The 57,148-nt window shown below is 40.9% G+C and overlaps 1 protein-coding gene and 1 long non-coding RNA gene across 2 annotated transcripts; both read right to left on the bottom strand.

Moving 5' to 3' along the window:
- Positions 1–43,817: 43,817 nt before the first annotated feature.
- On the bottom strand, positions 43,818–44,526 carry LOC137480833 (uncharacterized). Its single transcript, XR_011003131.1, has 3 exons — positions 44,403–44,526; positions 44,093–44,146; positions 43,818–44,005 (listed from the first exon to the last, which is right to left on the bottom strand). It is a non-coding gene; the product is annotated as an uncharacterized lncRNA (long non-coding RNA).
- Positions 44,527–44,726: 200 nt separating this feature from the next.
- Positions 44,727–52,103, bottom strand: LOC137480790 (uncharacterized). The gene is made up of 5 exons (XM_068202125.1): positions 51,932–52,103; positions 51,712–51,846; positions 51,302–51,496; positions 50,888–51,040; positions 44,727–44,875 (listed from the first exon to the last, which is right to left on the bottom strand). The coding sequence occupies exons 1-5, from the start codon at positions 51,983–51,985 to the stop codon at positions 44,741–44,743; spliced, it is 672 nt and encodes a 223-aa protein (XP_068058226.1). The 5' UTR covers positions 51,986–52,103; the 3' UTR covers positions 44,727–44,740.
- Between the last annotated feature and the right edge of the window lie 5,045 nt (positions 52,104–57,148).

The following is a 57,148-nucleotide window of genomic DNA, read 5'->3' as shown; positions in this document are numbered from 1 at the left end:
AATGCCTCTTGCTTGTGGATGTGAATGCTTTACTGTGGGATTCAGTTAATGCTATCAGACCTATGAAAGTTACAGCACCACTCAGCAACTCGATGAGGCTGAAAAGGACTAGGTCTCCTTCCAGAGGTCAAATATAGTGACTCTCTCAGATATTCCTGCCATTTGAAAGGGCAAGTTTCCCAAAAGGATTTTAGGATTCTGGATGAGAGCTGCATACCTAATTCTCTGGAGAAGTGCCCAGGTTCTGTATTCTACAACTGCTGCAGGCTGAGACACACACGTTTTAAGAGTTAAACATATATTTTAGAGCTACCGCGGTAGGATTTTGGATTTTTCGCAGCCAATAAGCCTTCGCAGCATACTTGCAGTCCAAAACTCTATGGTAACACGTAATTTCACTCAAGGTTTTGCGTCAGATCTTCAAAAATGCTGTGAATACAGGTTTTTGGGTATCGTGCAAGTCACCAGCTTTCCCTGCTCATGACGGACATCTGGTGGCAAAGTGGAGAAACTCAGGTCTGTTCCTCGAAGTTTCCATTGTTGGCAAGTTAGCAATAATTTTTTTGTCTCTCAAACAAACAAACAAAAACAAAAATAAAACCAAAATAAATGAAACCAACAAAAGAAAACAACTACCCCTAACCAAAATAAGCAACACTCCCTCTATATAATGCAAAAAGCTCTCCCTCCCCTGGACTAATCCTTATGTAATTTTCTGTCCTTAAGCCAAACTTCAGTCTATATTCAATCTCACATCTGCTCGGTGCTTCATGAAGAAAGTCTTTTATACATGACCATGAACAGAGCCTGTACCCCACAGAATACCCATCCCAAGGTGTGGCATGGTGCCAGCAAGGATTAACTACAGCAGTTAATTTCTTCTAATAGTGACAGTGTTTAGATTATATGCAATTAAAAGCTGGGCTACCTGTTTCTAGTCAAAGAGGATTTACTGGATTTTCAGTATCTACTTTTATCAAATAATTCCTTGCTCTTATTTAAGCAAATTAAGTTTCCTTGTTGTTTTATGCAAAAGTTGCAAGGAGCAAGCAGTTCAAGGCATGTGAAACACTGAAAGAGTAAAGAGGTAGTTCACTTTAGTTGGAAGCCTTCAGAATTAAAAGAGCCAAATAACAAAACAAACAAAAACGCCCAAACAAACAAACAAAAAATACAGTTTTCATCACAATGCCTTAAAATACACTACCTCTTCTGTACTCATAAGGAGAACTATGCAAAATCTTCATAAATCATCCCACATAACCGGGATTACACAACCCTAGCAGAATGATGCACATTAAATTTTTTTCAGGATTAATAAAATACTGTTGAATAGAGTGGAGAACTTACTATTCTAGTGATCCCTTCTCCATCTCCTGAGCACAGAAAAGACACAACTTTGCATTTACACCTTCCCTCTAGATGAACCACTGGCTATCAAAGTGCCTGTGACAAACGCAGGCTCCTATGCTTATGGGGTCAGCAAGGATACTGCAGTAAAGGCAGCTTTGGTCCCCACACTCATTTTGCCATAAAAAGTAGGTATTTTTTTTAAAGCAATGTGGAAGAGATATAAGTAATGACATTTGCTTTCTAAAAAAATCCCCAAAACCTATGTTGTACAATAATGACATAGCAGGAATGAACTATTTGCAGCGCTGCACTTGGAGAGGTTGAAAATGCAAACATGCCTCCTAATTTTAGTGTATCGGTTTCCAAAGTCTGCTTGTGCAATAAGAAAGAGTGGTTGAGTATAATCTTAGTTCAAAGACTGAAGCAGGCTAAAAACAGCATTTGCTATGAAAGCTCAAATTTTTCTTTTTGCTTGCTGAACGAACTTTCTCCACTGCAAGTAGAGGCAGTTGAAAAATAGTAACATCATCTTATTTGCACATAGCAAACCACTACTCTCTTTACTCAGAAGTCTGATCTAAAAATATGCAATGGTAATTTCCCAGATCAGAATGCTTTAAAAAATGGTTATTAATATCAATTCAATAACACGACTGGACTGCTATCCCTGCAAAAGCAAACAGTTAAAAGTGAAATAAGTCCCAGTATGAGACTCATAAACAATTCCAACTCTGTTCCAATACTGGCCACCATCTTCAACCTACCAAGGATATACTTATGTATGAACAATTATACTTAGATTTTATTTGAAGTATCAAGGGAATCTGACCTGAAATTGCAGCAATTAAGAAAATATTAATAAATTGAATCATTGATATAATTTTTCTGGGTATTTTCATGGTATTTGCTTTTAATTTCATTTTTTCTTAATGGTATCTCAGAGAAAGAACAGAATTTCTTCTGAGCAATGAAAACTAGAAAGGTGCCTGGCTCCAAGAACGTGAATGCTGCAAAAAGAGATGACAAGAGGAGGAGAGGCCCTCACTCCATCCTCTCCTGGAGTCAGCTGGTGACCCATCAGCCAGCATCCCTCCATAAGTGTTGTCTGGCACACAGACTAGAAAAAATGAACAACAGTGGTGGTAGCTCACAACATGAGGATGAACAGTAAGACTCTGGTTTTAGCAAGCAGCACTTTACATCACTCTGCATTAGCCATTACTAGAATTAGTGCATAATCTCTACCTCAAGGTGGCAAGGAAAGGATCCAGCTGTATTTCCCACGTCACAGTGCTTGGGTACTTGCTGCTCATCCTCTGGCTACCCAGCTCCCTGTCAACAGAAGAGGAGGATTGGGCAGTGTACTTTGCTGAAAGAATTCCCTTCCACTTCTGCCTCATCCTGCTTCCAGCCTTGAGCACACACATCCCTCTGTGGCTGGTGTGCTGCAGAAAGACACCTACAATTGCTTCTCAGGGCTGAACACCTGAGGTTACTCACCTGCAGAGGTGCACATTTCTATACAGACAACAGAAAAAGTGGTTATTGGAGATGCAAGGGCCTGGCCATCACCTTCTGCCTTGGGTGAAAAAAGAAAAAAATAAAAAACCAAGACCAATGGCAATGGTTAAGGAAAGAACAGCTGTTAAAATTGCTCACAAACACTGCAGAATGGGGCTGGAAAATATCCTGGAGAGAAAAAAAAATGGGTTCTGAAATCTTATTTAGAGTAACTCCGATGAGATCTGCTCTTACCAGTGTGCAAAATATGTCTTTTCAACAAAACTTTTCAATAAAATTGGGATAGACCCAAGTAGCATGGGGCCACAGTGGGGACTGCCAGATTATTAAAGTTTGAAAATACAAATGCCATTCCCAGCCGTATCCTATTATAAAGTCCACTGTACTCAGACTGCCTTTCCCTTATCAATTTGCACACAGAGGCAAGTTTTCAAAGACAATGGGTCCTAAACATCCTCCAAAAATAAATGTCAGAGACGGTTCCCAGCTGCTTTAGGCTCAGTTGCTGTTTTGTACCAGAAAGCCAAGTGGCCTCACACCCATCCCACCCTGGAGCCAGTGGACATCTCCTTCCTGGCTGGAGCAGCTGCGGGAAGCCTGACAGGCAGCTTGGTGCCTTTTCCCATCTTCAGCCATCTCCAAGGCTTCCCCACTGCCACTACTACCCCTTCTTGCAGCAGAGCTGCCACCAAGGGGTTTTCTGCCTTGTGGTCTCCTCAAGCTCTGGGGAATAAAACACATTTCCTACAGTTCTTTGCCACTTACTAGCATTCAATAGACACCACTAGCTTTCATTCACTTTTGCTTTAAAAGGCACCTCATACAGTGCCAAATCAAACATGGTATTTTAGGAAAAAGCAGGGTCCCAGAAGACACTGCACAGGGCAGCAAGTCTACAAAGGCATTTTTAGACATCAAGAACTGTAGCAGCTTAAAAAAACTTTTAAACCCCTGTTGTCTTATAGCTGAGCCTTTTCTTTCATACACTTTTCTTTCAAACACTCTCATCCCCCAAAGAGAATAATTATAATTACCTGTACTTACTATGACAGCTAATAGCCTTACAGATTAGTTCCTTAAGGGAACTGATTCAGCTAAGAGGAAAGAGGACATGAATTGTTCCCAAACAGCATTTAACGTTTAAATTTAAGAGGTGCACATTTCAATAATCATTTTGTTAACAAGTCAGGAGAAGAGCTGAGGTAAGCGGCAGCCATATAGCAATTCTTGTTTAAAAGATGTAGCTGCCATTGTGCTCTAAACAAGTTTCCATGCCAGCTCAAGATGAGGTAACTCAGAAAAAAGAACCATCTTTTTTCTTCCTACAGGAAATGTTTAGAGGCTGATAAAAGAGATTTTATACATGTGCCTTCTGGAGGTAGACAGAAACCACAGAGAAAGAAATGTGGTTTCTTTAGAGACTATTAGAAGGAAGCCTTGTAAAAGAAAAAAAAACATTTTTTCTGTGTCCTTAGTGTTCTCTAAATTAATAAATTTCCTCCTTGGTGAGGCAGAAGTGATAAGCAGATAGTAATTGCATTGCTTTTGAGAGGCTTCAAGTTTCCAGAGCAACAGCACGCTGATAATGTAGGGCTTGTCTTTGTTGCACTGTTGGCCCAAAGAAGAGCTCAAATTTTCTGTCTCAGCCAGCTTGCACACAAGCTCTGAAGCCTCTATCCCTCCTGCAGGATGTCAGCAGCCCAGATCTTGCTGAGTCCCCAGGGGATGCAGGCTAAGTAGCCATGGCTGCTTCTCAGGGTAGAAAAACCAGTTGGGACATGGCCACCCAGTGTCATTGGGCAGAATGCATGCTCCCTGGAGTCAGCACATCCACCCAGGTCAGCATGGCTGTGGGCACAGGCTCACAGTCACAGCACTGAAAAGCAGGTAAAACCTTCCCTTGCCAGACCCAGCCCCTGCAAGCCATTTGGAAGGGACTTGGGCAGCTGATCTGCTCCAGGTCCACACAGGTCTTTGTTCCTATGTAAAAGGATGACTCACACGGGGTGGAAAGAGTAGCCCCTAATGTATTGTTACTGTTTTCATATTTGACAAGTATAGTACTATAATAAATAATGTAAAACAATGAATAAATAATGTCAATGAGAAGATATGATTAGCTTAAAACTGAGTACCTCCAGTGTGTAGGATGCCAGAGGTCAGACACCAGAAGCTGCAGAGTTGTGTTGATACGGTGCTCTGCTCAGACTTTCTAGATGGATGGAGCACTGTGACCACCCCATATCTCACTGAGCAGGGGTGATGGGACAGCCTCTGAAGGCACACCAGTGCCTGCAGAACTCTCACTCTATTTTGAAATTAAATGTCATTAGGACTGCTCTCTGAGACTGACCTCCCACCAGACAGGGAAGGCTCATGACCACAGCACTCCTCCTTAGTCCCCAGGACTTCCTCTGGTCACTCCCAGCATTCGCCCACGTCGGGAGCCATTTGAGATGGCACTGCCTGGTCCAGGTTGAAATAACACCCAAGACCACTGTGCTCAACCACAAGGACAATCCTGTCCCAGCACCCAGCAACATAAGCAGTCACTGCTTAATGTACGGGAACAGATGTAGTGTGAATTGCCTGTGATGCAGGCTGGATGCTTCCTGAGCATTCATCATGGCAGCCTTGGGAAGGGCACTGCTCTTGGCCCTGGGCAAGCAGCTGCGTTTTGTGCTATGTGAATTAAAAACACTATTCATTTCAAAATGTTACCTGAGGTTTGGGGCAGTTATTTGCAAACTGCTGAGCAGAGCTCCCAGTAGAAATACAGCATCTGGCTTGGGAAGGAAACACTTCTAAGCTAACTTCTGGCTTAGAGTAATTCTATTCTCTTACGACGTCTTTATTTCACTCGGCTTTGAAGAGATAGAGGAGTCAGATAATTAATTATAAAAGACAGTTAAAAAAAAAAATAACCAGTCATTCCAGAGTCCTGCAGCCCCAAGACAAAACTGATACACCAATGACAGCATATGGGCCCTTCCATTTGTGTGGAACCAAATGCCTGCATCTGATCTCCATTAGAGAAGCCTCTGTTCACTTCCCTCACCCAAAACGATAGGGAAATCCATTTAATCTTCTTCAAACCATACGACAACACTTGGTGAGTTTTGTTTCCTCCCATGTAAAATAGAATAAAGCAGTAAAATATGATAACAGTCCATCAAGTGATGTTTCAGTTTCATTTATGTGATGTTCAGAACAGTTTGTGGCAATAAAAGGAATGGGTACTCAAACGAGGTATTATGGTCAGCAGCCTGTGGGAAGATATATTTAGTTTAAATACTAATAATAGCCTAATAGCATCAAAGCAAGATAATGGAATGTGACAGATGTTGGATGTTCTCTCTTTGCAGTGTGCCAGATGTATATTTTAAAATACTGTTTGCATGACAAAAGGGCCAAGAGGCCTCACTTTTGGATTCAGGGCCCTCTGAGGCTGGGCTCTGCAGACAAGAATGCAATCCCTTTCTCATGGTTTAACCCCTGCCAGAAACCCAGCCCCACACAGCCACTCAGTCTGCCCTGGTAGGATGGGGAAGGGAATCAGGAGGGTAAAAGTGAGAAAACTTGTGGGTTGAGATTAAAACTATTTAACAAGCAAAGAAAAACAAGGAATTTTCAGCTACTTCTTATTTTCAGGCAGATGTTTGGCCATCTCCAAAAAAGCAAGGCTTCATCATGGGTAACAGTTACTTAGGAAGACAAATTCCATAACTCCAAATATTCCCCCTTCCTCCTCCTTCCCTGGGCTTTTATATGCTGAGCATAATGCCATATGGTCCAGGACATCCCTTTGGTCAGTTGGGGTCAGTTGTCCCAGCTGTGTTCCTCCACAACCTCTTGTGCATCCCCAGCCTACTTCTTGACAGGGTGGAGTTGAGAAGCAGAAAAAGTCTTGTCTCTGTACAAGCACAGCTCAGCAATAATGAGAAACATCCCTACATTACTGACACTGTTTCCTGCATATACTCAAAACATAGCTCCATGTTAATTACTGTGAAAAAAAAATATTGTGCACAAAACCAGCACAAATCTCTCTCTAAAAATAGAAATGAAAAGTTATTTTTATCATGTTTTTCAATGTTTTTGCATAGCCTAGAGCATCCTTACAGGTGGCATTGTCAAAATATTCACATGAAACCCATTTATTTCCCTGTGCAGGCCAACCAACAGTGAGCCTGGCTGTGTGGAGCAGTGCTTGGCAAGGTGCTGACTCCAGGCTGGCTGCCTGGACTGAGATCCAAAGCTCCTGAGGGATCACTTCATTTGGACAGCCAGACAGTGCCACCAGCAATTGGAGGAACCCTTTCCAAGAACAAATGCATATATATACTACAGACATTTTCTTGGAATTACGTTACTGTCAGGAATGCTCTGCACAATTGAGCACTATCATTAGGAAGCTTTTTTAGTATTTGCCCTTCGGTTTTACATTTGAAGAGGCAAAAAGTTATGTATAATGTCAACTGCAGGTTCATGTTATAGAAATAACTCTGAAAAGGAGTGTTGACCTCTGTGTTTTACTCCCACCAGAGATTTCTGATACTCATTTCCATGTAATTTTTCTGTCACATGAACTAAGACTTGATTTCTAAACTCAGACAAAGCCCTTCACAGACTTTCACAAATATTTATCATTGATCCATATTATGCCCTGCAATATACTTTTTGTAGACTTTTTTAGACTTGATGCCATCAACAAAATTTTACAGAAGCAGTAACTTAGTAAAATATGGGATCAGTGCTATAGACCAGGGGTTTCCAGCTCACATCCTCTCCAAATTGTTGGCTCTGTGAAACTGTCAGAAGGAAAATACAGAGACCTGCTGTAAGTCTGTATAATCCATGCAGTAAGACTTGCCTTTGCACAAAAACTCTCCAGGTTGGAGCTGTACTAGAATTAAATGCTGAGACAAGATAATGTTGTTGGAAATTACTCCAAAGGGTCAACGTGGTCTTCCATGCAGCTACTCTGTGATTTGCTAAATGACTGTACTCTTTGCTCTGACATCAAAGTTCTCAGGACCTGCAAACATTAAGCACACTGCTACACCTCTGTCCAGCATATCACTGGGGGCTGATCAACTGCACCCATCTGAACTTCTACCATTGTCAGAGTGCTCAGATGTCCCTGTACTGAATGAAGTCATCCTTACAGGCCTCTGCAGGAAAAAAAAAGATCTATTTTAAACCAAGAGAACTAAGGAACGAGGAGAATGGAACATCTATTCCAGGGTTAGATGGGAAAATGAGAGCTGAATCCTGTTTTCTAGTTCCCAAATGGTTCCATAAACATTAGTCTTTTTTTCCTCCAATAACAGATTCAAGATGTTACAGGATTCTGACATATGGATTTCCTCCTGCAGCCAAAGGTTTTTGAGCATTTGGGGTTTGATCAGCTACTGTCACCACTATGTTTCTTCAAACAGATGTCCTGAAGTGTTCTAATGAGCAGCTGCAACCCAAAACAGGGAGAAAGAGAGAAATGGTTCACAGACCCATAGAGCTACTACACGGATATGTGGTTGGGATCAAAGGGGACTGCAGATGACAACGACAGTGCTTAAAAGTGATCTCGAGAGTTGCATTTTCTTGCACAAAGTTTTATATAACCACACCACTTTGTTCTCAAGTATTTGAGCAGGTTATTGACAATGAATAAACTGTAATCACTATAATATGACAACACATTGAAGCCAGTGTGGTGAAAGTGCTTTGTATTCCCAGGCATCCTACAGTCATCATCATCTTCAATATCTGACCATAACACAGATCCAGGAAAGTATTAGAACGAACTGGACTGCCAACAACTGAATATTTAAATACCTCCTTGATCAACTACTTCCTTTACATAGAGGCCTGTATGGTTATTATATTACACTGTCATCATCGAAATCTTTTGCTGTGTAAGGCAGAGCATACAACCCTCTGTGCTATGAAGTACAGTTAGAGCAATCCACCTCCAGAAAATGTGGATTTTTTTCCTTCAAGTCATATGTGAATTTAAGAAAATTCAGCTAAGATACACTAAGCAAATAATAGTAACAACCAAGGAAAACTTCCCCAGCCACCAAAGGACTTCCCAAATGTCAAGGGAGCAATTTCCATAGGAGACAGACTACAGTTCTCCCCTTCTTGCTCTCAGGCTTTTTTTTTTTTTTTTTTTTACTTTCTTAAGGCATCTAAGCATGGTGTAGACTCCAATTTCCTGGTAAATTATCATTGAGGTACAAATAAATACAGGTTTAGTAAGAAACTCTGAACTCCTCTGACAATTAGAAGGTGGTGCTGTCTATTTGCTGGCGAGCATGGTTCCATGGGAGACAATGTGAGCTCTGGATGTGTGACCCAGTGGGAAACTCAAGGATATACTCAAGTATTTGCAAGGATATACAATGAGTCATGAAAATGCCACTCTCCAAATAAAAGAGCCAGGAAATTAAAAGACAGAGATCCATCACTTCCCAGATCCCAAATAATTTCCAGTAGGTGTTGTCCAGCTAATTATTTCTCATTCCAAATTACTTCCAAAAATGACATGGGCTTTACTGCTCAAAATAACAGAACTGAGTATTGCAGCACAAGTTTGCGAGATTGAGACTTTCTGCCCTCTCCTTGAGCCCTGCCTCTTCCCAGGACCCTGTTCCTCAAACTTGCCTTTGCTTCTGTAATTCCTGGCTGAGACTCCATAATCTTAAGCCCTCCATACCAAATTTCCCACAGAGACAATAAAAGAAAATACATCAATGATATGTTTTCATGCACTCTGCTTCCACAGGATTTCCCACATATCTCTGTCCTTCAAGGATGTGGTAAGGAAAACACTGGGACTAGGGGTTTGCTTTGCTGGATTATTAAAATGGCAAATGACCTTTTGTTTCAGTTGTAAATAAGCTATCGTAATACTTTGTGCCTTACCTTTAATCAAACACATATAACAATTTTTATTTCTATTTTCATTGTCTGTGCCCAACTGAAAAAAAACTTGACAGAATTTTAGTTCCAGGACATTTGTTAGTTGTGGCTACAATCGTTAGGCATGCCTTTAGAGGAATTTGAATTAACAGTTGATCAATTTAAATTAAGAGTAACTGGATCAATGAAACATCCCAAGTGATGGTAACACTGTAGTAAACTATTTACTTTGAATCTTTTCCAGGGTAGAGAAAATGGGAAGAATTGCAAAAGAATAATGAAATATAAGGAGTGCAAGTGCTGGAGGGATTGGATCAGGAGGGAAAATTGGGTGTGGATATCACCAGAGATGCACTAGAGTTAAACAAAAAAAAAAAAAAAAAAAAAAAAAACAGAGCTCAGCATAGCAAGCTACTGATATCACTTCTTGTCTCAAAATTAATATGTTCAAACTACAAACTTAAAGATACTTTCAGCATTATATTCAAAGTAATTGAGTCTAACTGACTTAATAACCAATTTTCATTTGTGTCACTTTAAGTGTATTCATCCTTTTCAGCAGCATCTTGGCCACTGCAAAGCAGACCTAATGATAGACCTTTCTCAAATCCCTTCCCAAACTCAGCATTACAACATTGAAAATAATTACTTTCTTTCCCTATTGATGGCTCTGACTGATTACCTTATAGTCATTTTGGATTACTATATATTAACAAAATACCTTGCTAACATTGCCAGCACATGTTCAATGTCCACTCAAATTCAGCCCCTTTGCAGCACTTTTCACTGTATCACTGTAACTGTACTAACAGAAGTTATTGTATGGTTCCTTAATTTTCAAGCTTACCTTAATAAAATGACAATTTAAAAAGCTGACCAAAAAAGGAAAAAAAAAAAAAAAGAGGGTTTATGTCTTATTCTCAAATGGGTTTGCAATCTTAAGTTTTGCAAGCCTAGAAGCCTAGATTACATACAAACCAGACACTGATAACTTTAAGAATAGGATTTACAGCAAGAGAGATGTTTTACCTATGTAAAATCTGTGCATGTGCATTTGTACATAGAAGTGGCTGTAAGCCCTAAGAGCATTTTCAGATATTTAGCATGTGCCTTTCCTATAAAAACATTCTCAAAAGTACACTGAGATGACGCAGAGGATTCCAAAGTGTTCTTTTCTCCAAAATATATCAGTCAGCAAGAAAACATACTTCCAGTCCACCAGCACTGCACACTTGCCTCTTTCAACTGCCTCATGCTTAGGAAACTTTTCATGAGGAAGAATGTTCCAAACCCCCATACAGATATATACATTTATGTACTATTTTGATATAGTACATAAGAAGAATCTAATTTTACAGAAACACAATTCAGTGGATAAGTAGAATGGAATGGAGGACACAAAGATTTCATCTAAGACCTCAGATCTGTGCCTGACCTGAAGTATTTGCAAACTTGACCTTTGCAGTAATTCTTTTTGCAACTAATATGCATGCTGATCCTGGGTTTGGTTTGAGCAGTTTCTATTTTTACTAGTACAGTTGGCTTAGCTTATTGGAGACTGCTGCACTGTGACACATCCCAAACACCTTCCAGTGCAATAAAACTCAGCACTCCCATTTAATCAGACCTGTATGGGAGAAAAAGTAACTCAGTGGGACAATAGGGACTGTTACTGGTTATCACGTAGTTAGCAGAGAGAATCCTCTGTGACCATTCACAGCCCAGTTTAAGGTATAATGAACTAGCAGTTAGGAAAAAAAAATTTACTTGTAAACTGAGCAAGAAAGTGAAGATTTTCTTGCTGCCTTTTCTATTGATTCACTCTTCAGAACCAAACTGAGCTTTGAATTAATGCACAAATCTGACTAAGGACAAAGCAACATTTAATTACCATTGATAATTGCCCAGCCAAAAGCAATTACTTACTCTACTGTGGCTCATTAAGAAACTGTTCCATTAAAGTAGAGTTAAATAATGAAGGAGATGAGAGAGTTAAGGTTAGGGGAGCTACTGCACAAATGTGAAAATGCTTGTAAAATGATCAGATTGTACTTTTATAAAAGGCATGATTTTTCTCCCTGTTTCCAACCCACCTTAGTTCTCCCTAATACCTCCTCAATGATGAAATGAATCTTGCCTTTTTTGCCTGTCTGGACCTGGAAGGAATCAGGCAGGCTATGAGGGGTTGTAGGGAGATGGTAAAGTGAGAGCGAGAAATGGATTTCAGAGGATTTAAGCTGAGCACCACCATGGCTAGTCTAGCTGAGCTCAGAGAGCAAGAATATGTGGAGACAATGGACTTGAGCTGGGAGTGTTAGAGGGGGGTGGATATCGAGCTGCAGAAGGTCCTCAGTGCCATTATATAAAATGGGAAGGCTAGAATAGGGTGATAATCTAAAACTGCTGGGTGGCACAGACTGTATTCACATAATTAGGTGTTACTCTACATTATGGTTTTGGCTGACTATCCCAGCTCTATAATCCTGTTGCTACCATAACGAAAGACAAAAATAACTGATAGAAATCATCTCACTTAACAGCTTGGCTTGATTTCTCCTGTTATGCTCCAATTTCACATTGCAATATCTCTGCAATAGACTTAAATGGACAGCATTGAGCACCAAGAATCACTGATCACTTATAGAGAAATAACCCATGTGATCATATCCCATGGCCAGCCCATTGAGTTTTGCACTTGTGCCATCCTCATTTCAAACAGTCTGTTCATTAACATAGCTAAATACCTGAAAAATTAATAATTATATTTTTTAAGAGGAAGAAACAGAAGTGTGACACTGTTTGCAATGATCCATGCACACGTACTTTGCTCAGTGGAAGTATATTGAGGCTAGGACTCTTAGGATAACATGAATAAAGCATCTGGAAAACTAACTTTGAAGAAGCAAACCCTCTGTATTAGTTACATAGCTTTGTCTGTCAAAAACCAAGAGTGATCTCCAAATGAAAAGAGCTGCTACAAATTTCAGATGATACAACTGCCCTGTTTCCATTTCAACTGGAAAAGCCTACTGACCTGGCTGCCTCTAACATTACCTGAGGTGAGACCAGAAGAGATACAGTGTTGGGTCAATAGATACTGATACCTGTGAATCTAATACTGATACCTGTGTATCTAATTCAAGAGTTTGCTTTCTGAAACTGTATCCACCTGCATTGCTTTTTATTAACAGTCCATTATGAATGTGCCTCCGGCAAATTCACAGCTGATGGAAATGCAGGCATGTCCCTTGCTAGGGTCCAAAATGACTTATAAAGAATGGATGGGCTACATGCCAGTGAAGAGGTCAGAAGCAATGTAAAAATCACTTGTCCAACATTCCCTGTCAGTAACAGGCTGGTTTGTCCCAAACTTCTTTGGTAAAACAGGAGTCTTTCCGATGCTAGCCCTGAAAGCACAGGCCATTGTTTTTAGGAGCATTTGGCTCCTCAATCAGCCTTTATTCCACTGTAAGGTGGTATGGACAGCTCTCCTGACATCTTTGCAGGAGACACAGTGGAAGGTGCTCCACCCATAATGGCTGAAGAGTGAATTATAACTTTTCACACACCAGAAAAACCCTGCAACCTTGCTTGCCACCAACACTGCAAAAAAACCCAAAAATATCATCAGAAGAATTGTCTCAGGAGCTCTTGCTGTATGCTTTGTCTTCCTTGCCCTTGCTAAGATCAATGTTAACCAGTTTTCTGGGCTTCAGTCTAACTCTCCGTCCCAGGAAGACAGGACATATGCATCCTTCAAATCTTTAGGTGACACCGCACATAGACAATGGTAATTACTTCACATTTGCAGTGGAAAAGTTCATCTAAGCGGGAAATTTGGGCAGAGGAAGCCTACTTAGAGCTGAAATAAGACACAGGCTACCCAAAGCTTGTAAAGCTTCTGGAAAAATTAATGAAGCTGGGGAGGGTAGACAGAGACATGACACAAGACATGACACAGATTGGGAACAAAACTACAGATTAGGAACAAAACTTTTTGCCTATGAGGCAATAGTCATGATGTTCCTACTTTATAAGCATCATATTTGAACTGCCCAGAGCTACTAAGTTAGGGATTTTGTCTAAGTTTCCTCAGAGAATTTGCAAGAAGACATAAGGCAGTAGAAAGTAAAGTTCAAGGATGTAAACAAAAAGACCAAAAACATAACTGAATGCCCTATGGTGGAATTAAATTTGATAAACTCTCAGCTTAAAAGATAGAAGGACACCCAGTCAGAAATAAGTCTTTCTGCTGACATACAGAAACATGATTTTATGAAAGAGAAAAAACCAAGTGTTTCAGAAGACAATTTATTTATGGTTTAATGACAATTAAACCAACTATTATTAAGTTAGCTGAAATGAAAAAGAAATCACTGGCAAATTGGAAAAGAACAACCCTTAGGTCAATATGACAAATTTGTTATCCTGCATGTGGGAAAACATCCCTTACAAAATTTGAACTTCACAGCTGGATAAGAACACATAAGCAAATTTAATGCAGAGCATGAACTGTTGGTTGTCACCATCCACAACAATGTACAATCAGAGCACCCTATACAAATGAGAGACAATCAGCCCCTCTCCATTTAAAGCTGCATAGAAATCTGGATTTACCAGCAAAACTAGGATGTCTCCTTGTAATGCCAGGCCAAAGCTTTCTTGCAGATCTACTCAAAACCACTGAGTATTTGAAAAGGGTTAAATGGCAGATCTGAGAATCCCCTCGATCTCTCCATAGCCTCTGCCTACCAGCATTGCATTTCCATTTGAACTACAAATGACCCTGTACACACAATCATGTAATTCATATTTATATAAACAGAGGGTACAGTATGTATAATTTGAAAGATTTCTGGGAGGGGATGCATCAGAACTAAACTCCTACTTTTCCCTTGAGAAAACAATCCCATTTGGTTTTAGTTAACTTCAAAGGACAAAAGTATTTTTCCTTCTGTGTCAATAATTTAACAGAAATTTGTCATTTCTGTCCACAGATCCAGCTTTCAGAGTTGCCCTATCTCAGTGACACACACACCCACAAGCAAGCCTGCAATGTCCCCCACATCCCCACACAAACACACAGAGCACAGCAACTGCAGCACAATGAAATGCTCCTGCAGCAATTTCTAGCCATGGAAATTGAGTTTAGTTTCAATGACTTGCCAGAAACCTCTCCGCACTGGGGAGTTGTATTTCCAAGCACATACCATGGGACCAGGACCTTTGGTGACATGTTGTTCCAATTTGATTGAGGTTGGGTTGCAGGCCAGGCCTTTCAAATCATAACCAGCACAGAAATTACCTCCTACAAAACACTGCAGAAAAGTGAGACTGCAGCAGCAAATCTGGGAAAACTACATTTTGGGGTCAATGCAGCTTTAAGCATTGATAACATTTTTTCCCCTCAGAGTTTGTCCAAGAACTGTTTTGGAGGAGGTTGAAAGGACACTATTCGCTTTCATTTGGAAATTTATGTGTCCTGATTGCCTAATTCAGAATTTGGGGGGGGGGGGGGGGAAAGTTAAGTATGAACATTTAAAGAAACAGATTTGGATTAGAAAACATTGCATATAAATCTTAGACAATCATCACTTTTTTCCAACCCATTCACTGTCTTCAGCACAGAGCTAGAAAGGCATTCTTTTCAAAACAAATTAATAAAGTGCAGTGATGTCTATTGTCTATAATAAAGCTACAGTTTAATTCATAACAAGTCAAACTGTCCCAGTCTTAAACATCTGCAAATACATTAACCAGAGATGCAGCTGTGCCTCAACGGGACCAGCCTTAGCTCTGGGTGATGCCAGGTTGATACTCCCATGGTTTCAGATCCATGGCAGTGAAAGCCTCAGCATGGTCACTGTCCATCTTCTCCAAGTGAGCCCTGCTCAGGCTCCAGGGCCAATTCTGCAAGTGTTTGCTTCTCTGCAGAAGCATCTTCCTCACTTTGAAAGTGATTTTAGGTCAGACTACAGCATTTCATAAAGAATTATAATGTTTGATAGAGCTGTTAAAACATAGTAGGAAATGTTAACAGCTATAAACATGTTCCTAAGTGTATCCTAATCATGTATCTAACTTTCAAGTGCTTTAGTTTAATGTAGAAATTATTTGAATTATAAAATTCCATGGGGCTTTGGGCCATATAAATAAGTCATATTTAGAGATATAGGGCCAGTAGATTGGAGTAGTTTCTTTGACATATCATTGGGATTATGCTAATTCAAACTCTCTGGAAATATGACTCATAAAATAGAGGTATTAAATGGGAAGTAACACTTTTAATATGGCTCCCTCTGTCAGCTGTATAAAGTGTAAGCAGGAGAAGGAAAAGTACTCCATTCTTACTTACACTAAGAGGTATTTACACCACCATGGAAACACAAAGGTCCTTATAAAGGTATGTTATATCTTAAGACTGCAGGGAAAAGTCATAGAATATTTTGAGCATCTTGCTGCATTACTCCATTTCTCACTAACAGCATGACATGCTCGATAACATAAATTTCCTTAAGACTGTAATATATTAAATATTTGTGTTAGGGTTTTTTTTTTTTCATCTATTAAATAGCTAGTTGGAAAACTAGTGAGAGGTAATGAAGCAAGTTCTAAGCACTAATGGATATACAAGAGGGCAGAGGAGAAAGCTGCACAGGCAGCCTTAATTCTTCACTCTCATGGCCCAATAGCTCCTTTTTCCAGTCTTCATTCCAGTGCTCTCTAACCCAAGGCAGCAATGACGGGGACAAGCTTCTTCCCTATTGTGGGTTTGCCAGATGTTCTCTACTACCTGAGGGCCTTTTTGGTTGGACAAGCATATGCTTCAGCATTTGTTACAGAAGTCATGAATCACCACTCCTAAACTTCTAAATTAACAGTGCTGCCTTCACCCCAAGCAAACAGTTCTGTCCATGGAGCTAACTACAGTGCTTGTACAAGGCCCTGCCCTGGCAGCTGCTAGAATATCCCCTCTACAGGGATGTGACAAGGCATACCAAGACAAAATCTGACCCATTGCTCTGCAAGCAGACAAGTCGGAATCCATGATCTCAACAACACAGAATGGATGATGGATGGAAAAAAACACAACTCTCCAGGGAATAGTAAACCCATCCAAACTTCATTCACAGATAAATGGTGTTCTTCCTCTCTGTCAGGATCCCTATTGCTTGGCTACTTCTGCTATGGGATAATAGTGAAAGAAGAGAGTGAGTACTTCATCTTCCCCCAGGGAAGAAAAAATCCTTTCCAGAGATGGATGCATAAAAGAAAGATGAAAGAAAGAAACCCACATGGGCAACTACCTTACAGGCCGTCTAAAGCCAGGTTAAAAACATAGATAGAAACAACAGATTCAGTCTTCAGTCTTTTAAAATAATTTTTAAGTGTATATTGAGCTGAAGCATTGTCATTCTAAGTATAACATCAAGAAGAGAAGATGAAAAAGATTTTGCTTTCCTGCACCGTGACCGATGCAAAGCCATGTTGCTCCTTAATGAACAGTGAGGGATGTTCTGCTCCAGGACAGAAATTCTCCTGGAAACACAGTTTGTTGGTTGTTAGTGAACTGGTTTCCCTGCCAATAGGTTAAGAATAAATTCATACCTTTGGGCTGTCTTCTGAACTATTCTTGGGTATGTTGGGAAAGATGAGAATATATTCCCCTGAGCCCTTATATTGAAAAAGGCCCTTATATTGAAAGTGGAAAACCACATATAAACATGTTGTGCTGACTCTTTATCCTTGAGATGATCAGAACAGAGTTCAAAAACATCCTCAAGAGAAGAGAAAAGTATCTCAGCACACGAGTTCATTCCAGTGCTGTGGAACTGGAACTTTGGAAGACATTAAAAAGGAACACTTCATTAACATGATACTGAGAGTCAGCAACAGCTGTATAAACCTAAACATCTACTTGAATTCCAAATTGAGAACAGATTAAAAGATCACCAAGTTTTTTTTCACCCCTGAATGTCAAAGAGATGCTGATATAAAATTAAGTTTTTATTTACATTTACAGCAGAAATGAGGTAAAGAACATAAAGGATGTAGAAAACTAAAAAAAAGGAAGGAAATGGGGGCAAAAGAAGAAATAGTGAATTTCTGACTGAGTCTCCAAGAATTACTGTTCAAGAGTATCAAATCTGTTACAGTGAAAATGCCACAATAGTGTTCAAATAAAAACCTGGATAGGCAGAATTTTAAAATGACTGTGTCTGAAGGAGGTTCTTGGGCTATAAAAACACTCACTGTGGACCAGATCTAGTAATGTCCAAATGTATGTCCTAGCCAGGGCCTTTAAACTTAGAAGATTCCTAGGCACATACAGAATCAGACAAAATACACAGTTTTAGATACACACATATAGATATTCTATCCATGTAACAAAATACAGTATATGGTAACACACAGGAAGGGAATGATTCACTTTCCAGTACTGCATCCAATGAACCATGGAATATAACATTTTTTATTTCTTGGTGGTAGCTGTCAAAAAGCATTTACTTTGGGGAGATGAAGAGGGAACACACAAAGAAGTGTAGAATAATTATGTGTTGAAAATTAAACCCAGTTGTCTGAATTGGGAAGAACAATATAATGTACCAAAGGAGGTCTAAAGTGTTTTGGCCAACAAACTTAGAGGTCATCCAAGACAACATACTTTGTAAATGAAAGGCAAAGACAGTTTTCTGTAGTGTATTCTTTACCTCTGTTTTTGAGAGTTTAGATCTACATTTAACATGAAAGAATTCATAGTTTAGTTTATTCATATTATAGGGCTGTTTCTCTTACACCTATCCAAAAAACTGTTGGGTTATGTCTAAGGGCACAGAGTCAGGTCCATATTCCTTGTTCGTGGATGTTTATATGTGCAGGACTCCAAAAAGAGATTTTAAAGAACAAATTCCCATTCAAGAGTGGCATGAAAAAAGACACTTTCTCTCTGCTTCAGAACAACAGCAGTGACAGGGTTAGAAGAATTATTAAATACTAACTTTCCAGGATGTCTGTGGAACCAGGGATGTGCTGGCCAAACTTCTAACTCCCAGTTTGTGTCCTGAATGAACCCACAGGACAGGCTCTCTAAGATCCAAAGGGTCTCTGTCGACAATATGGAACACCTGAATTACAGTCTGCTCTGCCAGAAATTCCTGCTAAGGAAGCAGTGGGAAGACATGATTGTCACTGTGGAGCATCCATACAAAAACCACAGCTCCCTGAAAGGTCCAGAAGTTGCCAAAAGCCTCAGTGCTCCAATGACTAGTGCAGTGACAAGACTAGAGACGTATAGCATGCGCTCACAGTGATTAAGGCATTGCTTCCCAAAAAGCAAATACAGCAATTAAATAAGTTGCTTGCTCTGCTGATGGGGGAGATTCTTGCCTATCAGCAAGTTATCAGCATTGCAGCGATTTCTCTCTTAATCTGTCCCATGTTCTTTCCTTGCACCCTGACTGATTATGCCCCGAAGAGATACTGCATTCCACAAAGATGTTGAAAAGAGAGTAAGCACGGAGCCAAAGCAAGCCTTGTAATGACTCGTGCCAAGATGAAGGGGCACCCAAAGGGAGGTGAGGCAAATGGTGTAATCTGAGCATTCTGGACCACAAGGGAGGATGGTATGCACTCCTCAAGGCTGTCCATATACCACAATATATAAAGAGAGACTGCAGGCAGGGAACAGCCATGTTCCCTGCATTTTAAGGATGGATACACAGAATGAAAACTGAATACATTTCCAGAGTCTTTTGACAGAGTAAACCAGAATTATATCCCCTCCCAATCTGTAGCTGTATTTCCTCATTGCTGGGGATATATATCCTCTGTCTATGCAACCAAGCCAGATAGAAGACTAAATTCATTTTTGGGTGACTATGGTATTGTTATTTTTAGGTTCCGCCAGAAAACTTAGTTGCTGTTTAAACCACAGTGATGGAAATCAGAACACAAAATATACTTTAGTACCAGATTCTATGACAAAACAAATTCTCCAAAACATACATGGAAAGCAGGAATTCACTTGCACAGTTTAACAGATGGAATCATTGTAAAGATTTGCAAAATTCAACATCACAATTTTCTCATTTTAGATTAGATGATTTCTATGCTATATATAATTCATATATATGCCCCAAGAAAATAAGCTGCAAATCACACACAAGTTCCTCTTTCTTTCACATTTTTTTTAAGTTTGTTACACTAAATTACATAATTTTTTAGGTCTTGCCATACCAGTGTTTTCCAATTCCTTTCTTTTATCTCTTTTCCTTCTGGATAAAAAGGGGCATGCTTTTTGAATAGGCACTAACACATTAGTATTGTGATCATGTTGTAAGTATTATAAGACAGAATAAGCAATATCCTGGAAAATGAGGGGGAAAGTGAATAGTTAGGCTCAGGAGGAAGTGTTCAAAAAGTATGTGATATTCCCAGTGTGTTTGTTTCGGAATGCTCAAGTTGAGGTGTATTAGAAAGGTTTTTGGTTTTGAGGTGTGTTAGAAAGATTTTTGGTTTTTTCTAGTTAGGTGGTCAATACTCCTTTGCATTATATGTCTATCTGAAAGGTATGTCAGGCCACACTCATCCAGACACTGCAAAGAGTTAAAGGCTTTCCCTACCTCACTCCAAGGATGACAGCAACTGTCCCAAAGGCACGAAGACGGAAGCTCTGCCTGAGACAAAAGGTTACGATGACGAACTAGCTCAAAGTAGAAGCAGAGCAATTTTGCATTTGTTGACATCAGACTGTTTTAGGGTGCCATCAGCATCCAAAACCTAAGAAAAAATTTTCCACAAAACAAAATGTAAACAAACAATCCTGTAACTTATCTTTTTAAGGTGGCAACATCGGGAATACACATTTTTTTTGCAATTAATATGATGTCATTCTAAGTTACAGGATTTTTTCTAATTACAGGTGTTTTTCAAGGTTATGGGGTTAGCTAGCTTTTCAGGAAACAAAAAGATATTGTTAATGTCATGGAGGGAAGAGGAAAACAACTAAATTCACAGAGTTTATTACTCTATGGAGGTAATTGAAGATACTCTCTACAGATATTTGGCCCATCACAATTTTCTTGAAGTAAAGGAACAAAACCATTCCAGTGCTATAAGGGGAGCTGTTCTTCCTGAAATTCCACACTATCTCCCCTGACACTCATGTGATGACAAACACAAAGGCTGATGCACTTACATTTTTGTGTGTCTTTGAGAAGAAGGATGACATAGTGAATGACCAACCTAGCCAATATAGGACAGCCAATTGATGTAATCTTTTTGGACTTCAGCAAAGCTTTTGACACTGTCTCTCATGAGATCCTTCTGGACAAAAGGTCCAGCCCACAGCTGGACAAACAACACATCATGTGATGGGTGAACAAATGGCTCACAGGTCAGGCACAAAGGGTTACAGTGAAGGGGGTGACATCAGATTGGTGACCTGTCACTAGTGGGGTTCTACAGGGCCCCGTCCTTGGCCCTGTGCTCTTCAAAATCTTCATAAATGACTTGGATGCAGGACTGGAAGGGACACTGAGCAAGTTCACAGATGATACAAAATTGAGAGGAGTTGTTGACTCCCTCAAAGGCAGCGAGGCCCTGCAGAGAGACTGTGACAAATCAGAGACACTGGCAATCACCAACTGTATGAAATTCAACAAGGGAAAGTTCTGGATTCTGCACCTTGGACAGTATAACCCTTGTTATATATAAAGATTGGGGAATGAGATGCTGGAAAGAAGTGCTGCTGAAAGGATGCTGGGGGTCCTGGTCAATGACAAGTTGAACACGAGTCAGCAGCACCCTGGCAGCCAGGAGGGCCAAGCCTGTCCTGGGGGGCATCAGGCACAGCATGGTCTGGCAGGCAAAGGAGGGGATTATCCCACTCTGCTCTGCACTGGAGCAGCCTTGAGTGCTGGGGGCAGTTTTGGGTGCCACAACACATAAAAATATATTGAGTGATTAGAGACCATCCAAAGGAGTATAGGAAGCACCTTGAGGGGAAGCCATATGAGGTTTGTTCAGTCCAGAGAAGAGGGGGCTGAGGGGAGACCTTGTTGCAGTCTACAACATCTTCCCAAGGGGAAGAGGAGGGCCAGGTACCAAACTCTTAACTCTTGACCTGTGACAGGATTCAAGGAAACAGCATAAACCTGAGTCAGGGTAGATTTAGGCTAGTTATCAGGAAAAAGGTTCTTTACCTGGAGGGTATGCGGGCACTGGAACAGGCTCCCCAGGGAAGTGGTCACAGCACCAAGCCTGACAGAGTTCAAGAAGTGTTTGGGCAATGCTCTCAGGTACATGGTGTGCCCCTAGGGGTGTCCTGTGCAGGGCCAGGAGTTGAACTCAATGATCTTGATGGGTACCTTCCCACTCAATATATTCTGTGATTCAATGACTTACATCACAAATGTGTCCCTTGTTAATTGCTATACTGCCACATATATGACTTTAATTCAAATAAAAATCCTAGAAAAGCTAAGATCCCAGCAGGCTGCAACCAGCAGGGTGTATCTGTCTGCAGTTACCAGGTAATAAGTAATTATACAGTTGACTACATTATTTTTCAGTATAAACCAAAGTAAAGACAGATTCAAGTTTTTATTTGCTTTTTCATTTGATTCACTAAATTTAGCAAAATGAACTTCACCGGAGAGTACTGGTTTGCTAAAGCCTGGCCATCTCCAAACTTAGAACTGTAATGCTAGGTTGGGTGTTTGATCTGCTACTTTCCTGAAGCAGATCTGTTTTCTCTCAAAACTGACATGAAGATTGGATTTAGACTTCTACTGTTCAGAAATACTGAGTTCCACTCACTCAATTTGTATATTTAAAGCCTGTTGGAAATTCACTATATAAAAATGAATTCCTCCATTTTTATTCATGATATTTCAAAGGCTAATAATCACTGTTTAATACTCTAAAGTGCAAATTTTATGAATATGTACTTTGTATGCATTTCTTTCATAGTATTTTAAATTACAAAAATTAAATTCAAATGCTAAGTTAGTTTGGGGGCACAATATGCCTTCAATTTACTCTCTGTGCATTTACAGCAGTGATATAATCAGCTCTGAGGCTACTTTCTAAGGTAAACCAGAGGACAGGAGCATACATTAAAAAAAAAAAAAAAAAAAAGGTTAATATAATAATAAGGGCAATTAGTTGTAAGTTCTGGTCCATGCAAGATGTCATTACTAAGATTTTAACCTGCAAATGTAAACAATTACCTTTGAACTAACAGTGCAGGGACTTTGGTAAGAATTTTTAATACTTTAATGATGAACAATAGATACAAATGTCTCCTACCTAAAAAATGTCAGAGCACTTAGTTCTAATTAGCAATTAATAATGTCTCTCCCTGATGTGCTGTCTTTGCTTGACAAAGCACAAAAAGTTCTTTGATATATTCTCTGAAATGGGGTGCAAGGTTGCAGTTTCCAGACCTAGGGTTAATGTACCCCCTGTCTACTATTCCTCTGCTAAATTTTCAAGATAATGAATATATTATGAAAAAAAAGGTACACATTAAATAACACACTCACTTTTCCCCTATTTTGGCTTTTGTATTTCATGAGCCCCAAATTATGGCTGCACTAACAAGTGGAGCACCCTGAAATTGTTGGGGCTGAGCATGAGATGTCTGCGCTAAACGCATTTCAAGGCACGTTACTTGCCTTTAGTTCTCATGCGCTCCCATGGATGGAACACTGGTTAGCAGGTGGAGCACGGCCACTGGACAACATCTTCCAGTTCTGTGTGGTGTCGAAGCAACCTTGTAAGTTGTAGACATGAAAGTAAACCCCATGAGAGAGGACATTCAGGACTGGGCTTCAGAAACACACCCATGCTGCAAAAGTAATTTGCTATTTGAGATGCAACCCGTGTTTCATGCTCATAAATGTTCCCATGTGAAAAAGAAGCCACCAGAGTTTTCTGCCATGTCACATGAGGTATGCCTCCATGCAAGGACAAAGAACACTCTCAGAAGTCATACAGTTCCCCACTCACTGTAAATAAAACAATTTCCAGATTAGACTCTGTGGGTGAAATGCAGGAAACCACACTCTTACAATGGATGATGCTCATACTGAATTTTCTGATTAATATGCTACTCTACATGTTTAAAGAGAACAAAAATAAGACTTACTAGTTCAAAAGAAATAAAAGGTGTGTTTTACTGCAAACACCAATGAAAACCAGTATAGCACTTAAAAATGTTTCACATAACCTCAACTTTAACATGTAATTTTCAATATTTAGGTGGACTTCTAAGAAAAATGTTGAGTATTTCACAGCCTAAGATTTTCACATGCCCATTTTCATCCAGTTGTTGAAAAACATACAGGATTGAGAACTTTTTTGCCTCAAATAGATTCAAGCCACATTTGATTACTCATTTATGCAGTCACATTTTAGGAAGGGCAAGGAGACCATGGAAGTGTAAGAAAACCCCTCATTTGGGCACTTTTATTTCCTCATGCACAACCATTTTAGCATCTTCAGCGATGGGGAGATCAGACGGTTGTTTTGTTGTTTTGGTTTTTTATACTGGAAAATCCAAATTTCAACTGCCTTAGAAAAAAAAAGGAAAAAAGAAAAAAAAAAAAAGAAAAAGTCTCACAGTGTTTCTTTAAATTTTTTTTGTTGTTGTTCTTGGAGAAATACCATTCACTGTGTGCTAAAGCCTCCCCTTAACAGCTAACAGTGTTAAAGTAAAACCAAACCATTGCTGGCAATTGCCAGATGAATGGCTCTGCCACGGTGGAAGGCAACGATTTAGCACTGTTAGAACCCAACTCTCTGCCCAGCTATCCCTAAAGAAGAACTGGTTCAATAAAAACTCCACAACAGAAAATAAGAAAAAGAAGTGGCATTCACAAATAAAGACCTTTAAGTGTAGATGCAACCTAAGGATGAGAGCTGGACTGGGGTTGGACAGAAATCAACAGTCTGGGGATGCAGGAACAAGAACAGCTCGGCATATTTTCCTCAGTGATGATTTTCTTCATAGTGATGAAAGCCCTCAGAAGCTTTAGGAGTTGTAAGGTGAAGGCTGCAAGACTATATTCTCCTGCAACTCACTCTTTAACTCTTTTACATGGCATATGAGAAAACCTGTGTTTTTAGCAAGTTCTTTTGCAAAGTGTTGCACTTTCTGCTTTATTTGTGATTTGTTCTTGACCAGCAGGATGATAAATTAGAGTGCTCAAGTAACTGGAATTTTGGAAAAAGCCAAGCACCAGCTGGGAATGAACTAGGAGAAAATTAGTGTCTGCTTCAAGGCCTCAGACACGCAAACTAAGAGAACCTCCATTGGAACACTGACAGCCAGGCACAGTCCCTGCAGCTGGAGACTATGCACTGGAGCAACAGAGAAGCTGGAACTGGTTTTTAGCCAGACCTACCTGGCTAGAAGGCACACAGGAACCTAGTGAGCTCTCTGTTGTAATTATCTGCTGATTATTCATTGTCAGAGTTGACAGTCCTGAGAAACTTTACCTTTTCAGGAAACACATGTAGAGCAATCCACTTCAAAGTTTTGAACATGAATAAAAACAAAGCATTAGTTTCCTGGGTTTTGGCATCTTTAAGATTAACAGTCTTCTGGATTGTTAATTCGGTTGTCATTATGATCAGTGCTTTTCTGTACTGACATCTCTCTTGCCACGTAAAGTCAAAAAACATCAGCCAGGAAAAAATGCATTTGGGTTCATGAAGGAGTGTACTCGGAATGGTTATGTTGTCTGATTACATTTACCACAATACTTCAAAATAAACACCAGAGGTGAACCTAGGATATTACTTCTTTACACCCACAAAAGTTACTTCTTCACAAATGTGATCCACCACAAAGTATGATTTCAATTTTTCTACTATTGTGTTTCAATTAATTTTGCTCAGTTTGTATTTAAAAATCACCAAATTAGAACCTAGGCTATTTCCTGGGGATTAATAAGAAGGGCCAGCTGTGAAGAATGGATGGTCTCAGGCACAGCTGGGGACCACTAATCTCCCTGCACAAAATGAAAAATACTAAACTTTTCCTTAATGCCTTAGAGAGATCTAGTGGGGTCTGTAGGCATGCACCATCTGTAGAGACTTAGTTCAAAACTCTGCATGCTTCACATTGCTTGAAAACTCTCTTGGTAGTACCCCCCTCAAAAACATTAACTTCTAATTAGGCAATAACTGGGATTAAATGAGAACAGAAAAATAAAGTTTTCTTGAGATTCAAGAACTCAAATGTACCAAGAAATGAAATCCAGGAATTAAATTCTATTCTCAGTAAAGAGCTAGCCTGAAAACCTTCTGGGGAGGGATTGTCCTGTAGTACATATTTGAACAGCATCTAGCAAACACAGTTCAGATTTCTAGGCACTATTGTAACACAAAACAATAAAAATAGCTGCAGGAATTTACACAGAACTACTCCAAACAACTCAAGCATAATGGTGAGTACCAAAGATGAAGGTACATTCCTTGTAAGTGTTTTTACCGTGTACAGTCAAAGATAAAATATTTCGCCTTTAAATAGAACCACAGAGGGAGATGATGGTTGAAATTCAAAAGAAACAATATGGCTGATTTGCATTCTGTTTTGTCCAACTTTCCTCAACACAGCCAGTTGCATTGACACTAACTAAGGTTCTGTCCTTATTGCTCATTTCCAGTGAACTCCTGGACAGACTCATCTCTTTTTCTGCCTTGTTCTGGTAGAAATGTTAATGCAAAAAACTCTTCCACTAAAGAAAGGGTAGGGAGCCCAAACGGCAAGACAGTGAAGAGGTCTGTCAATCCCGCCCAGCTATCTATTTGAACACTTGGGGATAGAAAGGACAATCGTTGTGGGAACAGGGAATTTTGTCATATATTATTATTCTGGATGGAGAGTGAGGAAAAACTGCTGGCTCTCCTTGTAAAGTTATTGTATTTTCAATTGCTCACAAGGTCTCCCAGAGCTCAGAGAGGTATTCTGTTAAACACTGAAATAAATAAAAACTGCTGTCTGATTGGCCAGACATGAATAATTTCTACTACCCCCAGATGTATCCATCTAAGATGTGCTTATTTGCATGATATGTGAACTAATTGTTTAACACTAGCCCAGAACACAGCATTGTTCACTCAGAGAAAGCTACACAATAGAAATTTATTGACTCATCACACTACTATTTTTTAGCCAATTATGTGCCAGGATTTTTCCTTCAGATACATAACAATAGCAGAAAGACGCTTCATTTCCTTGGGACTATTGCTCTCCTGGGTGGCAAAATTAAAATCAGCTTCTACAAAGCACACTTGTGACAGCCTACAGCAATCCCAAACGGTACAAAGGGTGTATTTTATGCTTATGGACCATAGTCAGTGATCTGGAAAACTTCAGGGGGAGTAGATGGAGTGCCATACAAAGTGTGGAGTGCCAGGGAGGTGTGGACCAGCACAAAACCTTTTCGCTACCTCTACCCTACCAAACGTGTCCACAGCGGCCATCACAAAAATAAAACAAAACAAACAAACAAACAAGCAAACAAACAAACAAAAAATAGGGTCCAGACGGGATGGCGGCAATCACCTTAATTACTTACTAGTCAGATGCTTGGTAGAAAATTCCTTTTAAAATTTAGAACGGATGTATTCGTTTTATTTCTTTGGAGTCAGCTGCCAGGTGGGAGGAACTGTAAAGCTTTTCCCTGCGGGAGGATGGGGCGGCCGTAAACACTCCGCACTAGGTCCCAGCGTGCTCTTGCCCTCCCGCCCAGCCCTGGGCAAAGCGGGAGGAATTCTCGTCGCCGCTGTACCCCGTTAAATAGAGCAAAACCCAGCAGTTTAGCAGGAAAAAGATATGTAAAGTGTGTGCAAACACACGTGTGTGGAGCAGGTGCCGGTCGCCGCATCGTCAGCGGCATCAGCGCTCTCTGCCGGGCACCCGGAGCCGCCGACACGGCGGTGCCGCAGCCGGTACCGGCACCGGGACAGGGATCCGTGCACGGCCCACGATGCCTCTGCCTGCCCCAGCATCTCTGCACCGGCAGCACTCTGGCGGCAGGGCTGTTGCTGGCGTCTCTGACTGACAGAGGCACTCCAATAAGCAGCTGAAATTATTAAAAAAAAAAAAAATATATATATATATATACTTACTTAGAGACAGACATAGACACATACACATCACTCCTATCACACCGTCAGGCAAATCCCAGTCCACAGGACATGCCTTGACATGTGCAGGGTGGAGCAGCAGATAGAACAGATTATGTAATAATCTGTTATAATAAGATGTCACTGGGAAATGAAGCTGGTGAAGGGTCTGAAGCACAAGTTTTATGAGGAGTGGCTGAGGGAGCTGGAGTTGTTCAATCTGGAGAAAAGGAGGCTCCAGGGTGACCTTATCCTATCTACAGTTGTGTGAAAGGAGGGTATAGTCAGGTGGGGATCAGCCTCTTCTTCCAGGTAACCAGTGACAGGACAAGAGAACACAGTCTTAAGCTGTGCCAGGGGAGTTTTAGGTTGAACAATAAGAAGAATTTCTTCACAGAAAGGGTGGTCAGACATAGGAATGGGCTGCCCAGGGAGGTTGTGGAGTCACCATCCCTGGAGACATGTATGGAAAGACTGGATGTGACACTCAGTGCCATGGTCTAGTTGACAACGTGGTGTTGGGTCACAGGTGGACTTAATGATCTCAGAGGTCATTTCCAACCAAGTTGATCCTATGATTCTGTGTAATGGTGGTACCCTCTGGGCTAAAGCAGCACAGTTCATCAAACTGATCCACTTGCACAGCTTATGAAATATGAAAAAGTGAGGAGGGACAACATTTCCTAACAACATCTCAGTGACTGATAGTACCCCAGTCTCTTCCACAGACAGCACTGGCAACAATCCCCAGTAGCAGTCTAGACAGCTCCCCTTGGCTTTTTTCTAAAATTTCTATCAAATATGTACAGCAAGCAGCCTGTGCATTCCCTCAGAGCAGCCAGAGCTGCTATATCCACTAACCCAGGGACAATGGGTTCAGCAAGCACAAAGGTTCAGCCCTATGGAAATGTCTTGGGCTGCCTCATGCTAAACGCATGCTGCAGCGCTGTGGCTGAATTATCCATTTGGATAACCTGGAGGCTGAGCTGTCTGCACAGGATCCTGCTGCTCGTGGTTTAGTGCTTTTATGGTCCTGGCCTTAGAGCTTAGGCAGATAACCTATGGCTTAGCCAGCCCAGCAGGAGTGTATCCGCAGCTGCAGACATCACATAATAGCATGTCTCTGCAAGGGGAACTTTTATGTCTTCTACAGATATTCCTAGCTTGATTTTTCCAAATTCCTCTCCTTCATAAGAGAGATCCTGTTGAAAGTCCTTTTCACTCCAAAAACATCCTCTTCACTTTTTGATGCTGCTAGTCTCAGCTCATATAAGCAAAGCCAACTTCGCTCTTAACTGTTGCAGAAGTATTCAAAGTTAGTGCTTTGAGCATTTTCCTTTATGAAATATCAAGCTTTTGCTGGTAGATGGTCTTCTCCTGGCCATTTGGGAGTATTCCTGTTTGCTTTTTCTCCATAGCCTCTTACTAGATTAAAGAAACACTTTCAAATAATAAATATTGTAGCTCAAAACACAGATATCTGAACACCATTTTAAAGTGGCTCCCAGGTCTTGTAATCCAGCTCTGGTTTGAGACATGAGCTCTTTAATCCAGTTTAGAGTAGAGCAGTGCTTTGGAGTCTGACACAGGCCTGTTGTGACTGAGCACTGACTCTCAGTAACACACACTCCTCACTTCACATCATGCATGTGAAAATCTCCATATGTTCAGTTATCGTTTTAAAATGTGGTTTCCTGTTTGCTTTTTCAGAGAATGTTCTTCTTTATAAAGTCTGCAATCCATAAGCACTCTGCAGCAAGTCTCTACTTAATTTGGTGAATTAAGGTGCCATCCTTATATCTGCTGTAAAACACGTGCTTTTCTTATTTTTAGCCAAAGTATATTTTTAGTTCTTAATGCACCAAATACTTGTTGCAATCAGTCTGTGCCTTTCTACTCTGTCAAAGTATGATGACTGTTTTAGAGAGAAATCCTCTAGAACTCATTGTATCCAATTTGTTAGATTTACTTTCACCTCTTGAAGTTTTATTGAACAATTGTTGAACTTTTATTGATTCTACCTTCTCCTATAAACAAAACAAGAGGATGAAAGAAGGAAAGATAGTCTTCATTTCACAAACCAAAATTTCATCCAGAGTGCTAAACTTCAGAATGGTTAAATAGTTGGTGTAGTTTCCATACACACCTCTCCCTTTAACTTTTTCGCAGCATTTATGGTCTTCTAGAAAGGCAGTCAACAAAAAGACTGTTCTTCACACAGCTATCAATCTGGATACATCATTTGGCAAATTGCAATGCCTTTTAAATTATTCTCTGTAAGGGAACGTTGTGCTCTCTCCAGAAAGAATATTTGGCCAGTCACACATGTCTCCAGGTTTCCAGTAAATTTGCTGATGAGTAACAGAGGTGGTTACAGTAGCCTCTCTTTACTGCCTGTAGAAAACCTCCAACAATTTATTTGCAAGGGGCTTGGCCATGACCCAGAGCAGAGCTCTGAAAGCAAGGAGGCAGCTGCACACCTAACTTGGGTTAATACGTGGGCTTTGTGGAAGTGGTTTAAGAAAGATGTGTACAGTCATGTGGTATTTTAAAAGACTGTGAACAAATTCTGAAATAGAAATCCTGAAAACAACTTTTTCTAAAAAAAAAAAAAAAGGGAGACAGAAGCTCAGACTTTTTTTCAGGACTACTATGCTGCTGTTTTCCAATGACAGCCCAATGTATGGTGTACTGCAGAGTGTTGTGTGATTGCCCCTCATTCTGTGGCATCATGAGGGAAAAATCCATTAGTTAAGGCTCCCCACAGCAAGGCTGTGGCTGGCTAATGTGGCTACAGAGGGAACTTGCAGGGGATATGTTTTCCTTGTTCCTCCTTGCTATGGCTAGAAGAAATAAGAGCCTCAGCATGGAGGAAATTGGAATCTGCTCCTCAGGTACCTTCTCTTTGCGAAGAGGTGAGTTAGGAAAGGGTGTGAATTTTCCCAGAGCTCCATCTCCCACTCTGTGGATGCAGAGCAGGCAGGCAGTGGCTGGGGATACTTTACATCCCCTGGGAAGACCTGTGAGTCACTCCATTATGACACAGTACACCAAGGGATTTTCTCCTTCCAGAAGCAACCTGTCCTTACACCACATCACGGCTATGGAGAAGTCTTGCCAGCTCCAGTCGAGGCTGTGTACATCTCTTACCAGACAGAAGGCACAAATATACTACAGCTGTAGCAAAGGAAGGAGCAATGCCTGGGCCTTATTTGAGTTTTTAATATCAGCTTGATGTAAGGCTTCTCTTCCCCTACCAGACAAAAACTATGAACCATGCAGAAACCTAAAGATGCAATAATTTTACAGTTTTGCAGTATACCAGTTTCCTTCTCTTGTCAGTGAGGGTATGCTGGCAGTAAAGAGTAGGGTTCAGACTGCAGAGGCAGTGGCAGATGCCTAAACAGAAGTTCTTTGGCAGCAAGAGATTAAACTCTGATTTTGCCCTTAACCACCTCTCTAGTCCTCCCTCTGCTGAGACTGACAATTAATGCAACAACAGGCTAATTAACAATTAACAGACTGCAATAGCTCACTATAAAATTTTGTACTGATTACTTTTTTTCCTTTGTCAAATACACTAGTATAACAAACTCTATCAGATCATTAATAGATCACCTATAAGCAGAAGAATCTATACAGGCAAAGCACCATTTCCTTTGTCATCTTGAAGATCAGAACAGCAGACTAAGAGTTTGACAGTTGTTTGTTTGAGTGCTTTACCTCAGAAGGGTTTGTTTTACAAACTTAAAGGCTAGGTACAAACAATAAATGACAAACATCAAAGCCAATTAGTTTGCTGGCCATGTACCATGTACCTTATTGCCTTTGTCCCGTGTCTCTCCAGGATCCCATTAGAAGAGAAAATCATTAGAAAATAACATTTGAAATTACTCTCAATGTCCTTAATGCGATGCATTCTATTTTTCTCCTCACCATATTTCAACCACATGTCTCAAGTTTCTGTCTCCTAAACGACTCTGTTGAGCTCCCCCAAGCATGTTTACAGGCCACGTTTTAAAAAGAAACACATTTTAAATTAAAGGTCGTATGACTACAACTTGAGGAAGCATCTGCAGTTTGCTTTTGCAAACGTTCTGTGGTGAGGTAAAGAATTTTTTTTTCAAGCTTTACAGAAAAAAACTTCTCTTTTTGAGAATGCTTTCTGGGAAGAGTTTATTTCATTTGATAATGCTTTTGATTAGAGAATGAATATCCAAAATATTTGTGTGGGAGAGGCAGGAAAACATAATTTTTTTAGCATAATTTTATGCATCAGTAGAATTAGGAAAAACACAGCCATTGTCCCTAGCTTTATGGCTCTTTATCACTCACATATTCCTCATTTCAGGGGACATAATTTGGTTGAATATCAAGATATCTATCAAAACCAAGAAATTTATGTTCCCTCCTAACATTTCAGATGTAACTAATTTAAACTCTAAAGACTGGGAAAGTGTAATATTGAATTAAATTAACAGACTTATTTCCATGGGTTTTTGGGATTCCTGTCCGGATGGTTCTTTGTGGGTTCCTTTCCTTTCTTTTTGCATTTTTATCATATATTTTATCATTTATTTGGATCTTAGAAGATTAAGGAGAATGTCTAGGCCTCAACACCACGGTGCCTGAGTGTCTCCTAAATTATTAAAAACAGATATAGCAAAAATATGAACATCTATTTTTATGTATAGTGCAATCATTACTACTCTGAACCCAATTCAGAAAAGGATGTATAGTCTGAAAAAACCCCAAACAACATATGTCTAACTAAATATTTGTATTAAGCACATCAAAGTGGCAAGTTTCAGAGCACAACTGGAGCTAAACAAGGTGTTTCTGTGAACCATATATTTCATCATATTTTCAGCCACCAGTGCCACATGAAAATAGAACTGCAGAACAACACTCTTGGTATTGAATGAAATATAATTCGGTACCACTTTCAAGACAGTTATACTTTGCCTTTAAATTATACATGAATATAAATTTTCTGCTTATCTAACTGCTTCTTGCAGAGGTTTTATCTTTCTTCAGTGTCACTCATTCTGATAGATGTATGTAAATGGAACTAGGAATAAATTGTCCATTTATTCCAGCCATAGGAGCAAAACCCAGAAGAAAATTTGAGTTTTAAATTAGTGGCAAGTGAATTAAAATTATAGTTTCCAAGAATGATTTCCGGTCTTCTGAAACTGTTAAAGATGAAATCATTGGTTTATATTGGCTTACTACACCTTTGTCAGTTGCAGAAAAGAATCAGTAATCAAAGAGATGATTTCTATGAGGAACTAATACCAAACTAAGAACTCCTAACTATACAGTAATAAAGCTACTGAGAGACCATATAGAATTCGGTGGCTCTTGGGAACCAATTAATTCAGTTTGAAGTTGTTACACATAGCTATGAAGCTTTTGGCTTTGAAGCAGCAAAATCTGGTTGAAAACAAAGTTTAGTTTCCTTTCTGCAATTTTCTAGTTACAAAGCCATCCAAATAAAACTGCCACTGGTTGCTAAAAATCTATTCCATCCAGTTTGACTCAGTTGTTTTGTCCCTATGTTTCTAAGGAAATAATGTGCATCAGTGATTTTCACTCTGTCTCTGGAGACCCTTATAGGTCTGCAGTCATATTTTAAGGTATTTAAGAACAGCAATTCAGAAAAACATTTCTATATCTAATCACCTTAATTTGGGAATTTAGGGGCTGTGGTCTCCCTGGAAAAAAAATGGTGGCCTGCCAACAGTAAAATAAACCTCAGTTTTTTCTATGTGCCTTTTATTTGTATATCTACACACACACACATCCATTTTCCCATCCAGGTGCAGCAGTGAGCTTCACATCCCCTTTCCTGGTACATTGCACATATTTCCCTGTCACATCCTCCAGCTGAGCCAGGTTACAGCATTTGCACTTCTCATTGAGGCTGCAAATAGCTACCAAGGTCCCACCACTCACTGCCCTGACTCTGAAGCCAGCATTGGTCTGATCCCAAAATTAGGGGAGATGAACTTCATGTTCTGACATGAAAAAAACCATCATAGGGAGCCACTAGATGGCACTTTCAAAACATGGTTTTGCACTTTCTGTCCAGCTAGTTACCCTTCTGGGGCTGAATCCCAAGGTGTACTGTAAACCTTCCAATTAGTTTTATCTATTTGCTTAACCATAAATGCTGCTCTCTGAAACTTACAGTGATTGCCCTTAGCAACAGACATATTCAAAAGGTAGAAAAAGCAAAACTACTTTTTCACAAAGGGCAGAGTTTCTCCTCCTTTTCCCCATGCCATCATCCTCTCTGGAGCACAAGGCCACCAGTATATAACTGTGGGCATGCTTATTATGACATCCAATAGCCCTTATAGCATCTGTAGGGGGAGAAACAACACAGCTTCACAACAGATGAGATACACGGTATAGCAGAAGCAGCAGTCTCCTTCCTTGTTTAGAAACAATATGAGAGACCAGGTTTTCCAGCTGTGAGATCAGAAAACCCACTGTATTTTGAGTATATTTTGTATGCTTCTTTCCTCTTTTATCCCTTCTCAGGTATCCATTCCAGAGGCAACATTGATGAAGGAACTCAGTTTTAAAAAACAGAAAATGAAAAAAGCTGTTTTAGGCAATAAGCTCTTCAGGGCAGGGCTGTCTGCCTCTTTATGTTTCTCTAGTGCTCAGCACCATGACACTGCACATTCAGTGAGATCTCAAAAATTTCCTGTAGATAATTTTATAAAAAATAATTCCATCATAGAGCATCACAAGATGTTGCTAATTGCTATTAGAAGTTTAATGACTAATTATTTTACCTCAGGGCAGAAAAGATGGAAAGATGAAGTTATTGCAACAGAGGGTCACCTCCTGTTTAGCCTCTTTATAAGAGCATTTCAAACTAAGATAACCTTGCAACACCTGACAAAAATAAACTGTTAGGTTGTGTGCTGCTATTCAGCATTCAATTCCATGGGCTGAAATTTTCTAGTTTTACTTTCATTGCTCATTGCCTACTCCTGTCTACCAACAATCTGTCAGCAGACGCTTTAAGTCTTTGAATCTTGATAACTTTTAGAACTCTGGACACAAAGTACATGGAATTGGCTGGGGCTTAATGGTTCTGGGTGGTTCCGTTTTCATGTCACTAGAAAGACTGCTGTTATAAAAGCTGTGTGACCTCAATTCTTGAAGCATTTTCTGCAGATAGAGTAAAATGGATAATCCATGGCAGTATTTGTAGTGCAGTATCTATTTGGTTGTTTGAGATACTGGATACATAAAGCTCTGGGGCAAAAGTTCCCATCATTCAGACTTCATGGTCAAGAAAAGGGAAAGAGGACAGCTGTGTTTGTGAACCAGATGAAGCTTTGTTCCACTGAGCTAGCTTTTTGTATGGCATATAGAAATCTTGATAATCGTGCCAGTCTGCTTAATCTACAAGGATTGGAAATTTTTGTTTACAAGGAAGCATTTTAAGTGTCTTCCAGAGTATTTGCATTTTGCAAACATGCAGAAAGACAGGTTATATATATATATATATATATATATATATATATATATATATATATATATATATATATGTCACACACACAAAAAATAAAAAAGCTGAGGGAACCTCTTCAGGTGCAAAGTTGAGCAAGTCAGCATCAAGAAATACCAGAATTAAGGCTACCTATGGACCACTAATTTAGTTCCTTTGAGTTTAGAAATTCTGGTAGTCTTTAATTTTGTTATAATAGGCTGGTAACATTTCTTTTCATGCTAACACTATTTTGTTGAGAATATATAACAGATTATCATGTTATTTTATCATCAGTATATATTTTGTCTGCTGTCATTTGATGTATGATCCTTACTTGTTGGACATTATTTTAATCCTTCTAAGAATTGGCTCACCAACCTTTCTAAAGTATCAGTGTTTTAAATAAATAGGGGTTTCATAAATCATTTATTTCCATAAGGTGTAAATAGAGGGTTAATGAGACAAGAGATCTTACAGATTGTTTATGAAGCAGAGGTTAAAAACATTCTATTTGGCTGCTTACCTGAAATTCCTACTACATGATTTTTGCATATTTACCATTATATGTCAGTTTACAGAGTCAGGCAGAACTCTTCTAGTATTCATGTAGTAAATGAAATAGAAACCCTTTTTTTTCATGAGTTCTGAGTGACTCATTAGCATCAAGACTAGAAGAAGCAAACCATTTCAATGGAGAATCATATACATCATAATCAAACATATTTTCTCCTTTTCCAACCTTTTGCTTGATTTCCACATGTGCATACGTGTGACAAAAGAGAGAAATGCAGACATAAAATCACTTCTTCATTACATGGCCTTAACAGTAAAAATGTCACAGTAGGAAAGCTGGCATTTTCTTTGTGAATCAGCCCTAAAGGGAATTGCAGCATGAGACTTTGTCTGTAAAATAGCAATCCTCTGAAATTACCTTTGGGTGAAGATACAGATTCCTTTACCCATTCAAAAAGAACCAGTTTCATTCACCAGTGTGTATCATATGCTTGTCCTTATTTCTCTTTGCCATATTTTCTGCAATTCTTGATTCCTCAGCTACTAAGACTGCTTTTGAGTTTTTATATTGGATCCTTGATCCTTGCCCCAAGTTTCTTTGCCCAAACTTTGCCTGATTTTCCTGTTCCCACTAACTTCTCCATTCAAGCTGCCTCCTATAATCCTACCAATGACTCACAATATAAGTGTCCAACACCAGGCTTCTTCTCAATGACTCTGGCTTTGTAATGCATTTATTTGTATCCTTCCATTGATTTCTACTCTAATGTATGCATAAAAGAGAAACATTGTTTCAGGATTTTCCAGGTAAATCCTGCAACTTGGGACAGTTAGTCCATTTTGGCTTCTGAAGACTTACTTTTTAGTTAATCTACATTCTGCATGTATGGATTGTTTTTATCAGAATAAGGATTCTTTAGTTCAGTGTTTTGTACTTACTTCGAATTCACATTTGTCACTAATTTGTATTAACTATCCTGACTGTCCCTTTGTGTAAAGGAAACCTGAGGAGAGGAATCTTTGATCCTCTCCTCATCTCACCACTTTGCATTGCTCATGATCTTAACCCTTGAATTTTTTACACCTTGGGTAGGATATGATACCAATCAAACCACAATGCCTAACTGCAAAGGGAAAGTCCAAAGAGTTTGGGATGTCATTAATATGGAGAGGAATCTCTGTCAATGCATATTTTACATCTGCAGCATTTTCACGCAAAGTTACTGATAATATTGTATATCCTTCCTATTTTGGAATTTTCTCTGTGGAAGTCATCAGACTCAGAACAATGTCTTAAAATTACATAATCTACTCATGTTCTCCATTATTATGAGAAGTCACCATTGTTTTTGCTGTCAAAACAGTTATTGTGCAATTTGATAATAGAAAAAGACACATGACAATTAACAAGAATAGGAGATGACACAGGATCACGCAGGAAAGACAAAAGTCTAAGGAGCAAGGAATTATTCTATATAAGGCACAAATTGCAATGCCCAATATAATTTTTCTTTCTCCTGTCATATGATTCTTATAGGTCGAATTAAAAGATCAAATAAAATGACACAAAGAATCAAATTTTAGGGGTCATTTCATCTGGAAGAGTAAAAATATATTTGTTTGCTTGTATTTTTGTTGTTTGGGATTTTTTAAAAAACAAATAACTCACATGTCAGTTAGACAGATGCTAGTATAAGGGGTCAAGTTAAAAAATGCTTTCCAGACTGAATGGCTGGAAATGGCTGAATTGCTCTGAAATTGTTCTCTCCAAATCAGCCCCAGTACTGAAATGTTCTGCATATTCAAGCACAGAGTTTGAACAAACTACTATTAAGAAATACTACTACATAAAGGGTATGACTAGCATGTCTCACAGAAAATGCTTTGGTGTGCAAAATTGCTTAATTGTAGATGAAAGATTATTATCTTAACATGAATAGCTGTGACTCACAGTCTGACTAAGCAGAGTCTGAGTGAGAAACAAAAAGCAAATTCAGGGAAACTAGGTTTTATCTGCTAAGGAACAGGCTATTTTGGTTCATGTTTTGTTTATATCATCAGGTTATCGGAGGATACAAAGCTCTAAAGATGTGGCTTGCATGTTCCAGCATATCTCCTGTTTCTTCTCTGGATAGCCCTCTTTATTAATTTCACACACTACAAAAGGAATTGCCACATCCACTCCAAGAGACAAATTGTCCAGTAAACAACACAGAAGCAAGGGTGAGCACTTCTCACAGCAGCCCTGGCATGTGCAGTACGTCAGCCTGCTATCAGCCGTGAGGACACCAGTGACACATCCCAGGAAGGAAAGACTGCAGGAGGCGCGTGTACCCTCGCGCCCTTTGCGGGGACCGCAGCTTCTCGGCTCGCTCCCGGGTTCAGCACCAGGGACAGCGACAGCGGCCGCCCCGCCGCCCCCGCCCCCCGGGAACGGAGAACTTGTTTGTCTACATATGTAGGGGCATATATACACATATATTAGCAAAACATGTCAGAAAAGCAAATAAAATATTTTATATTTGAAATAAGGCTGGATTAAAAGCATTCTAGGAATCTTAAAAGTCTTTTGTAATTTCAGCTATCCAGTGGGATACAGGCAATGTTCTTCTGATAGAGATTTTCATGCTTTCTTCTTACAAGAAACAGTAACGAGAAAACACAGAAATAATATATACCAATTAAATCCCCCACCATGCTGAGGTGAAGTATGGCTGAAGGGGCAAGATCTGAGCAGAGGAGCTAAGAGGCTCAGATATATTTGCATTTTAGAAGAATGTATTTCTCACCATTTTGAGACTTGCCATCAGCTTGTCTGGAGCACAAAGATCAGCACACAACATTTGCCAAAACTCCCGTGAAAAAAACATTATACCAGAAAAAGGACAACCAGGGAAACCAGAAAAATATACACTGAAGTGCAGCTATGAATGGCAAATGTTAAAAGAAGAATCGTTACCATGTGTAGAATTACTGGAGCATACATGACCAGTCCCTTTAGGGTCCAGTAACTGCAATATTACCTCTGACTTGAGTACAAAGGAATAATAAAACTTCTGTTTTCCCTTTTTAATATAATTTACTAATTATAGGCCTGTTTATATCTCCATTTGGAATATTATCCTCAAAATTCTCTATAGAAGACAGTGTGGCTTTTACATAATTCATCCTAGTGACAGAATCTTACAATAAAGACTTCCTGAAGTGTATTTAGGTTATATCATTTTCAACTAATCTTTCATTCTTATGGGCATCTATTTCCATGTCATATGGCAAGCTGGTCATGTTCATTTATTAGGCAAATGTTTATGGTGTGACAGTAAATTAGACATCTTATGTGACTGAAAAGAACAAAAGTATCACATATTTTGCATGTGAAGAGATGGGCAAATGTGTTTATTCTTCTAACTTCCAGCTAGAAGAAGAAAACCAGAGGAGAAAAAAAGAGATGCAAATAACTCATCCTGCTGTTCTGTAATCACCTCTAATTAAGGGTGGATCTGCCTGCACAGTCACCTGTGTGGGACAGATTCTTGTCCTTCCCCTGCAGTGGAAGCTGGATACAGTGATAAGTCTTGGTTTTCTAGTCACTGGCAAAGGTATGACAACACACAGGATAGCTGATGAACTATCAGCATGCGAGCAGACTTGCTGAGATTTGCACCTGGGAATATTTAGGTCAGTTTTGATCAATCCAGTAGAAGTTGGTGGGACTATTTAGGAACTGCTTTCACTTGGAACCATGGTCAGGGACTGCAAGTGATCCATGAAACAAAACTTCTGCGACAAAGCCTTGTCTACTCCAAGAAGTGATTCATACTGCTACCTCAGTATTTATTTCTGTTTAACTCTCCACTCTCTAGGCAAGTAAGAAATAAACTAAAATTTAATTCACACACTTTCCACCAGAGCCACTGTACTGGACCCCCTTCTGCTCACCCAAGATTGGCTCCTTTAACTTTCATTTCAGCAGTTCCCACACCAATGCAAAGTGCCGAGTTTAACAACCTGATTTAAATAGCCTTCTACCAAACACCTCATTTAAAATTAATGGAAATGAAATGGAAATATTTTCATGTCCCAAGGGAGAGTACCCAGACAGATTGATAATCTGCAAGGCAAAACTGTACCTTGAAAATTATTACTGTGACACACACACCTAAGACATAGCACAGATTACTATGCACTGCTAACTTTGGTGGCCTACTTGGGTAAGCATATGTTCCTCATGTATTACAAAAGCACATATGCACACACACACATATATACATACAGGAAATGTAGATATACATGTATGTATCTCTTGTTAGGACATACATGGCAAAAGAAAAAATATATATCTTAAGAAGAGATTGTACAAATCAAGTAACTGCTTCAGACAGCTGTAAACTCTTGGCTTTTTGTACCTCTAGTCCACAAGAGTGACCTGTTACCAAATAGTTACAGGGTCAAAAATGTTACCAGCCCGGAACAGAAACTAGGAGACAGAAAGTCACTGCTTGAAGTTGTAACGAACCCTGTGTCTTTCTGACATATGAAGGTAACGGGGAAGTTGATTAAGTTGCTGCCATTTCAGAATTTTAAGCATCTGTTCCTGAAATAATTTGTTAGAGTAAGTTTTGTTCCACTTATAAAGAAAATTATTTCAGAGAACCACTGTATCATTAAAGTTGCCTGTTTTCATGACTTTGTTGATCCATATTCATTCATGCCCAAAGGCAACCAAGCACTTAAACATGTACATAATTTAAAACATGTCTCCAAGATCCCTAGTATCTTAATTCAAAATTAAAACTGGAAGTGGTTCAATGAATCGGTGCTTCCCACAAGAGACAACTCCTTTCTTCCTCCCAACCTTTTAAGAAGAAATCAAGGCCACCCCTCTTACACTTCAGAAGGACATTAAAGTAAGTGACAATCAAATAAGAGGCAAAATAGAGCTTCAGTTAAGAAACCTGCCAAGCAAAGAGAAAGTCACTTGCAACATAATGAAACAGGAGAAAGGAATCCCAAAGTCCATAAAGGAAGACTGATTTTGTAGAAAACAGGGATTATCAGTGATGAGGCAAATTGTCCATGACACAAGATTATTTAGAGCAATAAGAATTAGAGATATTTTTTGAAATTTCAGGGGTTATTTTAAGAGATCAGAAGACACCAGAGCTGTTATAAATCAGTGTTGCTAAAGTGTGAGATAAGGCATATCAGGAGAAATATCATGCAGGAATTGCTGGGTTCCTATAGCCATCTAGAGGAAGAGCTGGTCGTTCACATAAATCCAGTTTCCACTAAAACCATATTAAAATTTCTTTTAAAAAATGTATTATCAAATATTTTCACATTTTATCTCATAAGTCATTGAAAGTTATCATGTCTAGCGCCTCCAGAGATGTGAACGTACTAGAGAGAGCTCCACAAAAAGCCAAGATGATGGAGAGTGTGGATCATCTCACATATGAGGAGATGATGGGAGAGTTGGGACCACTCAAACAGGAGTAGAGAACACTCAAGGTGGGATCTCACTGATGTATTTAAATACCTGAAGGGAGGGTGCAAAGAAGTGAGAGCCAGGTCTTTTCCTGTGGTACCAAATGACAGAAGCAGGGCCAATGGGGCACAAAGTGAATCTTGGCAGGTTCCATCTGAACAGCAGGAAACAGTCTTTACTGTGAGGGTGACCAAGCCCTGTCACAGGTTTCCCAGAGAGGTTGTGGAACCTCCACCCTTGGAGATACTCAAAAACCTAATAATGGTCCCAGGCAGCCTCCTGTAGACAAACCTGACTGATTTGGGGGATTGGACCAGATGATGTCCAGAGATGCCTTCCAACCTCAATTATTCTGTTATTTATATCATTAAATGAATGGTGGTAATGGAGTTTAACCTGAACTTGTTTGTGTATACTGTAACCAAAGAGATTTCCATTGAGAGTTCTGGATGCATTTGCCAAGTGACAATCCACTGGACAGAAAAAGCAGGAATTGAAAATTACCAAGTCACAGACCAAGAAGCCTGAAATCACATTTTACCTGAAACCATTTTCTATTATGCTTTGCATCTTCTAGATATTGGAATTTTGTCAAACTCAATCTTCATCTCTATATCTGTACATAGATAAAAACACTGTTCAGTAAACGTATTGGATCAAAAGCAAAACTAAGATTTTGAACTTGCCTGTTGCTTTTCACAAACTCAAACAAAGAAATCTTGTATCTCAGCAACTTTCAAAATCAGATACTTTTCCTCTGTGTTCATAAAAGGTTCTGTGTAACTTTCTCCTGTGGACAAGAATGTCTAGTCTTGCTGCCAGTTGAACTTGGTTACTCACATTCCTGGCCAGTTTTACAGTTCCTAAACACTGGGGAAAATTGTAACTCAATTCCTTCTTTCAACTTACAATTTAAGGAGTGTGTTCAACAATGTTATTTTTTAGTAAATGATCAAAAATTAGATAGGCATGCACAAAAATAATTCATGAAAAAAAAATTATGCTAACATGTTTTTACATAATATATTTTCAAGCTTATCTTACTAAATAAAAAAACAAAAAGAAAAGAAAACAACTCCCCCCCAAAACTTATTATTAGGCACATTGTCAAAACAATAAAGGAATGTATGAGGGGTAATATCCTTTCCTAAGCTTATTCATTTACAGAAACCATTTGCTTTCTGAGAGTTCCTTTTTTTTTTTTTTTTTTCTTTTAATCTCACAGTACTGAACTATTACACATTTTGTAAATGATCTTCAGGTCTCACCACCGATTTTAAAAATAATTGTAATTGAGCTAAAATGCCTAAGCCTAGTACTTCCCATTGGCATGCACCCAAGCCCTGCTTGTTCCAGATATTAAAACTGACATGGCAGAAAGGTTTCCCTCTCTGGGGGGAACAAGCAACACGGCCACCCCGGATGGGCAGTGGCAGCACTGGGGACAGCGGTGTCCCCATGCCATCCCTGGTGGTTATGGCTTCTCGGCAGGAGCTGTTCCCTGCCTCTGTCGGGAGCAAGTGTGGCCAAGGCCCAGACCGAAGCAAGTTTTGCCTCAAACATTCTGACTATTGCTACAGAAACGGTGTTATCAGGGGAAAGGGGATGCTCAGAGGTGGTGCAGCACTCCTCTGAGCCAAATTCTCGCTCTGCCTTGAGGCTCGTGCTCACTCTACCCCCTGACTCACCTCCTAGAGGAGGTCTGTGCAAAATAAACCAGGCAAAAATCCTTGTTAACATTAGATGTGGGCACCAGTATAAAAGTGAGTGGACTGACCCACCTCTCTCCTCCCTTTCTTACTGTCTCACAGCCCCAACTCCTGACCATCAACGTGACAAGACCAGCCTAAGGGATGGGGTCTAAGGACTGGTGATATTCTTTGTTTTCTTCCCTTGGCAAAGCACAGTTATCATATTCTGCTCCGTGACCAGAAAACATTGGTATGTTGTGGTGGCAGTTGACAGACTCTCTGTTTGTCATCCAGTCCCTCTAGGACCCCTGAGGTTTCCTTCTGATCCCCTTAACACCATGGTACTCTGCTTGGAAACCCTTCCAAATTCATCATGGTGAAGGAAGGTGGCAATACAGCAACAGCAGACACCTCATTGAATCCCTGGAGACCCATGGGAATGCTGGAGGTGGGGCCATTCTTTCTGTGCCCTATCTTCATTGTGTGGTAAGGGGACTTTTTCTAGGTGAGGACAAATGCAGCTTCTCTTAGGAGAAGCCTCAGTGAGGGGTCAGTTTCTCAAGTAAGCCTGGTGCCAACACGTACTGAAGGGAAAGTCATTCCACAGGCAGCAGGACAGGCCAAGCAGGACAGCTCAGGATGCTGCACATCTGAAGGACACCATTGGTTTGGGGCCAATTGCTCCGACTTTGTGAAATCACAGCTACCCTCCTCCTGGTTCCGGGCACCAGCAGCACAATGCTCGCAGGATGAATCCTTGTTTTCGCTGAACCTTTGGACTCCTCAGGATGCAGGTCATCTGAACTGCCAGGCTAGAGACAGAGGGATCACTGTCTGTCTGCAGGGGCTGAAGGGCTGTGACCAAAAGGAACAGAACCAAGATGAACTCCTATGTTTGCAGAGATGCCCAGACATCCCCTTCCATCCATGCTCCCCACTCACCACTGCAGATCTCATCCAGCTTCTCCATGCTTTGGAGGTGCCGTGCAGCCAGCCCTAGGCACAAAACTCCATCATCTCCTGCTCCCTAGCATGCTTCCAGCAGCCTGGCCCTGCCTTCTCCCTTAACAGGGGTGGCCCCAGGAACTATCAGCAGTCCAGGGGAGTGGAACTGAGCCAAGTGGCCACTAAGCCCAGCTGCAGTGGTGGCACAGGGAGGGCTGAGACCCTGCACACAGGAGGCACAGGGCAGTGCAGCAGCAGGAACAGTGGCTAGGCTGCCCAAACGGGATCTCCAGGGGCTGGGGCTCACCAATGAACCTGACAGCCACCTCTCGCTCAGTGGCCTGAGGGTCCTTGATGTACGGCAGGCTCTGATGCAGGTACTCTTCAGCCCTGCTCTTGTCCTTCACCGGCTGGAGAGAGGACAAGGGGATGGCATGTCCCACAGCTCCCCAGTTGGCTGGGGCAGTCCCTCCTGCCAGCGCTCATCATTACAGAGCCCTCCCTCTCAATGAGTTCAGGGAAGGTAAAGATCCCTCAGGGCTCTGTTCTTGAGGATAGGAACAAGGGTGCAGCTCCTCCTTCTCCACAGGCTGTGGGCTTGGGGCTGCAGCAGAGCTGGTGGGGACTTTGGGTGCAGGGCAACTCTCACCCAGCCTGCACCCTGGGGCATGTCCTTGCCAAGCACTTGCCAATCCTACGTGTCTGCTGCGTCTCCAGCAGGTGCTTAAGCTCCTTCCACTTGAGGAGCTTGGCAGCAGCAAGAAGGGCTTCCCCAGAGGCCTGCACAGCAGCAGAAGCTGTGAGATAGCACCATGGCTGGCAAAGGAGACCTCTTGGCTTTGTTCCTGAGGTGATCCTGTGTAGAAGAATTTTTGAGAGAAAGAGGTCAGGATCTGTATGTTCACAATCTGTATGTTTAGAGTGAAGGTTGAGCTACCCCAGCCTAGGCCTCAGATATGGGCCTCGGTGAGGCCTTGAAGCCTATGGTGCAGTTAAGAATAAGTTTGTGGCGCAGTCAGAAATTATGTTAAGGTATAACACAGTGTACTGAGCTATCTAGGTGTGAATTAGTATAGGTTTGCAGTGTGAAACTTTAGCCACCTTAAGACAAGGACAAACAATGTTTGCTTGCCAATGAGAGTGTGCTCACGATTGTAAACTATCTTGAAGTGCATATAAACTGCTGTCTTATAAACAATAAACGGAGAACATATGATTAGCCACACTGGTTCAGATCTGCATTTGTTCCTGTCCAGCTCACCTTCTTTTTATGACGTCCTGGTTCACTTGGCGCCCGAACAGGGACAGAAAGTCTCCAATGAGTTTCACTGAAATTATAGTGACTGTCACTTCTATGATAGTGACGGGAAATGTCCCCTAAATTGCATGCAGGAGGGCGCGATGAGGGGCACAGATCCCAAATTGCTTTTAAAAGCGACTGGGATTGGATGCTGGATCACTGAAGCCTCCTGAGAAAGGTTTCCACATCGTTTGTTTGCTTGTTCACAACGGGAGACCAACGGTAGCCTCCGTTGTTCATGCATTGCCCTCGTGGCAGAGGTGGACGGAACGGAGCAGGGTGGCTGGAGCAGTGTGCCGCTGTGTCGTTTAGCAGATACAGAGCGCACCACAGTGGTGGGAAGGTAAGCCGCGGGCCGAGATAGTGAAAGACAGTGAGAATGGAATGTGATTGGGATGCGGCTCTTCGACTCCTTGGGTATGTTCTCTCAAAGAGAGGTGAAAAGATAAAAGACACTGACCTCGAGCAATTGACCCTATAGGCCAGAAATAAGGACAAATTGCAGTAGTCATTCCGTCTTTAGCAGGATGGAGTGGCAAGAACTAGGGCAATGCTTTGGGATTCTGCCATGGAGGGCGGAAAGGATAAAAAAACAGTTTTAGAGTTCGGTGCGGTTTCAAAGAAAGTTTTATGTATCTTGCAAAAATATGTCCACTGAAAAACAGGCAGCCGAGGCAGCAATTCAAGCGTTTGAGGGACCCGTGATTGAAAAAACATAGATTCAGAAGCCATCTCGGGTCCAAATGTTTTTTGGTGTTAATAATATGTGGCCAATGCGCGGACAAAGGGCTCCAGTCGGTGCATCCGTGCAGGAAGTTGTGGCCCGCATGGAGAGCCGCACGCAGGCGGTGGAAGTGACTCAGCTGGCTGCCAGGCAAAATGAGGGACAAGAGGAAGTGAGCCAGCTGCCCCACTCCTGGGGCGGGGTGAAACCCGAGGAGGCAGGCGGAGTTGATGACGAAACGGGGCTGGCTCAGGTGATGGAACACTGGGACGGAGACCAGGGTGGCGACAGGAGCAAGGCGGTGCCACCCCTGCACCCCCCAGGAGGCGCAGCCACAGCCACAGCTGCACGTGCATAGGGGGTGGTCACCCCGCAACCAGAGCTGCCGGCAGAGACCCACTCGTGGGGGGGCATTTTCGAACCTGGCCACAGCAGCAGGACAGCAGAAGCAACTGCACAGACAATAGCGATACAGCCCGCAGCAGTCCATTCATGTCACACAGATGTTGCCCAACACTGCCCGCTTCCCTTGAACTCTGACACAGACTAATCAGATTCAGACCCTCCCAATTTTAATAATCGTAACAGGAGGTGATCACAACATAAGACACCGAAAACAAATACTTTACAGCAAAAATAGTCCAGCTTGCTAACCTCTCAGTTCAGCCAACTCAGTTAGAGGACCCTTCCTCTGAGCAACAATTGACATTACCAGCTGTTTTGTAAAATCCAATGCAGTCCCAGTGGGCTTCGATGGTGAAAAATGCTATTTTAGATGGGGACTGGGATGGTGCCAAATCGTTGGCCTGTCCTGTTGTTGTAAGAAATAACAGTGCTATTTGGGAGCCACATGAATGGAAAATTCTCCAGTCAGCCAAACAAACAGTCACAAATTATGGTATCAGATCAGAGGCAGCAAGGAACATAATTCAGTAGATATTTAGAGCAGATGTCCTTTGTCCTGCCGATTCATCTAGCATTGCATCCTTGTTGCTGACACCTTCACAGTTTCTTATGTTTGAAAGGGAATGGAGAAGGCTGGCCATTGAGGAAGCCAACAAACACACAGTTGTGGGAGATCCTTTGTATGGAATCCAGACAGATATGCTGACTGGGCATGGACCATATGCGACAAAAAAGGTACAACTCACTTATCCAATTGAAATGCATCAATTGTCACAACAGCTGGCCCAACAAGCCTTGCTTTCAGTACCAGATAAGAAAAAGCCAGCACCTTATACAACCATAAAGCAAGGAACCGCAGAACCATATGGACAGTTCATTGACAGATTGTCAGCTGCTTAGAAAGATGCTCCTGATGTACCAGCAGATGTTCAAGAACATTTGTTTCGCTCACTTGCATTTGAAAATGCTACCTCACACACTAGAACTCTTTTAGCCATCCTTCCTCAAGGCTGTCCAGTCGACGAGATGCTTGTCAGAACCACATGAGCAGAGCAAAGCAATCAAGCTGCAGCATTCACCGCAGCCATCCAGGACACAATGCAACAGCAAAGACACATCATTGCAGCTGCTTTGTCAAAGAATTACTGAAGATGATCTGCAACCATTTCTGCTGTGGCTCCATGGCATTGATGCCAACAGCCCTCGAGTTTGTACCCCTGAACAACAAAGAGCTCTGATTCGAGATTAAAAAAAAAAAAAAAAAAAAAAAAAAAAAAATTATAACCTGGTTGAAGTTGTCACTGTTCCTCTCCAACAGTGATGCCTGTCCACTTGCCATTGTTTTTCAATGGCAAAAGAAAAAGGGGGAGTCCCAACTTGGTTCAGCAGCGATTCTGCTTGAATGGGTGTTTTTACCTGTTCAATGCAAGAGTCATGCACAGACAATTTCAGATCCCCCTGAATGGTGCTCAGGGCCTGACCTCGGACTGGGCACAAATCCAAGGGGACTGAAAGCTTTAGAGTTGTGGCAAATGGATGTCACTCATGTTCCAGAGTTTGGTAGGCTGAAAGATGTCCATGTCAATGTAGATACCTACTCAAAGTTCATTTGGGCAACAGCACAGACAGGGGAAAAAGCTCTCCATTTGAAAAGCATTTATTTGCCTGCTTTGCAGTTATGGGTTTACCTGTAGAAATTAAGACTGACAATGCTCCATCTTATGTCAGTCAACAAATTGCTACATTTATGCAGAAGTGGGGGTTGAAACATACCACAGGGATCTCTCACTCATCTACAGGTCAAGCTATTGTAGAGAGAGCAAATCGCACGCTGAAAGAATATCTAGCAAAGCAAAAGAAGAATGATGAGAATGATGTATCTAATTGATTGTCAAATTCTTGTTTCCCCTAAATTACTTGTGTTTAGCAGAAGGTAGAGAAGAACCTGCAGTTGTAATACACCACCAAGCAGTGAAAGAGGGAAGACCACAAACAATTCCAGGACTTCATGTTTATCACAAGGACATGCGAACAGGTGAATGGCAAGGGCCAAGTCCTGTGTTGTTTAATGGTAGAGGTTACATGTGTGTCTCAACAGGTACTGGTCCAGTTTGGGTGCTGAACAGATTTACCCATGCGTGTCCACAGGCTGAGATTCCAGCCAACCGTGATAACAAGCCTGACAACAATGATTTGCCTGGAATATACCACGACTGATGAAAATTAATTTTTTAGAGTATTAGAAAATAAGTTAGATGATCATAAGCATAATATTAAGTTTAGTATAAGTTATTGTTTGTATTTAGACTTAAGTTTAAAAGTAAGTTTGTTTCTTTCATGTTAAACGGAGTAATCAAGAATGGGAAAAATATGTGGTGGGTCACAGTGTTTCTACTAAGTAGTGTCTTTGTAACTAAAGTACCTGGAATCCTTGATGTGGACAAGAGACAAAACATGTGGGTCACCTGGGCCAAACAAATGGGGCAAGATTCGTTCTGCCTGTCTTTGGCCACACCATCTAGCCCTTTTTGTACTTGTTTAATTGGAGTTCCACTGGGTTCCATGGCAGAATTCAAAACGTGGACCCAGGCCAAAATAGATCCAAAAAGTGTTCTGGGAGCACAGGCTGCTGCAGTTGTGCAAAATCTTAAAATTGTTAGCATCCCACCCCAAGAATTTGATCTTCTGGGCTCTGTCCCGGGAAATTACTGTTTGATATTTGGACCTCATGCTATGAAAACAACACAAAAAGGAAACCAGCCAAGTGATGACAACACTTGGTTGTCTCCCAGATCCCAATTATATTATAACTATTCAGAATATTGTAATAATTGGACCCAATCCATGATACCATCAAAATGTGTTGCAAAACAACTGCCACCAGGAATTTTCCTCATTTGTGGGGATCAAGCCTGGTCTGCAGTGCCTCAAAAAGCTATGGGAGGCCCATGTTACATTGGTAAATTAACACTGTTTGCTCCCACAATCCATCAAGTATTAGGATTGCCTCAGAAGCCTCAACGAGCCAAACGGAGTGCTCTCCAACTAGACCCCATTGTAATGACCAAGTATCACTTTGGGGGTGCACATCTATAATACTATCCTCAATTTTCTCCCCAGGAGTTGCTTCAGCGCAAGCTCTCACACAATTGAAAGCCCTGGCCTGCTGGACAGGAGAACAAATTAATATTACATCTAAAATGTTAAGTGAGCTTGCCGTGGATGTAGATGACATTAGTCATGCAGTTCTGCAAAACAGAGCTGCCATTGATTTCCTTCTTTTAGCACAAGGACATGGGTGTGAAGAATTTGAAGGCATGTATTGCATGAATTTGTCTGACCACTCTCAATCTATAAACAATTATCACAACTGAAGGGCAATATGAAGAAACTTGTTGTTGTAAATTCTCCGTTTGTCAGCTGGTTCAATTATTTAGGTTTCACTGGATGGTTCATGGAATTAGTTCATTTTGGTATTATAATTTGTCTTACTATTATACTTATTCTAGTCTTTATACCGTGTTTATTACATTGCGTACAGAAAATAACTAGCCAAGCCTTTGAATCAGTCTGGGTAGCTCAAAAAGAAAAAGGGGGAATTGCAGAAGAATTTCTGAGAGAAAGAGGTCACCATCTGTATGTTCACGATTTGTATGTTTAGAGTGAAGGTTGAGCTACCCCAGCCTAGGCCTCAGATATGGGCCTCAGTGAGGCCTTGAAGCCTATGGCGCAGTTAAGAATAAGTTTGTGGCGCAGTCAGAAATTATGTTAAGGTGTACCACAGTATACTGAGCTATCTAGGTGTGAATTAGTATAGGTTTGCAGTATGAAACTTTAGCCGCCTTAAGACAAGGACAAACAATGTTTGCTTGCCAATGAGAGTGTGCTCACGATTGTAAACTATCTTGAAATGCATATAAACTGCTGTCTTATAAACAATAAACAGAGAACATATGATTAGCCACACTGGTTCGGATCTGCGTTTGTTCCTGTCCAGCTCACCTTCTTTTTATGAGGCCCTGGTTCAATCCTGCCTTTAGGAAGCTGGGATATGCCCTCACCAAAGCATCTAGGGGTCCCTTGAGGACAGCCCTGAGGTACAGGGATGGAAGCTCAAAGCCCTGGCCTCCAACACATGCCAGGGACAGCAAGGAAACATGTGGGGACACAACTATTCAGACTTTGGTGGCTGTGGGTTGCTGCCAAGTCCTGCTGGAGCAGGTAGGGCAGGTGCTGGAAATGGCCATGCCAGCTTCTCCACCCCTGCTCACACTGGTTCTGCAGGGACCCTTCCCACAGGCAGTGTTGGGGGAACCAGCAGCCCATCCCTGTCTGTGTCACTGCTCAGCTTTGAAACCTTTACCTTGGCCGCACCAGGGCTCTGGTCACTCATGCGAAAGAGGAGTGGAATCAGCACACTCCTTATGTAGCTGTTCCTCCTCTTGTTGCTCCCCACCACTGACTCCAGCTGGTATCCAAAGATGCAGATGGAGAGCTCTCGCAGCTGCCTGCATTCCTGGTAGGAAGGAAGAAAGATAAGCTTTGGAAACAGCGGCTCCCTGCCCACTGTGATGGGGCATGGTCCATCACACCCCTGAGGTGAGGGGATATGCTCTAGGGTAAGTGAAGAGAAGTAATGCTGGGCTGCAAGGCTCAGAAGCCACAAGAGCCCGGAGGAGCAGAGTCTGCTCTGAGTACTGCTCACACAGCTGGGCTGCAGGGCAGCTATCACTGCCCAGTGCCTGTCTCAGGGCTCAGGGTCCCATATCAGCCTTACCGAGTCAAAGAAGAGCAGGAGGTTTTCCATCAGCTGCCCAGTGATGGGGCTGCCCACAGTCTCCTCTAGGTTTTGAAATGTGGTGGTTTTGCCCATCATATTTTTAAAGAACATTAGGCTCTTTATCTTGAGGTCTGCGATGCCAGCCTGCAGGATCTTCATCACATCTGGCAGGAGGACCTGCATTTTTCTTGCCTGTATGAAAGATAGTTTATTTTTTGTGAGACAATTCACACCTGGAAAACTCAGGCAGCTATCAAGCCCTACCATGGCAGGGAGGGTGTTTGGAGCAGTCACCTCCCTGCCTGACACCCAGACCAGGCCAAGTCAAGCCAAGCCAAGCCATCATGTTACCCACAGCCCCAGACTCCAGCTGCCAACGTGGCTGTCCCCAGCACCACCCTGCTTACCATGTCACGCTTTTCTGACAGCATGTGGAGGCCTCCAACCAGCAGGGAGGCCGTCACCTGTCTAGGGTGTCTCTGATTGCTCTCAGTGTCAGGCTTGTCACCCAAATCCTTGGATGGAAACTGTCTGGAGGATGGCTGCAGGAGTAAGCACAGCAGTGAGATACACTGGCAGAGCCTGCAGGCTCGTGGCAGGGGATCAAGGCCTTTTCTGGTAACTCACTGCCAAGTCAGGGATGCAGGTGCCTTCTGCAGTAGAGCTGGGAATATTGGTCATCCAGAGGAACGGAAGCAAGCTAACAAATACTGTTAATGTCTTCTCCCAAATCTGGGGCTTATAGAAGACCTGACCCCACAGCTGCAGGGCTGTGCTGCAAGGCAGAGCACTCTGTCAACAGGGCACTGAGGTGGTGCTCCCCAGGAGCAGCATGGTGGCTCTGGGCTGGCTCTCAGCAGCTCTCAGCTGCTTTTCTGTGGAGCACCATTCTCCACCCAGGCCATCCTGGGCTGGCTAGGGGGTGTCACCTCCATTCTGCAGGAGACAAAATGAAAAGTGGGAAAGGGACAAGTGAGAAGCTTTGAGGAAAGACCTCAGCACAATGGGGACTGTTGAGACAACAGGGAAAGTTGGGCTCTGCTTGCAAGCTCCTTGCCTTGAGCTCCCTGATCTTATCCTATCCCATCATCCTGCTGGACATGGCAGCTGTACTGACCAGATGTGCTCTAGTGGGGTGTCACAAAGGGCCCATCTGTGACCCACACCTGCCCCTAGCACTGTTGCGGTGTTTGTAGACATGGAACCAGCCCCTACCTGTGGGTGTCCACAATGAAGAAAACCATGCTATGTGTTTTTACATAATATGTTTTCAAGTACACCTTATTTTAAAAATCACAAAACAATAAAACAAACAAAACCCCCACCAAACAAAAACACATAAATTTTTTTTATTATATTGTTAAAAAAAAAAAGAATGTATAGGGGTAACATTGGGGGTATCTTCCTACGCTTATTCAGTCACAAAAATCCTTGAGTCTCTGACATTTACTTTTTATAAACTCACAGTAGTTTACTGAACTGTTATACTTCTTGTAAACAATACTCTGGTCTTATTACTAATTTTAAAAAATAATTGCAATCTAAGTAAATGCCTAAGCCTAATACTTCCCATTGATATGCACTCAAGCCTTGCATATTCCAGATATTATAACTAAGATGGTAAAAAGATTTCCTTCTCTGAGATGAGCATATTCTTATATTGTAGGTGATCATTTTAAGCTCCTCCTGAGGGCTGCAACTCCTGGTGCTAGAGGTGCTTCTGTAATAGAGTAAAAGACTAATTCTTCCCTAGGGGAAAAAAGCTTTCTACAAAAGCTGTGCAATGCAGCATTTTATTGCATCTGTATGCCAAAAATACTGCAGTATTTTACCAAAAAATTATAAACAATATGTATTAATGAAGGTGCTAAGTATCCTTGAAGGGTAAGTGCTGTTCTCTATAGATTATTATGTTGCCTTGGTTTAATTATTATCACAGGATCATTAGATCATTCTGGTTGGAGAGGTCATCTAGTCCAACTCACTCATCAAATACAAGGCAACAGTATGAACTCAGAACTTTAAAAATCCCGAAGAGTCCACAAAGACACTGTAGATCTGCCATGAGCTGAAAAACTTTGTCTTTCTGTGATTACACAGGTCCTGATGGTCTTTGGCTGTACCAGCAGGGTGTCCCTGTGATATGGATAACAGTGTGGACTGTAGTCTGCCTTGCTGTGAAGCCATTCCACAGCAAAGGAGATGAGCTGTCTGGACAGAGTTCAGATACATGATATTAAATCAATTAACTTAGTCTGACAAAAGGCAAAAGTAACTAGACAGTATATCTATTTTTATTCTCTCCAGTTAGTTTATTGATATTTTCAGTAGGTCTCCCAGATCTAAAATATTTTATGATAAGTACTTTATTTTACTCATTTACCTATATATTTTTCCTCCTTAAGTGTTACAATATATTTAAACCCCTCTTTGGTACATTTATTTCCTTTCCACTGACAGCTATAATTCCCTGTGATGGTTATCATTAATGGAAAAAAATAAATTTCAAGAGGAATTCATAATGTTGCAGTGACAACAAGAAATACTTTTAAAATTGTCCTGTAGTTTGTTTATAGATTTGTTCTTCCTCAGGAATACTCCATTGTCTTTGCCTTTCAGAAGGAAAGGGAACCCTTCTAAGATAACATGGGAGATAAAGGACAGAGACAGGGCTGATCAGTTCAAGCTACTTCTTCATGGGGAGAGCAAGGCAATTAGTATCTACAATACAGCTGAAGAAGCATCTGGCAGTGAGAGACCCATCTTTGAGAGCACGGCAAAGGTTTTGGATGAAGCCTGGCACAAACCTGCAAGGGGAAGCCTGCTCACTGTGTGTCCCTGTCAGTTCCTGCACCCTGTCCCTACAGAGCAAGGAGGGCAGACAGAGATGGTGCCCTGGCAAGGTAAGCCCAGAACAATGCTGCTCCCTGGGTGATCATCGGGACCTTATTGTGTATGTAGATCTCCACTGGATCTCGGCTGTCAAGAGTTAGCCTATGCATGACTTTGGTTATGTGCTGAAATAGCAGGAATTTATTACTTCATCATCCTTGGGATTACTATGATAGAAACAGAGCTGTAGCTAGTGGTCTGAGAACAGTGTTTGTTTTACTTCAGGGGCAAAGGATGTGCTCACAGTAACTAGAAGTGACTGGCTCAAAAGAGATTGATGAGAATGTTCTGCCTTTTGCTTTGGTTCCTCCAAAATACAGAACAAGTCTCTGTTCCACAGTCAAAATATCTCTGAAGACTGAAACTGGCAGTCATAGCATTTATTGTCCCTGTGTGGCCCTGATTTACTACATAAAGCCACCACTGAAACAACAGAGGGCTATCCAACCTGGGAAAAGCAACATAGGATTTCATACACAAAAAAATTCTAGAAACTCACTTCCAGCTGAGATTACTTCAGACCATACTGCACTCCAAACTAAATGCACAAGATATTTCCTTGATGTTTAATTTTTCCACAATTAGTTTTTACAATGAATGCACCACCACACCAGAAATCCTCTCTATCGCAAATTCACAAACCTACCAAAATCCTTCTCCCACAAACTGGAAATTAGTTTTGTCCTATATTTGGGAAATGCTCGCTATGCTAGTGAAGGTGTCTATGTGGATAAGCAGTCAGACTGGACCTAGAGAAGGTGTCTGTATGGACAAGGAGACAGACTGGACCTAGATTGTAGCTCTTCAGAAAGTTTAACATTTGTCTTCCTGTTCACTTATCCTGTAGATTAATGTGCCACTGCCTGAACTTCTTGTAGATCTTAACGTGGCAGCAGAGGAAACCTGCTGTGACATTCCTGCAGTGGTAAGCTGACTGACAGCAAATAAGGCATCTTTGTGGTTTCTTTTCCCTAAGGTTTTAAACAAATTAATTTGCCTAGTTTTCACTGTTGTTTTTTCCTTCACATCTTCCTTACAGGAAAATAAGGAGGCAACTTTCTTACTTTATTGATTTGTAAATATGGAAATTAGACACATATGTATATTTTTACAACTTAGTACACACAAGGGAAGAGTATATCAAGTAATGCTTAAATTAACCAAGTTTAGTCTATCTGTTCTTTAGTTATTTGTTTTCCTTGTTACATGTTTCTTCCCTTTACCTCTAGAAAAGAATGGGAGAGAGTGCTAGTTTGGGATATATGGAAGCTCCCCGAAGACTGGAACAGTGCTTTTCAGAGATCCAGGTCATGCCGGTTTGCCTGGTAAGGAGGGCAGACATTTACATTATAAAGCAGAGCAAGCACCTAACAATACATGAAACATTAGGGGGTTGCAAGACGGTATTACTCATTTGCTTAAAATATTGAGTTTGTTTGGAAATATTAAAAGACTAAGGTAGAAAACTGGTCCCACTGGAATCAGTAGTCTGTTCTCTGCTCTTTCTGTAGAGCCAGAACTTCATCCTAGATCTCTAGGAGGCAAAGCCTCTCTATAGCTGCAAAGCAAAGTACTTCTAATTCCTCTTAGTTTACCTAAGATTACAAAGAGGTGTGGTTACCCCGATTGGGATCTGTATTTGAATCCAAGTATAAATTTCAGCTCTAGAGCAACTGCAAATTTAAATTATCAGAAGACAGGCTTTTCCTAGTCTCTGAATATTTTTCTTAACTCTTCATGGGCACATTAGTTTTTACCAAGAGTGATATACACTGGGTTGGGAGAAGAAGTCATAAATATCAAAGACAGCAAAATGTTTGCATATTATATATTATTCTGTAATTCTACAATTGTAAGGAGGACAACCATGTAGTCACACCTAGGAATAGCAAATAATACTTATCTGTCAGATGTTTAGAAATGAAATAATTTTTTCATATTCTAAATTTATTCCAGATATAAAAGACAGTATCTTGCATTTGAACGGCATCTAACTGAAAGTGATATGGCCTGTTAACATTTCTTAGACAGCCTCTCTCTGAAACATTAGAAGGTTATTATGGTTTACATATAGCTGCTTTCTTTTTCTATTTATTTCCCTCCCCATCAACCTGCTTTTAGACCAGCCTAGTACTTGCACATACATAAAATCATAAGGCATATGGTGTGTATGAGTTATCGCAAAGCATATAACTACTACTGCTGGGCAACCACTGCTGTAGAACTACCTTCCACAGAAGCACTTTCTATCTTTTTTCCCATCTTTCAGGTACCAGAATATCAGCTTGAAAGTTATTTCATTTCATCAGTGATGTCCCTGCTCCAGAGTTACCAATCAGTACTTGCTTTATAACTCACAGGTTGTCTCAGACCCAGCAGACTCTGAAAGATCCTCTGGCTACTCAGACATGTGGCAAATAATCAGAATCCTTGAACAACACACATAATTACACAGCATATACCAGATGCCGTGTTCTTTTGTTCCCTTCATTAAATATTATCCTTTTTCTTTATCAGATACCAGGTACCAGGGATTAGGCAGACCAGTTAGTTGGTCTTCAACAGTTTTGGGTTTGTATCGACGTTTTAACACTGGTTTGAAAGTTCTTACTTGTATTAAAAAGTCCACATTAATATCTCTTTACATGAAGGAAAACGTGAAGTTTGTCCTCTAAGTGGGAAAGCCAATATTTTGCATTGCCTCATATCTCAACTTTAATATTAAATATCAGTTATTTAATTAGTACATAACCATCTCACCCTTATTCAAATGTCTTGTTCACTTGCAAATGAGTATTCTCAATAGGAACATTTCAATACAAGTAGACAATTATTACACCTCTTGAAAATGTTATCTTTAGGATAAATTTCAGTCGAACACCAGCATGTCTTCACCTCTATGCAACTGACCATCTCTTTTACCACTTTCAACTGATTTAATGCACTGAGACA

Source organism: Anomalospiza imberbis, chromosome 1, assembly GCF_031753505.1.
Source record: "Anomalospiza imberbis isolate Cuckoo-Finch-1a 21T00152 chromosome 1, ASM3175350v1, whole genome shotgun sequence".
NCBI lineage: Eukaryota > Metazoa > Chordata > Aves > Passeriformes > Viduidae > Anomalospiza > Anomalospiza imberbis.
This window is presented reverse-complemented; position numbering and strand designations above follow the sequence as displayed.

Excerpts from the sequence above, each read along its gene's own strand:
- LOC137480790 (XM_068202125.1), bottom strand. The coding sequence starts at position 51,985 with ATGACCAATATTCCCAGCTCTACTGCAGAAGGCACCTGCATCCCTGAC. Across the intron at positions 51,041-51,301 it reads TCCTGCTCTTCTTTGACTCG|GAATGCAGGCAGCTGCGAGA; the intron begins GTAAGGCTGATA and ends CCTTCCTACCAG. Across the intron at positions 44,876-50,887 it reads AGAGCCCTGGTGCGGCCAAG|GCCTCTGGGGAAGCCCTTCT; the intron begins GTAAAGGTTTCA and ends GCTGCTGTGCAG.